General features: G+C 41.5%; 1 long non-coding RNA gene and 1 pseudogene across 1 annotated transcript; one reads left to right on the top strand and one right to left on the bottom strand.

Moving 5' to 3' along the window:
* The first annotated feature begins 23481 nt into the window (after positions 1-23481).
* Positions 23482-57463, top strand: LOC135321495 (uncharacterized). Its single transcript, XR_010381285.1, has 4 exons — positions 23482-24075; positions 53604-53747; positions 54447-54584; positions 56928-57463. It is a non-coding gene; the product is annotated as an uncharacterized LOC135321495 (long non-coding RNA).
* On the bottom strand, positions 27013-27872 carry LOC105097156 (large ribosomal subunit protein eL6-like; annotated as a pseudogene).
* Positions 57464-72089: the final 14626 nt, after the last annotated feature.

Here is a 72089-nt window from a genome sequence, read left to right on the forward strand (position 1 = left end):
CCACTTTTTATATATTCCTCTTTCCAGTATCCTGCCTTCTCAAGTTCTGGTTGTCTTAGATGCTTTCTGTTGGTTTCAACATATTTACTATATCCATGATTGCTAGTTATTCTCATCAGGGTGGTTAGTCTAATACAACCCAACTCTCCATTTTTAGTAGCAGAATTTCTTTCTACCACTTTTGAAGATGATGTTTCCACAAGTGAAACATGAAGTGATTTAATGGTTCTTATAACTCAAAGAATAGAGAAGCATGTGAATTTTTCCATTATGTCCCATTTTTGAATGACAAAATATACTACCAAGATGAAGAAAACTCCAGGAGGCCATTTATGTGTTATACAGAACTGTATCTAAGGCGTAAGATTGCTCTATAATTTTTTAAAACAATTTAAGTAAGCTTTTAATTTTAGAATAGTTTTAGATTTACAGGAAAGTTGCAAAGATAGTACAGGGAATTCCCATATACCCTGGAGATAGTTTTTCCATGTCGTAACATCCTACACTTGGTACATTTGTCACAACTAAGAAATAAACACTGGTAGATTACTAACAAAATTATATATTTTATTCAGATTTTACTAGTTTTTTCCTAATGTCTTTTTTCTGTTCCAGGATCTCATCTATGATACATGTAATTGTCTTGTCTCCTTGGCTTCCTCTAGTCTGTAACAGTGTCTCGAATTTTTCTTGTTTTTGATGACCTTGACAGTTTTGAAGAGCACTGTTTCAGTGTTTTGTTGACTGTCCCTCAGTTTTGGCTTATCTTATATTTTCTCATGGTTAGACAGGGGTTTGGGTTTTGGGAGAGAGACCACAGAGATGAAGTGCCTTTCTCATTACATCACATCAAGAGTACATACTGTCAACACAATGTTAACCTTGATAACACAACCTAGGTGGTTTCTCCAGGTTTCTCCAACTGTAAACTCACTTTTCCCCTCCATATACTCTGCTGTTTGGAAGCAAGTCTACAGGCTCAACCCACACACAAGTGGTGGAGAGGTAAGCTCCACATCCTTAAGGGATCTATAACTTTTAAAGCTTTCCTGCCTGCCTGGTCAATCCAGTATTCAATAACCCTTCCTTTCAGGTTCGTCCTTGAGTCTAGTGCCACTCCAGCATACTGCAGTCAAGTTTATTTCCCGAAATTTATTTGCTCCGCAGTAAAGGTGAAGACTGATCTGGATAGCAGTGTAGAAGTAATAGTATTGAAGGCAAAATGTAATAAGATCTTAAAAAAAAAATGGACATTAATGTTGAGCATTTTTTTAAATATAAAAATCTAACTTAAATTCTACTTCATAAATGTAAATTTCTTGACTACCATTATAATTATACAATAAGGATGGATGTAGAAGTTCTAGGTCCAGTTTCAACTGTGCTTCTAATTAGCTGCGATCTTGTGAAAAAATCACCTGCCTGGTTTGATCCTCATATAGAGAGGGCAGTCTGGCTGGACTATAACGTCTCTAAGTTTTAAAAAGTTTTATCTGATTAGAAAAATATTCAAAGGACCTATAAAGCAGGTATGTTACCACACGACTGATACAGTTTTCAGTGATACCTCTGTGTACCCAAACCCTGTTACAAAAGCAATTGGAGATGGTAAGCAGATTGCTCTTGTTTGGTACCAATCTAGATAACTAGCTAGCAGCAACCAAAGAAGAGGAAATACTATAACGAAATAAGCCCTTAACAATTTTCGGAAGAAAATAAGGGAAGGGAGAAAATACAGGAATAGAGTCAGCATTCTGTATATGCAGGTTCCACATCCGCGGATTCAACCAATCACAGATTGAACCAACCATGGATAAAATCCTGTTTGTTGTTTTCAGCAAATGTGGAATCCGCAATATAGAGCAATGACTACTGTGTACCATTTTATGTCAGGGACTTGAGCACCCGCGGATTCTGGTGTCCATGCGCGTCCTGGAACCATATCGCAGGAGGGCTATGTGGATGGTTCCGTATAATCGATCATTACAATACGACGTTCACCCTGGCTCTCTCTTTTCTCGCTAGTACTATGCATAATTGGATGATTTATGTTGGAAATGAGAACATACCTCTCTTAGTAGAGCTTATAGTACTAGTTCCTGTGGTATAAAAGTGACATCATTCATTTCTGTGGTTTGGTGAAAAACAAATGAAATTTCTCACCTCAAATTTCAGAAAGCAAAAGGAATTGTTCCCAAGAAGAACTTGTCATTTCCTTGGAGGTATTATGAAAGTCGTCTGTGGTTATGGAGAATTTTTTTTTTCTCTAGGGAAAATACATGAAAACTCAAAATTTTCCAGACTTGGGAAATAATAGTAGATAAATAAAAATGTTGAACATCTCAGTCTATTGGTTCAGCTTTTGGATGTGATTCAAATTTTGTACATATGCCTGTGGTGGGAAGCAGGGAGAAGTTAAAAACAAACTGAGAACAGCACTTTGAATAAAAGAGGGATTGTGTCAAAATGCTACACATGGCCCTTGCTGGGGTAGGGGGTGAAGAAGGGGTTTAAACACTCTATTCATTTGAGGCCACATATGTCAGCACTTTTCAGGTGCTAAGAAATTGAGTGCTTTATTTTAGTGATTATAGCAGTCTGTGATGAAAACCTGAAGAAAATCTGCTCAGAAGAAGCCAACGTGAAGGGAAGGGTGGTGAAATTCTCTTGCCCATCCCAGCGGTTAAGAAGCCTCACATTTCAGCTTGAGGGCAGCTCAGGGTGCAGGGGAGCAAGTTGAAGGTGCCATTAGTGTGAAGGATGGCTTCCTTTTACATGCCAGTTTTCGGGCAAGGTCTTTCATGCTGTCAGGAGATTTAAAAAAAAAAAAAAATCCTTTCTGAAAATGTCCCGGAGGTGACTTCATGGAAGCAGTAGATCCCAGATTAGTCAAAGCAACTGTTTGTTTAAATTGTTCAGGTATTTTGAAAACTGTTACCTTATTGTTTTCAAGATGACAAATAAGTGGATCCTAGGGTCACTTTGAATCAAACGTTAATCTTCCTAATGTCAACACTAGGGCAATTTGGGAGAGAAAAAGAATTTCTCCCTTCCCTAACCCCCACCTCCTGATTTTGTTACTCTACAAATCATATTTGAAAAAGAAGCAGGTCACTTTTCAGCCAGTGTTTTCCCTCTGGACTCCTGAGATGGGCCAGGAGAAATCCTTCATGTTCTCTCTTCCTGCCCAGGATCATTCCTCCTTTTACAGATCGATGTAGTAATTTCATTGACAGCACAGAAGCAAATCAGCCTTAAATAGGTTTAAACTAAGTTGAATCTTTTGAAAACCATTTTTTCTTAAACTTCAGTTAAAATGCTTAATTGTTTTTCAGTCTCTTAATTGGTTTTGCTTTCCTTTAACTTCCACCAGCTGTCTGTGCATATCGGAGGGGAGAACTAGAAAGGAGTCGGTGCTGGAAAGACTTTTTTTAATTTTAAAAATTAAAACTCAGTTATTTGGTGTCTAGTCTGTTCATTGAATTAGGGCCTTGGAAATTGAGATTCCAAGCAAGGGTGGCTCAGGGCTTCCACAAGCAGTGCTAGAACCACCCTCTCCTCCAACACCCAGGACCTTGCAGTGAGCCTCAGGCACCATCTAGTCTCCCTTGCCCTTAGGGCGAGCTCCCCTGTGGGGTCCAGTTGAGACTACAACAGCTCAGTCAAGAAGTACTAATAATTTTGAATCTTGAAGGGAAAAGATTGGAGTCTGGATTCCTTCCCCAGGCCTCCCCGCCAACCCCAGATCCCTTGGTGTTTATGCATATGCAGGTTCCTGTCATCATCAAGTGATGACAAGATTACACACTGTGGTCTGAAGACTCCCTGCCTGGTTCTCCTCCTTCCCTCTTTCATCTTGCAGAGGTGTTACCCCCAAATATACCACTTGCGCTCCTAACTCTGTTTCAGCATCTGCTTCCTGGGAGGCATACTTGCCACCTCAATCGGTTAATTTACTAGTTCATTTTAACCTCCCAGTAATGTTGGGATGCTCAGTGAGTGGGTCTTAGGAAGCTGCGGCACAAAGGAGCGGTCATTTGGGTTCCCTGCACCTGGAGACCCCGTCTGATGACTCCAGTCCACACCTCTCCCACCGCATTAGTCAGGGGGCTTCCCAGGAATGACTCTGGCTTCCCTACACAGAAAAGTAGTTAACAGGCAACTCACAAAATCAAGGAACATTGGAGAACCAGACTCAGAAAAGAAGGACACTAGGGAGTTCCTGGGATTCTTGGAGGTAGGAATCAATCCACGGTTTGAAGGTACCACTACTGGAGTCAATGAATATTCCACTTCCTGTCCCCCAACTGCCACTCCAAACTCTTGTGTCACTCTGCTGAGGTTCAAGCCTCTGAAGAAAGTCTGATTGACTCTGTTTGAGTCACATGACCATCCCCTCTCTCAGAGAAGAGGGCTGGGGCCTTGAATGAGAATCCCACCAGATTTACATATAATAGGGGAGAGCGATCTCCTCAGAGATGATACGTGTGCTACTAGCTCGAGAAGCGTGCTAGCCGAGGACAAGCACAGTGTCCCCCACAGTCCCCAGAACCACTCTCCTCCCTCCAAGTCTCTAACAATGTCTTGCCTGAAGGGAGGAAGTAGAATCCACATATGTGTACTTTCAAGGTGCTTTCTAGTTTTCAACTTTTGATTAGTTGCCTTCTTATTACATCCTTTAAGGGTAGAAACGAACCCAATTCATCTGACCCACAGCAGGCATTTAACAGGTACTTGTTGAATGGAGTTCTGAAGGAGCCTGAGTGTGCAGCTGTGGGGCTGTCCTGTGCTCTCCTGTGAGTCCGTCTGTTTGCAGGTGCAGAAGTGCCTGCCTCCCTCTCCCCCCGTCTCTGCAGCCCTAACTCTCCAAGATGCCTGTCCCCGTCTTCTTGAGGACCTTGTTTATAACGACAGAAGAACAAAATGGCAGGCACTCTCTATTTTGTTCCCACGTTCGCTGAGTGACCCAAGAAATCTCTGCAGCCGCTCCACTCAGTCACTTATTCCCTCAATGTGTAATGAGGGCTCACTGTAGACCAGGCACTGGGGATACAACAATAGATGAGGCAGATCAAGTCCCTACCCTCATTTAACTTGTATCCCTTATATCATGTTGGCATGAGAAGCCAACGATGAATAAAGAAATGAGGCTTTTTAGATGCTGTAAGCACCACAAAGAAACTACAGCAGGGATGGGGAGTGGCTGGGAGGTTCAGGTGATCAGGGGAGTCCTCTCTGAGATGGTGACATTTGTGCTGAGACCTGAGTGACCTGTAAAGCTCTGAGGAGGAGTGTCCCAGGCCAAGGGACCCCCAGCAGCTCAGGTACTGGGATGGGAGTACCCTGGGTGTACTGGAAGCTGGAAGGAGAGCCAAGTGGGCTGGCATAGAGTGAATGAGGGGCAGAGCCGGCGGGGGGAGGGTACACTTGTGGCTTGAGAGGTGACAGGGTCTTATGGTGAACATATGCATCTGTGAGCAGGACCACCTTGTCCATTCAACATAGCAGGGTGGGTGTCTGGACCCCACAGACTTTTAGGGCTCATGAACGTGTTTTTACTTCTTTCTAAGGAATCAAATACTACAATAATAATGAATATATAATAATGAATCCTGCCCAGATTATATCTATCTTTCTACCAATGTAGCCATAGAATATGATTTTAATGTGGTTTTTTTTTTTTTTTTAAACGGAGGAAGGGGCTCACAAAAGTCACAAGGTGGCCCCGGTGGTGAGGATGTGCTTTGTAATGCAACCACGTCCAGTCTGAACCATTAGCAGTTTCATCCAAGTGATAGAATTCTCTAAGATTTTCAGGTGCCGATTCTTTGTAAGTTTCCTCAGCTGTTGGATATCTTGAAGCACATTTTCTGATAATACAACACCAGCAGTCGTAACAGCATCCAAGCTTCTATCAAAGACTTTTCAAGGACCAGGCCATTGCAAAGTGGAGCGGCGGGTAGCAACAAATTCTCTAAGCCTCAGCTCCTGATAAGCCAGAGGACACCGGTTGCTTGCTTTTGTGCTGAAAAGGACTGTGGAATGATGCCTGTGATTTACCTGCCTTTTTTTTTTTTAAAGATACTGGTAGCAATGTTATCTTCAAATACAAATAGTTTATATAGAACACAATTCTTATGGTACTCTTATGGGTGTGAGGGTAGTCAGGGATGGTATTCTTATGATCATATGCATTTTACAAATAAGAAAATTGAAGTGAGAAATTCACAGAGCTACTAATTGGTGGAACTCAGACTCCTCTGTTGGGACCTCCTGACTCCAAAATGCATACCATTAACGTTACAGGAATTATTATTAATGGGTCTAAAGGTAGTACCTGGCTCCTAGTAAATGGTCTACTAAACTATGCTGAAAACAAATAGAATACATTATTTAGTAGCTTCTGAAAATAGGTTTCAGGTTGTGAAACAGAGGAGGGACTAGGTAGCGAGAGGAAAAGCATTCATTAAAACACTTTCCTGAAGTGCTTAGACTTTCTGTTAACTGGTAGGAGCATGTGTCTAGTTTTCATATGCAAAAGACTAAAGCAGGAGACATTCTTGTGGAAGACAGATCTCTTGAGATGTTTGTGAGTTAAGATTAAACCCAGTTTTTTTCCTTCTTTGATCTTTATTCCCTTACTAAACCTTTTTCTGTTAGAAGTTAGTGGAAACATGCATAAGAAATAATGCATTAGAGGATGAGTATGTCTGCAAACTCTTTGGTTATCTCACTGAAATTACCAAAATTTAAGTCAACCCAAGTCAAGAAGAATTTATGGATTGTATACTGTACTCTCAGTCTTGTGGAGGAAACAGGAATACATTCTCTGTAGAATGTGAGATCCTGAGGTCTAGTTTGCCTTTATTTCCATAGATCCCAGCATATGGTTTGGGACATATGCTCTATGTGTTTTGGTTGAATGTATCTTCAATTAAAACAAGGTCTTGAAACCTAGTGATAAATTACATTTTAGGCAAAATTTTTCAGGATACTCCTCTGTTTATTGCTTCTTCAGTTACCATCATCTTCCATTTATGTGCTTGTTCATCTAAGTCTCAAAGCTAGCCCTCTATGATTTTTCTCTTATCCTGGGACCAGGGATTCCTTTCATCACTGATAGTGAATAGGCAGGCATCTGTGAAGAAACAGACTTGTTACTATAAAGACTGGAGAAAGGCCTGATTTGGGGTAGACCACAACTATGTGCAAGGAAAGAATAGATCTGAACTGGTACTAAATTTGACAAATTAATCTTAACGTTTCACTCCTGTAGATAGACCGGAGATAATGACATCCTAGACAAGACCACCTGAGACGAAGCCACCTTGGCCCAGGTCCTCAGCTTGGAAGTTCAGAAATTGTTTCATCTCTGGAGAATTTCTGGGGCCAACTTAGGTTAATAAAACTCACAAGAGACTGATGTATAAACTTGAATGTTAACTTATTAGTTTGCTTAGGTGGAGATTCCTTTCTGGTGCCCGGGATACTCTGCCCACTAATCAGGGTTGCAGGGAAGCAGAATTTCTGTTCAGATAATTTCCAGGAAAGAATGGCATCAGAGCAAAGGAAGGTAGACGGCTGCCTAAACATGTCATGTTGGCTGTGATGAAACACCTGGACTATCCTTGCCCGATAGCAGACTGTATCTCTTGAATGAGCAGAAAATATGTGCTCCAGTGTTTTCATCCTCTGTGCAGTGCTGGAATATAAGAATATCCCCTCGCTCCTCCTGATGTGTTCCTTAGCTTCCTCCTCTGTTCATGAGAAGAATACTCACAGTGCTGACCTCGTAGGGTACCATGTGGACAAGTGAGTTAATATATGCTGAACACTTAGAATGATGCCTGTCGCTGAGTATTACATTCAGGAAATGGTTCCCTATTATTAATTTTATTGTCATTAGTTTTGCAGACAGTTTTCCTTCTGCTGTCATACTCTTTCTGGAGACTTTTTCAATACAAGTATTTTGTTTTCAACTTTTTTTTTTTATTATACCTATTTTATTTTGGAAATGAACGTTCCCAAAGAAAACACACTTCATGCTTATTTAACTGGTAGAGATTCTCTGGTTTGAGGCATCACTGGTATCGAGGGAGGAATCTATATGAAGCTTCTTTAGCGAGCTTGTGCTCTGTCAGGACAGCCCCATGATGTGACAGGTGTCTTACACCCCATCACTGCACCTGTCTCTGTGCTCACTGCCAGGGAGGCTGCAGAGTCACCAACAAAATCCGATGTCAGATTTCCAAGTGAAGGGGCTTTGGTTTCTAGTACCTAGAACACCTTCTTTCAGTCTTTTTAGTTTACTGTCCCAGTTGGAGTACTAGCTTCTGCAGCTCGATTTGACTCTTTTTCAGGATGCCTTCATTTGAAATTTTAAAGTTTGTTCATCTTCATGTCTAAAATCACTCTGATAGGTGCTAGGCTCTTTATTGTCACCACAGACCAGATCCATGTATTCAAGAACAGGTTGTGATGGTCCTTCACTACCAAATTGAATGTCATCTTCATTTTCATCTGGTGTGGAGTTGGGAGCCTCAGGCCCAGCTGGAGGGGCAAATTCTATTATCTCTGACCCCCTGGTCTCCCATCTCCCCACGGCGCTTAAACTTTTTTAATTGTAATCTCATTCTGGACATGCTTCCTTGTGAACACATCCTAGCCACCTTGCTTTTGGGTGCCTCCTAATTCCTCAGCCACACATTTCTTGCTCACTACCTACTTCTATGTGGGGTTAATACCATTGGCTTTACATTCATTTTTTCCCTAGTTGCTCTCTTGGGGAATAACTTGATAGGTGAAAGTTCTCAGCTAGATGGTTTTGTCTTTGTAAAATTGTGAAGTCTGAAGTCTAATTTCCTTTCCTTCCATATCTAGCAGATAGATGAAAACCAAACCATCCTGAGAAAACTTGCATCGTGTTCTTCCCTTAGTAGTGAGACTGGTTGAGTAATGTGTCGTAGATCAGAATGAACTAAGCAACCCATTGTCCAAGGCAGCTCCACAGCACAGACCTCTGGACGCTAAGCTTTGTCTCTGCTCTCCTGACTCTCAGGTAGGTCTTGGCTCCTCCTGCTCCCCAGATGCCCTGGCTGTGTTCCTGCCATCTAGACCTCCCCAGTCCCTTCCTCTGTCATCCCTCCTACCCACGTCACACTCATCCAACTTGCCCACTCCCACCTCTGGCTGGTCGTTCCCTCTCAGGTGATTCCTGAACATGTGTAGTATGTGTTGTATGCTGGCCCCCTTTTCAGAGAAAATTGACAGACATTTGTATAAGTGAAATAGCCTTCCCCTCTCAATGGACTCATTGTAGGCATGTATCCAGGAAGAGGTGGGGGAAAGGATCTGGGAAGGACAAGTAGAGCATTTAGGATGTATTAGCATACGGACACTTCAGTCTTGTGGTGTTTTTGAAGTCCCAGATGCTTAGATGTAGCAATGATCGGGAGTCAGAATAATTAGGAGGTGGAAAAAATACCCCATCACGGATGATTAATAAATTACATACATTAATAGTATACAGATGAACACTCAATCTGATATTGTGTTACGGAATTTCCTGTTTCAGAAACAGAGTCTGATTATTGTTTCAACAGAACCTACGAAACCTGCTTGTTAGTCTGATTTCACAGCATGGATTTATTATCAAAATTGTATCTATCATAAATGATTAAGTATGTTTATCACTTCTAAAGCTAGCACTGCTATCTGTTAATTTAGTATGGATGTTTTGTGTGAAAAGAGTTTCTCTGTGTTAGTTTCATAAGTCACTTTGTGGGGAGTGGGGAGTGGGGTGTTACTGTTCAATGGTTATAGAGACTCAGTTTTTCTCTCTTCATCTGGAGATGGGTCGTGGTGATGATTGTACAACAATGTGAATGTACTTAATGCCACTGAACTGTACCCTAAAAATGATTAAAATGATAATTTTTGTGCTGGGTATATTTTACCACAATAGAAACATGAAAAAAGTCATGCTTACTGTGATAAAAAATTAAATGGCGTAGAAGGATAAAACAGTAAGGTTTGTCTCTGCCTTTTATCATCAATTCATCTTCCCACTTCTCAGAGGCAGCCACAGCTAATATTCTTCTAGAAATTTGTTACTTATCAATTATATATATTTAGGAAGGACTATGTTACTATTTTTTAAAACACATGCTGTTTGGCTCCTTGCCTTTATCACTTAATATACCTTAAACATATGTGTGTGTGTATGTGTATGTGTATACATATATATATATTTCATATCAGCACCTACTGAGTCTTTGTTTTTGAAAAAGCTGCATGGTGTTTCTCCTGCTGATGGACATTTAACTTCATTTATAATGTAACACTGTGTTTCTGTTGAAGTGGATCTCAGTGGCTTTTGCTGACATCTGGCTTCATTATCTGGCTCTTGGTTCTCGTATTCATTCATTCCTTCCAAAAAGATTTGATTGTGGCTTTTGTTACAGCCTGACAATGCTCAGCAGATACTTGTCCTCCAGTGCCATCAAAAGTTATCATTCATCTCGAGAACTACATTTCACCATTCCCTTCATGTTGACCTTTGAGTACAAGGTATCTGTTAAATTAGGAAAAAATCATATATACACACACACACACACACACACACACACACACATATATGTACACATATTATACATAGGTTGGCATGCTCATTTACAAACTTGGCCGTGAGCCTGCTTTAGAGTACTTTGTACACTGGCAGCTCCATACATCAGCACTTACTGCCCCCTAATCTTCATCAGACCCCCAGAAAACTGGTTCTGAGAACTTTTCCCTACAGCCCATCCCTCTTGATTCCTCTATTCCAGTTTTCTCTCCTTTTCTGCTTGAGGCTGCTGAGTCCCTGTTATCCTCTGCTTCTAAAAGGCCCCTTCCTACAGGCATATAGACTCCCTTCTTTGGCTCCTTTAGAGTTCCTTGGAGAGTTGAATGCCTAGGAGATGAAGGGACACTTCTATTGCAGATAACTTGTGTATCAGAGGTGCCATTTGTCTCCAAGACACAGAAGGAGTCCTGATAACCCCTCACTGGAAAATGGATTTGCTTTCTCATGAATGTCAAAGTGCACTGAGTGTATTCTGGGACAACATTAGCTCTGCAGTTCACCAGCTTCTGGGATGCTCAGGCCCCTTTGGGGGTACCTGCAAACCCACCCTCCCTCTGTCATACTGTTTCTCAGGGAAACTGTGTTCCAGGTTCCTAGTAATTGACTTGTCAATGTCTATTTTGAAATAGAGCCTATTTGTAAGCTGAAAATAGCTTATTCTTTTTCTAAAACCTATCTTTTTTCACCCAAAATCTTGGGTGATATAATTCGAATTTTATTGATAAGAATCTGAGGTGTAGATATGGAATGACTTCTTTAAGGTTACATAAACTAGTTAGTGGTTGAATCATTAAGTTCTTTTTTTTTAACGCTTTTTATTGATTTATAATCATTTTACAATGTTGTGTCAAATTCCAGTGTAGAGCACAATTTTTCAGTTATACATGAACATATATATATTCATTGTCACATTTTTTTCTCTGTGAGCTACCATAAGATTTTGTATATATTTCCCTGTGCTATACAGTATAATCTTGTTTATCTATTCTACAATTTTGAAATCCCAGTCTATCCCTTCCCACCCCCCCGCCCCCTTGGCAACCACAAGTTTGTAGAATCATTAAGTTCTGCTATTGAATTGTTAGCCAACTAGTTCTGTAAAATCAAATACATAGATAAAGCCGCTTATTCAGCTCATGTACACACATTGAGCTCCAATTTGGCCAACCTTCATAATGTGCATTTTGCAGTGGTTGGAATTGGAGGGGATGAGGAAGTGGATGGGACAGTAATAAATGTTTCTTGCATCAACAGAAACTTTCTCTCTCTTTTGTAAAGTAAGAGACAGCACTCAAGGAGAAATGTTATGAAAGAAAGCTCATTTGCTATTGCTGGTGGTTGGTGGATATATTGCCCTTATCTCATTCTTTGCAACTGAACCTACCCATGGGGACGTCACCCAAAGCCATGGGAAAGAGAAGCACAGGAAGAAAAACCCAGCTGGGAAAATTCTCCCAGGGGAATATATAAAAAGAAAATCACAACAGTGAATGTTCCAAAGAGTGAAAAACAGTAATTAAAAAAAGAAAAAAAAAAAAAGCGGAAAAGGCAGAGCTGCAGGAACCCAGAGAGAATCTCTAGTGACAGAATAAGGTTATTCAGATGGGAATCTCTTAGGATTAGGACCTAAGGCTCTGTTAGATGGACTGGTTTTTTAAAACCTAAGCTTTATCAGTAAACTGTTTTTACCCCCCTTTTCTTCTTTTCTTTTGAAAACAAAACAAAACAATTTTTAGAAACCTTCAGCCAGGATGGGGTAGGGGTAGCTATGGGTTTTGAAATGTCAGGGGCTTTATTTGTCAAAAACAGATGTGTTATAGTTGGATTTTCTCATGTTAAGAATCAATAGGTTGATGTGAAAAGGACAGTACATTGGTTGTAGGTCTAACACCGATTTTTATGGGCTGAATTATGTCTCTCTCAAACTTCATATGCTGAAGCCCTGACACCAAGTCCTTCAGCATATGATTGCATTTGGCGACAGGGCCTTTACAGAGGCTATTCAGTTAAAATGAGATCATTAGAATGGCCTCTAATCCAATACAGCTGGTGTTCTTATAGGAAGAGGAGATTTCGAGACAGACATGTACAGAGGGAAAGCAGCATAAAGGCGCAGAGCAAAGGCAGCCTTCCACAGGCCGAGGAGACAGGCCTGCAACTGGTCCTTCCCTCACAGGCCTCAAAAGGAAAAAGCCCCGCCAACACCTTGATCTTGCAATTTTAGAATCCAGGGCTACAAGAAAATTAATTCCCATTATTTAAACCACCCAGTCTTTTGTACCTTATTATAACGGCCCTAGCAAGCTAAAACACTGATAATACCCCAATCCTTAGAGTTGGGGAGAAAAATGAAACAGGACATTCAGCTTTTTGGAGAGTTAAAAAGGAGCAGATAAGAATCAATACGGTAATGTTCCTAGAAACCCAGCGGGCTTCTTGCTAGTTCCAATACATTAATAATTTTAAACCAAAACTGGCCACCAAAGGAAGTGGCTGATGGGCATTATTTGAAGTTCTAATCTGATACACTGTTGTTCCAAGGGCAAAAAAAAAAAAAAAAAAAAAAAAAAAAAAGACTTGGTGAAATAATTGAACTCATTTTCAGCCCAATTTGAGATGGGAGTTTGACAAAATACTCTTTTGTGAGATAGACCATTTCCTTCCACATCCGTGGGTAGATGTTTATAATTAGAACATCCTGGGAACTTCTTCTATTAATTGTTGCATACCAGTAATATCACAAACAGAGTGGAGGTAAAACATTCATTGGAATCATTGTTTTTGCCTTTGTGAGTTATAAAGAACTAGGGAATAAATGCTTTATGGCCTTGGGCACGACAAAGCCTTTATGGAGCCAAGACAATAGGGGCGTCTGAAAGTGTGTGAATTCGAGAACCCTGCAGGGCGTAGGGAGAGCAGAGCTTTGGGCCAAGAAGGCATTCTGTCCAGAGCACAAAAGTAATATATGGAACACTCCTCTCACCCACACCCCTGCCCCAGCCCCAACTCCCAGATCTGGGTGGGTAACCTTGAAGATTTCAAAGGGAACAAAAAAAGTATATTTTGCAGGAAAATGAAAGGTTTTTCCTTCTTCTTTAAAATTGTCTTCTCAAACATAAGATCTTCCAATCATGAGAAGTCTCTTGACCTCAGCCTCAATTCTGGTGCAGCGGGTAGGAGCCTGGATTCTAGAAACATGCAACCAGCATTTGAATGGCATTTCATTGCCAGCTGTGTGAGTGTGGGCCAGGACCTGAACCTGTAAGCCTCAGTTTCATCACCTATAAAATGGGAGTCCTAATGCAGGGCACTTGTTTCGTAGAATTGTTTAGAATGTGGAAAGAGATAGGCCAGGCGAAGCCCTCAGCACGAGGTCTCTCCTCTAGGAAGTACTAAAAAATGTTATCTACTATCATTCAGGATTCAAGGATGGTTCTGTGTGGGGACAGCGAGGTGGGTATGGTTCTCTCAGTGAATGTAGATTTCAGTGTTTGACATTTTGGAGGTTGATGTGCTCTGTGCTGCCAGTTCTGTTCTGGCCTTATGCTGATGCTATAGAGGAGGCAGAGTTCCATTTATCTTCTTTTTAGTAACTATCCTGAACCTAAATATAGGAGTTTGATATGAGGAATAAAGTAGTATCAAAGTTAATGTAGTCACATACATTTGCACAGCTCTATGGGAGAAATTAGATCAGACTCCAAAAGAAGTTCCACTTGGAAAAGTAAAACGTTGACCACTGTGAGCCCCTCTTAGGTAGTCTGACTGGTATAAAGTCACATCATTATGTTTACTCTTTGTAAAAGGCCATCTTCTTCTTGCATTCATAGAGCCTTTGGGGGAACCTTTTAAAACACACTGAGGAACCCCTAGGACACTCTCTTGGTGGATATTTCACAGCTACTCTTTTCTTCAGGGCCAGTCCTCCTCCTAATCCACATGGTCTTTGTGGTGGTTTTAAAATTTGTCCACAAGTTATTTTACACTCCTTCCTTCAAGAGGTGGAGCCTTTTGCCCCTTCTCTTGAGGGTGAGCTGGACTTAGTGACTCTTTTCTAATGACTAGAATATGGTGGGAGTGACTGCGTCACTTCAGAGACCAGGTCATAAAGGACACTGCAGCTTCCATTTTGGTTACTCCCTTGCACACTTGCCCTGGAGGGAAGTCATCTGCCAGGGCATGAGGAAAGGTACACGTGGCAAGGAACTGAGGCCCCAAGCCAACAGCCATGTGAGTTAGCCATCTTGGAAATAGATTTTCCAGCCCTTCTTGAACCTTCAGATGATTGCAGCCCAGACAAACATCATGACTACATGAGTTGTGAGAAAGCCTGGGTCACAATAACCAAGCTGGCGTGTTTCTGGATTCCTGGCCCTTAACAACTGTAATATTTGTTGTTTTAAACCACAGGTTTTGGGGTAATTTGTAATACTGCAAAAGATAACTAATAGAAAGATTTATCTCCTTTTCAGACTATATTGCAAAGAGACTCAGCTCTAGGTAAACAGTCTCTAGTTTTAAATTTTTGCCCTCATAGTACATATGTGACACCATTCTCCTTAACACCCTATGAAAAAAAGTGTTCTTTCATTTTTATCCACTTATACTTTGGATTTCATTCTTACTCATTTTCTCTAAGATCTTGTCTCAAATTTTCACCTTAATCTCTCCTCTCACAAGGAGAGAAACTCTAGTCTTGGCTTCAACAAACTCTAGTCTTTCCTATCATCAAAACAAATCTCCTTTTGATCCTGCTGCTTTTGGGGGCATGTATATTTGTTTGCAAAATCTTGAAGTCATATCTATTCTCTTCTTCTCAGTCCTTGCCTGCCGGTTTCTGCCCTTAATGGAGACACTTTTGCTTTGAGATCAGTTACCACTCTCCTTTCCTCATCCCAGCCTTCCTGATCTCTGACACCTTCTGTCCTCAGAACTACAGGGGTCCTGAGAGCTGGCATAACCCTCAGAGACCACTTGCCGATAATGACATGGAGGCAGCAATGACACAGGGTTGGTCATTTGCCCCAGGTCACAAAGTAGCTGCTGGCAGAGCCAGGGCTCAGTTTCAGCCTCCCTCCCTCTCAGGCCTGAGTCCTTCTCGTCACACTACAAACAATTCATTGAAACTCTCCACCAAAGTCATGAAACAACATCTTCTTAGTTTTGCTCCCCGACCCTTTGTCTTGCCTTTTCCTTCTCAGTCCCCTTTAGTAGTTCCCTTTCCTACTGTACCTAAAAGCCCTGCTCCTTGTTTGCAGTGTCTCTCTTGTGACTTCGCTTGCCTGCCATTGAGTTGCACCTCCAAGCTTCCATCTTCAGTTCTGAATCTGCCATGGGCTGAATTCCCACATATTTGACTGCCCATTGGGCGGTGCCTCTTCGTGTTCCTTCTGTTACTCCAATCTCATGGCCAAGTGCAATGCTTCTCTAACTTGTCACAGGAGGTTCTAAGTTTCTTACCATTTGGAGTAAATACTTAGATCCATCCTATAGCTACCCTGCCTGTCACTTTTCTTCTTCTTCATCTTTTCATTCTTCATTCCATTCATTCAACAGAAACATGTTGTGCATGGTCGTGCCAGAAACAGGCAGCCCTGAGGACACACAGTCTTGTGAGTCTTTAATCTGGTCCCTTCTTGACTCTTCTATGACCACAGCTGTAGCCAAGGTCTTCATCACCTAAGTCTGGGTTACTCCGACATCGTATTTAATTTGTCTCATAGCTTCCTCTTTCTTTCCTATCCATCTACACTGCTTACTTCATATTATTTTGGGGGCACTATTACTCCCTCTTATCACCACTTCAAGACCTGAATCCTTTACAACCCATTTTAGCTCTGCTTGTCCACTTGTTTATCTCAGGGACCCTGTGTTCCATGCCAGGTTCCTCAACTCTGTGCCCCTTTCAGATTCCCCTTCTTACTTCCATTGAGCCTTGCCCCTCTTTTGCTCCTTTGGGTCATGTCTTGGTATTTCTCTAATTGTGACAGAGTGGCTCCCGAGCGATGACTCTCAATGGCTTCTGAGGATTGTTGTTAAGACAGGGAACAAATATGTGCTGAATAAAAATGACGACTAAAATTTACCGTCATTTTGTCATGTTTTAATTTTTTTTAACACTAAACTATTATGACTGTTTAACATTAAACTCCCTTGGGGTGAGGTAGGAAGAAAAACAGGTGACTTCACTGAGGAAAACTGAGCAGAATATTTGCTTTCCATTTTACTTGATCAGATTAAATATCAGCGACTGCTGGTGAGGGCTTTGGAGCCTTACGATTTGAGCTACACGAGATTTCCCCACATTTCACAATCGTTTCTTGATTCAGGATGCTTGGAAGACAGTGGTCAATGGGGTCATTTGACAGAAACCAACAAGGTGATCTTTCCGAGAGGGAGACTCCCTCATGGGTATGACAAATCTTGAGGGTGACTGAATCGCTTTGTGAAACCAAACAGGTTTAGAAGTAAGGAAGTGAGTAATTCTCTCCATATGCTGGCTTTCTTCATTTCTTATCTATGATTGTATCTTATATTAGTGTTATAGATTACTGTGGTTTCTAATCGTGGTTACTGGGAGATGTGGATTCACAGCAGAATTTCTAGGCTGTCCGTTCTAGATGTATATAAGTTGGATAGAGAGAGTTCAACGTTTTCTGGATGAACGGCTATTCTTTTATGCCGAATAACAGAGACAATGAAGTTACTGCTTTGTCATTTTCTGGCTTATTCATTAATTCATGTATCTAGTCAACTGATTCTTTAATTTATAGAGTACCTACTATATTCCTGGTAGAGTGCCAAGTGCTGTGGATACAGTGCTGAGCCAGATAAAGTTTCAACTCTTTTCTCGTAACTCACAAAGCCACCAGGACATAAACAAAGCAATGATGAGGTGTCCTCCGCTTTTCCCGTTGACTGTCGTTGGGACTCTGGTTCCTGCTTACTCTCTTTTTCTGTTTTCCTTCCCTCACATGGCCCTTCTCACGTGGTCTTAGTATCGGTGGCGGTTGCATATCTTTCCTGGTGAAGGTCAGGGAAAGTGGGGTTGTCACTTAAGCTGGACGGCTGGTCTGGTTCATTAACATGAGACTTCATCTGATTCTTTAATATTGTGACAGTTCGTTTGTTGCCTGTTGGCTTAGTGCCTCATTGTCTTAGGCTGTGTCAACAGTTAACATTTTTTTCCTCTTAATAAAGGTAAATTAAGTTGGATCTATTCTACAATAAAGGTAGAATATAAATGACAGGGTCTGGCACAGAGCGGATGTATAATAAATATTTGGAAAAAGTGGAGGGGGTGAAGAGGTGGTTTATAATTAATCAGTGTTACAATTAATTAAGTTACAAGCACTTGCTTCTTTTATAAAAAAAAATTTACCAGAAGAAATGAAACATGGAAGAAATGAAGAATGAAAAAAGTAAGCAAGAAACAAAGAAGTTGCCCAGATTTGATGTGAAGTCTGTTCATATCTGTCACCTCTAATGCCTCTTTTACAATATCCCCAACCTATGTGTTAGACAAGTCTTCCCCTCCCTGCCCCCGTTTCCCTCCGCCGCCCCCTCCCCTCTCACTCTCCCACTAAGTGTTCTGCGGGACACTTGGCTTTCAAAGATCACAGCAATATCAGATGGTGGTTAAAAGACCAGACTCTGGCATCAGGCAGACTTGGGTCCCAGCGTGGGCTCTGTCACTGACAGACAGGGGACCTTGGGCAAATGCTTCTAAGTCTATGCTTCTTCATCTATAAAATGAGAGGAATAACATGCCCTGTCTCACAGGATTCCGTGAGGATCGGGGTGATCATACACGTAAAGTGCTTAACACTCTGCCCGATACTGACAATGTCTATAATTAGTCTTCTCCACCTTTCATTTCTCTCCCAGAAGACTATGCTATAAAACTCTACATACAGTGGGTGATTTTCTACCAAAATTAAATGTATACGTAAGCTGTAGTCTTTTTCATCCTTGAATAATTTAAACACAGCTGAAGATTTTTCCTCCAGGCTTTGTAAGAACATGCTTTCTGAGATGAGATCAAATTTGGAAAATGTTGATTCAGAATCAGAAATTTTCAGTAAGTCATCAGAAGCCAGTGACTATGGGATTATTGTTTGAATCTAGGCTGTTTAATTAGCTCAGTATCTGCTCTCATATCTCTCAGTAAAATAATACATAAATACTGTTGGATGCGTTCAGAGCTGAGTTTTCTGGAATTAAACTTGCATTGTTTTCTAAAGGCATTATAATCCCAACAAATAGATTCTTTTAGTAGACACAATAGTCCAAATCAGTGTTTTGGCACTGTTTCCAGCAACTTCCATTCAAATGCTTACTACTCTGACTGCATCTTGGAGAATAAGGCAGACTTTTTCTTCTGTATTGGCAGTTTGCAGGCAATGATTTGCAAACTTTAGCATTCTTGCCAATAATTGTTTAAAGGTCATTTCCAATGTTGTTTTGCTTAAAATTCAGACCAGTGGGAAAAGTTCCAACACCAGAGTTGTTACTCTCTCAACAGAAATGCTTCAAGTTCATCAGAAGACCAAACTGAAATTATATGTCCTTAGACATGCCCCTGTATTGATGAGGAACTAGAGAGGATCTTAACAGGGGAAGAAAATGATGTTTCCTAGTGCTGAACTCAGCTAAATTGAAATTCTAACATTCTTAGCCTCATTTTACGAGTGAAAGTTACTTTCAAATTAAAGAGCTAGACGCCACTCTCTTGGACCCAGTGGAATTTGCAGAGAGTCAAACAGTACATCTATATCAGGAAATTCTTCTATTCTAGCTCTTACTGTGTTGATGGAGAAAATCTCTTTCCAGATGGATTTCTGTTTATATGGCCTTTAAAAGTTTTACTTGCACCCAGTTTGTCCCATTGGCAGTACTTCCAGTTCTATTTTTTTTTAAAGACATTAAGGCCACACAGTGTTTGTAAAACAGGAAGAGAAGTGGCCCTGTTAGTGAAAGGAAAGAAGCACACAACCCCTCATGACCAAGGATACCTTTTAAAAACATAATACATTGTGCTGATGGCTAGTCAATAGGATTGTCAGCATTTTACTATGAAATGTTGAAGGAATTGTTTATGAATGCCCACTGTCTATATTCTACAACTAATATTTTGCTGTATTTACTTTATCATTTATCTGTCCACCTGTCCATTTATCATTCTATCTTATTATTTTGGTGTGCTGGGGGATGCATTTCAAAGTAAGTTGTGGACATCAAAAGCGATGGACTCATTTTGAATCATGGATGGTACCATCTGGCTATTTGGCCAATGGCATATTGCAGCAGGTTGGGCTAGGTTTAGCTAAAGTTAATAAAAAAACCAACAGAGTAGCTTTGTGTTCAAAAAGAGTTTGTTTTCTCTGGTAAAAGAAGGCTGGATGCAAGAGTTCGGTGTTGGTATGGTGGTTCTAACATCATCAGTGGCTTACACTCTTTTCTATCATTCTGGTCCACCATCCTAACATGTGGCATTCATCCCCAAGATCTCTCATGGCCCAAGATACTGCTACAGCTCCAGTCCTCTCATTTTAACAGTAGGAAGAAGGAGAGGGATAAAGGCTTCTTTTAATTGCCTGTCCCAGAGGAACCAATAATTTATAATCACCTTGTCTAGCTCTAGAGAAAAAAATGAAGAAATTATATGGGGATCATGTTATATTTATAGATGAACTCAGGAAAAAATGGGAATAGTTATAATGTTTATATTTTATTAGCCAGACGTTGCTACAGTTGAGAGGCTGAGAAACATAGCATTATGTATCCTTTTGACTATGTGCTTGGCTTATTGATTTCAGCCATTTCATTTTGTTGGGAAAAAATCAAATGAGCTGAGGTTGCCTTTACCCTAGCATAGCTGTGTGGGCCTTGGGTTACTATTAGAGACATTTGTGGGGGCACATAAGGTGAGTTTGAGTTAAGTTTTCATGTAACTTGAGTTCAACAAAATCATTTGTTCAGGAAATTAAATGATCCTTATATTGAAGTCATATCAAAGTGGTACTTTCTTATAGGGCGATCACATCACCGTGATGAAAATGCGATGTCCTCAAAACAAGGTGGTTCAAGACCAAAGGACAAGCTGGTCAGCTGACACTATCATGAGGGATGCAATCCCTGAGAGCTGTGTGGGTTGAGAAATTGGCCTAATGATGACAAATGTCTCAAGTAGTATTTCATAGCACTTTGAGGCTTTATTTCTGAAGAAGCAGCAAATACCAGTTCAAAGAAGCAGAAGTTTCTTAGTGGGAGGATGGGGTTGGTAGGGGGAGGGACAGAATAGAACAGGAAATTACATGAGTAAAGACATCTTTACCCTTAGGTTTTAGAAAGTGATGATTTAACATTATAGCTGTAGAAAGTAAGTCTTCAGTTGCTCATTCTCTTCGCTGGAACTAAGACTAGTTTTTATGTCTTCTTTCTGCTTGTATTTCTTTTTATCACCTATCTCAGTCTGTTTCACAACTTGTTTGATAGTGCTGTTTCAGATGGCTAGAGTCTTTGTTTCAGGATGTTTTTCTTCTGTTTATTTTTATTGAAGAACAGTTTACAATATTCTGTCAATTTCTGGTGTACAGCACAATACCTCAGTCATAAAGGAATGTACATATATTACTTTCATATTCTTTTTCACCGTAAGTTACTACAAGATATTGACTAGAGTTCCCTGTGCTAACCAGTATAAACTGGTTGTTTATCTATTTTATATATATTAGTTAGTATCTGCAAATCTCAAACTCCCAATTTATCCCTTCCCACCCTGAATTGTTAGAGTCTTGTTTAATGACTTCTTAGAATTCTGGCATGTGGTTATATTTAGCTTTTTTTTTTTTTTTTTTAAAAAGCTAGTTCCTTGTACATTGAAAATGCAAGTTAGGAATCTAAGGAAATAGATGCAGATTATTTATCTTTGCTAGAGGCATGTAATGAAATTATTATACTATACGTAAATCATCTAAAATAGAAAATGGTACTATTTGTTTGTCTTGAAAGATCTACAAGTCCTATGCTGAATGTGATAGAACTTAGTGAGTCTGCTTCTTCTACACACAAAGCCAGTGAGCCCAGCCACCGTGTAGCCCTAAGTGCGCATGCGCCTTTAGGAGGGCTGGGGGGAGATGGCTCACATGCTGGCTATCATGCCGTACCCAGAACCTGACTCTGCTGAGGGGTTCAGGCTCCAGAGGGCGTTCTAGCTGGTCATGTTCAGTTTGTCAGATTGCTTTCCATTATGGTTAATTTTATTGTGGTGTGTGTGTATGCAGGTGGGGAAGGAGGAGACCTGAAATCAGTCCCTGTGTCCCTCTTATTCTTTATTTCCATTCCTCATCTACCCCACCAAGACTCTCAGATATGTCTCTAATATCTGACTCCTGGTCATAGGCATGGCTTGAGATTTTCCCCTGGATTTTCCTTGGTCTCCACGTAAATTAGGGATGCAAATAGGTACTTAAGTGGGATTTGGGTGTTACCTAATTCCACACAGCAGTGACACACAAGTCTTGGCTCTAGCCCGTGGGTTCTGATTCCCATTATAAGTTACATATCTTTTTAAAAATTAAACGGAAAGTTTTTATTGAAGTATAGTTGATTTACTATGTGTTAATTTCTGATGTACAGCATAGTGATTCATTTATACATATGTATTATTCATTTTCATATTCTTTTTTATTATAGGCCATTACAAGGTGTTGAATATAGTTTCTTGTGCTATAGAGTGGAACCTTGTTGTTTGTCTATTTTATATATATATAGTCGTTAGAATCTGCAAATCTCAAACTCCCAGTTTATCCCTCCCCACTCCCTCGCACCCTGGTAACCATAAACTTTCTATGTCTGTGAGTCAAGTTATATATCTTAATAAACAACAGACTCCTACTGTACAGCACAGGGAACTACATCCAATATAGTAATAACCTATAATGAAAAAGAATATGAAGAAGAATGTATATGTATAACTGAATCACTATGCCATACACCAGAAACTAACACAATATTGTAAATCAATTATACTTTAAAAGTTATATATCTTATCTCTACAACTCTAAGGACTTTATTGATCATTCTACAAATCAAGCTGAAAAAAACCTTTATGAATATATATTTGATTTAGAACAAAACAATCTTGTCTTCTAAACAGCAGGTGATCCAAATGCAAAGGAAAAAAAAGAACATGTATTTTGACTTAAGCACTTACAGGCTTCAGGTAAGTGAATCATTTTAAGTGTGCATTGGCCCAGTGTCGGCAGTCTCTTTGGGACTTTAGTGACAGGAGAAAATAGCAGGGCTTCAGTGTGCCTACTTTGCTGCTGGGGAACTTGGGGCAGAGGCACCTACAGACATCACCTAGCTTAGTGGTTCCCAAGCATGACCTGGCATCAGAATCCCTGGGAGGGCTTGTTAAAACCCCGATTACTGGCCTCCACTCCTACATATTCTGATTCAGTAAGTCTGGGACAAGGCTGGAGAATTTTTATTTCTATTAATTTTCCTAGTGCTGCTGATCTAAGGATGACACTTTGAGAACTGCTGGTCTAGTAAATAAAAGTCAATTCACGTTGAAGTCTGATAACTATTTTGACCCTTTCCTCCAGGCCGGAGCTTGTTTCATGGCCATTTCCCTTATTAACAATGGTGTTTAATATAACTGATCATTTTCAACTAGATTCTAACTCTGTGCCTTTTGTAGTAAGTAGATAAAAGATTAGAAAGCAGGTGGAACACCACCATCCAAAGCAGAAGAGGGTATTTTGGGAAAGAATCCCTAGTGCTCTGTATCAGGAGTTAGCAAATGATGATCTATGGGCCAAATCTGGCCCATTGTTTGTTTTTGTAAATAAAGTTTTATTGGAACGCAGCCACACGTTGATTGCTGTATTGTCCACGGCTGCTTTTGTGCTGTAGCAGCAGAGTGGTAGTCGCAGCAGAGACCTCATGTCCCACAGAGGGGAAAATATTTACCATCTGGCCCTTTACAGAAAAACTTTGCCTCCCCCTGCTCTAAGTGTTCCTCTGAGCAACTGTTGGCTGATTTAGGGAAGCTCTTCTCTTGAAACCCAGCAGTAAGCAACGTTAGTTTACTTTAGCAGATATGAAACTTGAATCCTAACACTTTCTTCCGCCCTTTCTCAACCCTTCTCCCCGAACATGGAAAGTGGCCCAATAAGTGAAATGAAACTTGGCCCAATCAGCGATATTTAGAAAGTGGAAGGTGAAAGTGTTGACATCTGCTTGTATTCCGGCAGCACGTGATGCAGCAAGAGCCTTCTGGTCAGCCGGGCATCTTGCGTTTTGTGAAAGATTGTCTCGTGTTAGCCGGCCCTAGTGGGATTTATGCCTGTGGAAAAATGCGATGTGATGAACCATCTGCCTTTCTTCCTAACAGTGGCTTCCTAGGTGGATTCTTCCTTCCTTCAGTCTTGATAGCTTCAGTAAGTTTGAGTGTCTGTCATGTATTCAATATCTGTATGTATATGTTATTAAACATGTAGGTGTATTTCAGACGTATGCGTATTTAATCCACGGCCATGTCCATCTTCCCTCTTTGCTTCTTACCTCCTTTCTGATCTTATTTGCTCCTCTGCAGTTGGTTCATATCCCCAGAGGAGTGGCCACTGAGACAGGATTAGAAGTGTAGGAGATTTTTTTAGGGGAAGTGCCTGGAAAGGATTAAAGCAAAGAGGCAGGAGTGGTCGGGAGCACTTCACCCTGCAGTGCAGACAGGGCTGGAGGGAAGGAGAAGGCTAACTTGGGAAGGCTCACACTGCTGTGCTGTCCTTATAAAGTCGTGGCCAGCTCAGTGGGAGGCCTTGAGCCCAAGTCAGAGGAGTCCCGTGTCCCACAGGCAGGGGTCAGGGCCACTTCCCCCAGTGACTGGGGGCAGCCAGGAGAGAGTGTCCCTGGCAGGAACACGGTGGTGGACCCACAGGGGCAGCAGCTGGGGTGGTTGGTGAACATGCTGCCATAGCAGGAGATCCAAGAGGCCCGTGTTCAGAGCCTCCACACCCTTATACCCCCAACATCCTGCCACTGAAGTTGTCATTTTTTGAAAAAACAACAACAAAACATCCATAGACCTGTGAGGGTTCTCCTTTCCTTGCAGACTATTCTGGGTCATTTCAGGTGCTCTGCATCTGACCCCATCTACCTTTCTAGCCTTTTCTCCACTGCACGTGCGATACGGCCTGCCTGTGTCCTCACTTTTCTGTTGCAGGCACTTTGCCCAGACAGTTCCTTTTTCCTCACATGCCCTCCCTCTCTCAGCCACCCACTGAAATCCTACTTCCTTTAGAAATATTTCTCCCCAGAACCTTGATGGTCTAATTTACTCAGGAAACATTATTTGAATTTATATGCTAGATGCTGTGAAGAGTCCAAAGATGAATCGTACATGGATCCTACTCTGAAGGGTTAACTTTAATAGGGAAAGTGATATTCTATAAACAGTGTATTAAAAGGAACACGTAGGTGAAGTTCTGAGCTGAGTACAGGGCAAATATGGTGGGGGTTCAGAAGAGGGAAAGATTATCTTCATATTAGAGAAATCCATTCTGACAGGTGGGCCTTGAAGAACCAACCAGCGAGACTTGGGCATGAGGAGATGGGAGGGAAGAGAATTAATTCCAGATTAAAAGAATAACAGAGGCAACGGCATGAAGTGAATTTCTTTAGAAAAGCTTCAATGACTAGGGTTTTTCAAACTGTACATAAGACCCATTAGCGAGGATGAAATAAATTTAAGGATCCTTTTATCAGAAAAAAAGGGAAGAAAATAAAGAAAACAAACAGAATACGATGGAGAATGTTTGGTATCCTTGGCATGTAGTAAGTGTTATATTTTGTGGAATTTTTATTATGGGTTATACATTTCCGTACATTTAATGGGTCACTATATAAATGTATGTCTTACCACAGGCAAGCTTTTGTCTTCTCTGAGTTGATTCAACAGTATATATTTATGAAGCATCTCTTATGTGCCAGCCACTGGGCAAAGTTTTGGGAATACAGTGATGAAAAAAACAGACATAGGCTCTTCCTTCATGGAGACTATGACCCAGGACAGAGGGTCTCACACTTGAGCAGCAGCAGAAATACCAGAAAGACTTAATAACACACAGATTGCTTCAGAGTCTCTCCTTCCTTAGGTCTGGGTGGGGCCTCAGAACGTGCATTTCTAACATGTTCTCAGTGGATGATAAGGAGGCTGGTAGGGGACCACCTTAGACACTGGTCTAGTGGGCTACTTGAACAAATGCAAATAAATATGCACTGGAAAATTGTGGTGTTAGGAAGGAGAAGAGCAGAGAACAGAGAGACAGACAGACAGACAGAAACTGGGAAACCTATTTTATATTGGACAGTCAGAGAAGGGGTCTGAGAGAATCGCTTTCAGGCAGCAGGAGCAGTACGTCAGTGACCCAGGGGACCTGAGAGCATGAGCAAGAGAGGGTTTGGAATGAGATTGGCAAGCAGGTTGGGGGCTAGACCATGCAGGGTCTTTAGTCCAGTGATCTTCAGACTGGGATGTGTATTCCTGGAGACCGTGAAGACTTTGTAAAGGGTGTGCAGGCACGTGTAGCGTCAAGAGCATTGTCTTCCTTTGTGCTCTGCTAGAAGGGATCTGCCCAAAGGCCAGTGTCTGGGTGCTCATTTAACTTTCCCACCTCTCTACGAATAAAAGCTTACCTATCTCCTATCTTGCTAGGGTATCTTGTCCTAGGGTGGAAAATCCTTTGGGGGACAAAACTAGTAATAACTCAAAATATTACTCAATAAAATAACTCCATAAAAAATACTCAAAAAACCTTAGTGTTAAAAAAAGTGGATGACTCTTATTATGGAATTAAAACAAAATCTGTTCTCAAGGCAATTGGTCTCCAGTTCTTGGCTTTCAACAAAGTTGAAGGAGGCCCTAAGTAAGCTGTCAGGAGGCAGGGCATTAAAAATAATTTTTGAGGGTGGAGTACTGTCATTTTGATATATAACTAGAAAGGAGATTCTAGCATTTAGTATCACTGCTGTAACAAAACTTTCCTTTCCTCTATTTATTTAGGTGGATAAAACAAGCACTTTCTCTTACTTCTATGAAAGTGAAAAATTGGAAAAGAATTGACTCTGAACACTGCCATAGTTTACTGTTAAGAACTATCCAATCAGAGATACATGAATTAATTTGGTTAAAAAACAGTGTCACTGAATTCATTAAGAAATTCATTTTCAATACAATATATTTTATATATTTAATAATTATCTACAAGATTTATACTATGACCAGCTCTTTACTTGTGATAAATGTAATATCTCTACCAACCAGAACTGTATTTTTTGGGAGACATTTCAGTTATTCAATTAGGTTCTTTGTAAGAAATTTAGAACACCAATTTGTCAGGATAAATTTCATTTGTGAGAGAAAAGCTCAGAACAGAGGTCACCCTGGAGCTGAGGAACGGCTGTGAGTTTTCGGCAGCATTGGAGCCCACAGCTCTCGGATTGACCCTGTGCTGCTCTGTGGGCTCAGATTTCCCTGTCCCTGTGTCGAAGCGCTCACCTTCCTCATATCTGGCTTTCCCAAGCTGCTCCTTCCTGAAGTAAGCCTCAGAGAGATGTTTTGGGATTTCCACACCACTCATATCCATTTTGGTGGAGGTGGTGATGACAAATTTCTGGTGTGTTTCAGCAGAGGAACTCGACTGAGAATGAGAGGTCCAGTCACAAGCAGCAAGCTTCTGCTCAGCTGCTTCAGGAAAACCACCGTTTAGCCTCTGCAGCACCCAGTGAGGATGCTCAGAGTGGCTCTGGGAGTGATGCCAGCTCGCAGCTTCCTCATATCTGACAGAAGGGCTTTTTCCCATGGCCCAAGAGCTTCCAAGGCACACCTTCAGTAGAAGAGTCTGCAGGCGTCCTGCAAAGCATAATCGCCTGGGTCTCACCATCTCTGTCACCACCAACTAGTTTGGTGTCAGCAGCAAGAGATTTCTCCTTCTTTTTCTTTGCAACCTTAAATGTAGCTGCTGACTACTTCCTCTTGTACATGGCCTTGCTGGAACACACAGCAGGTGGGGAAAAGCTGCCAATTCCTCTGACTAGGATGAGGTTTTGGTTGTGGTGAGGTTTCCCCTTCTGAGGTGTTTTGGTCTTGAGGTTTCTCTTCTGGACCTTGCCCTGGCATCAGCCTTCTTGGCTTCAGATTTCTTCTGCTATCCAGCTTCTTAGCTTTTTCACCCATCATCTTGCAAGATGGGAAAGAGCCAGAGTAGTATTTTTTTTTTTCAGAATAGTATTTTTTTTTTAACACTTAGAACATTATGGCCATAGGGAAGAAGTTTTTAAAATTTCTCTCTAGCTCTGTCTCCAATCTATAGAACAAAAAGACTTTGAAGCAGAAAAATATATAAGGATAACTCTCTGCTGCAAGTAAAATGGAAGTATGAGTTTAAGGAGAAAGTGAATTGTCCTCAGATACAGAAGGAGTACTCCCTGGCTGTCTGAAGAAGAGGACTAGACTCTTGGAGATGTGGGGAGGGGGTTTCTGGAGAAGAGAGGATTAGCCCCGGGAAGAGCAGAGACAAGAAAAGGGCTCCCAGGGCTGGGAGTGAGAGGTCTGGGGCATGAGGGCTCCCATCTTTGTCTTGACTTTCACTCTGCTTCTTGAATTTTGAGTAGGTAAAGCTGCTCCCTTCTACTGACTCCCTCTTTCCCTCTCTCTTGCTTCTTCTCCCTTCCCTTCCTACGACAGATCTCTCCTTCATTCTCCTCCTGCCTCCTTGACCACTCAACAGGTCAAGTGGGTGTGGGATTGGGGTAAGCATCAGGGAGAGTGAGATAAAGAAGAAACATGGTCATATTATGGTTACATGCCCATAGATGGGGTTAAGTTTGTGCAGGGTCTTATTTGTGGGGGAGTGAGAAAGATGATTGCAAGGATGAAGCCATAACATGTCTGTTTTTCTTTTTCCCCCCACTTCAAGCCCTAGGATGGGTTCCTGGCTATAGAGGCTTTTCCAGGGAAAAGAGAATCACGTTCTATAGTATATGTGATTACAAAAGAGTTCATTATCAACTTAACATGGTGAAAATACTCTCTACTGATTTGGGTTCAGCATCCTTCAGTGAGAGAGGACAGCTACTCTTCCCCTTGGTTTGGGCAAGTGGTGTAGCCATGCTGGCCTCTGCTTCCTTCTAGAGGTGGGAAGGTAGTCTCTTTAGCAAAGGGAGCTAGGGTAGCAGAAAGCCATCTGGACTGAGAATCAGGAAGTTGGATTCAGGCCATGCTCTGCCACGTTTTTTCTGTGACCTTGGGAAAAAACATCTTGACTCTCAGTGACCAGTTTGTAAAGGAAGACATCGAATAAAGGGAACTGTGCATTTTCTCCCTACTCTGAAATTATTATTTATGAGTAGTGAGACTTAGAAAGAGTTTACAAAGGCCCAGGAACTTCTGTTTTTCTTCATCGTCCCTTGATGAGAAAAATTACAGTGAACTTTTCAGTTCATTGTCTTAAAAAAAAAAAAAAGGAAAAAAGGCATCTTTTCTTTTCTTTTTGGGAAACATCAAGATTTGCTCTGCCCTCTAATAGTCGCCTGGATAGAATTTTCCATCTGAGCACAAAGCAGCTCAACCCGGTTTCAACTAATCCCTTCTCTGTATACCCCTAATTTAACAAGAGGAACTGGAAGCGTCAGACAGTGTGTGGGAAGACTGGAGAAAATAAGGAAGGTATAGAAACCACTAAAGATGGAGATAAGTTAAACATTCTGGCAAATTATCACGGTGTATTGCTGGCACTCAACGGTTAGGCAGTTGGGAAGGTAGTTAAGAGAGGCTCTCAGTGCTTCATCTAATTGCAAGCAGCTGTCGATTAGTGGAACTTGACCAACTGTTTTTAATTCCATTCGGTGGTGATGAAGAGAATGAGACTTTTAAGGGAAACTGGCAGGGGCTGTGTGTGTGTGTGTGAAGTTGCTTACACTTTTTTTTTTTAGAGGTCACAGGGTGCAGTAACAACTACTAAGAGATGCTCTTTGAAACCATGGCAGGCTTTCATGATAATGATTTTCCTAAATTTTACCAGCCTTCATTGAGCTTTTGGCTGGAAGCAAACTTCTCTGTTATCCAAATTCTGCAATGATTTTTCTTGGGGAGTGATTCACCCGCCAATGGTGAGTGACTGAATGGCTTGTGCCAATACAGAAGCAATTGTTCAGCGCGGGCAGTAAATCTCCAAAGAGAGGTAATCGTGCCAGTTAAGAGTCTTCTCCTTAGGAATGTTTCATTTCACTTTTTGGATTAGAAAATAGGAAAAATAAGAAAGTGGAAAATTTTAGCTGATTTCCTGCAGTTGTTAAACCTGCTACAAATTATCTACATTTGAGAGTTTTCTGGAAGGCAAAGTTTTGAGCAGCCCAGTCTAATCAGCAGGATATCTCTCTTGATGTAATTTACTCTTCTATATTTTCTTTTTCTAATAAGAGTAGCAATCTTTTCTAATATCTATTTGCTTTCATTTCTGGCCATACATTTAAAAAACAGTGATTTTAACGTTTCTGCATTGCAAACCAAAGAGACCGGCCACTTGACTGAAAGCAAGGCGTCTATGAAACCAAGAGGGCCTTGAAGTTCTACTAGTAGCTGTCTAATTGGTCTGAAAATGTGTCAAAGAAGGCAACTGGCAGAAACTCTCAGGGAGAAAGGGGCTACTCTCCTTCAGTGCCAATCACCATCCATTTCACATCCTGAATTTCAGTGCCCTGAAAGAGAAAGTCAATTCCCTAAATATGTACATGTGTGAAGATTTATCAACAAGGATATTCTTCACAGCATTGTTTACAATAGCACAAAATAAGTCACTTTAATAAGCATTATATATATTTAAATATGTATTTTAAATTCTGTGGTATGTGCATGTGTATGTAAAACCAAAGTCAAAAAAGAACAAAATGGAAATAGTAGCAATGGGATTCCAGGTGATTTTCATTTTCTTGTTTGTGGTTTTTCTGCATTTCCTAAGTTTTCGCTAAAGAACATGTACTACTTTTACAACTGGGGAAAAAAAGTCATTTAAAATATATTTCCCCATATTTCCATTCTTATATCATAAAGGTTTTTATTCCACATCAGGATGAAGCTAAAGAAGAGATTCACATCAGGCAAAGGAGAAAAAAACCAAAAGAGCAAAAAACAAAAAACCCAAGAGGGACAGCAGTCTATAAACACCTAATTGTGTTTCTCATCTCGTGCCTGTTTGAAGCGCTCACACTTGTTTTGACTCAGCCAGATAAGTCAGCTCCTCTAAAACAGTCACAATTTCCACCAGCTGTTTTGGATGTTTGAGGTTATGTTTTTGTTTTAGTGAACTTCACTGCCTATCCCTTGAGCTAGCTTATGAACAATTGTAAAGGAAGTCTTTGAGGCCGACTCAGAGGAAAGCTGCTAATCTCATGACATCCACAAGGATTTGAAAAGGCAGCTCCATCTGTGCCGTTTCTGTTTTTCTTCCACGGCAGGTCTCTTGATGTCAGAAAGATGGGCCACTTCTCGGGTCCGGTTGTTGGACGGAGCGTCCATGACCACAGCTGTGCCCAGTGATTCTGACAGACTCATTAGGCGGCAACAGGCACGTTTAACCAAGAAGATGTGAATGACAGACCCTATGCCGGGTACACTTCTCACCCTTTTGTGGGTTCTATTTCCTGTGGAGTAATCCTATTCTGCGAGTTCAGGGTTGGGGAGCAAGCTGGCAGGAAGCTATTTGTCACCAAAAGCCACCAAAGGAGAGTGGCTGTCGTCTGCGCCTGAGATCTCTGAGACTTTTCTTTGAGTTGGAAGCCAGGGGGTTCTCACTGCATGATGTGGCAGAGTTTCTGGAAACTGATTTGGGGAAGAGGAAGCTGACTTATGTGAGAGTCACCATCTCCGTTGTCATCCTCTGGCACCCCCTCCTCCATAATGGCTTTCTCAAAGGAAAGAAAAGTGGTGAAGCTTCTAGTGGGAGTTGGGATTTAATAAGAAATAGCCTGGAGTGGAGTGAAGGTTTACCTGACTTTGGAAGCTCACCTTTGTGGGTTATTTTCTATTTTGGTTTAGTATTCCTTCCAGTGTGCCTGTCTCCTTGTCCTTTTTTTTTTTTTTTTTTTTTTTTTTTCTTCATTTCATATTTGGGTGCAGACAAATCCAACCCAAACTTGTTATTTTTCTTTTAAAGGCTGTTTGCAAGCAGTCACTTAGTTGAGCACGTATAAGCCAGCCTCCTTGCATGGCCATCACGAAAGTGGTGTAAAGAGCATATATTCAGGGAGCTCCCAGAGGAGAGGACAAAGGTGAAGGAGCACTGATGAGACAAAGTGCTTTGCTAAAGTCTTGATTTGTTAGGAAAATAAAAATCCATTCAGCAGAATCCCAAGGGGGCTGGCAAAGCTGTGGACCTGGCAGTGCTGCCTATCTTGAGAGGAATCCTAGAACAGATGGTTACCTAAGCATCCTAGACCAGAGCAATGCTGGGAGAGCTCCATCAGTCAAGACAGAAACTCGGCCCAGCTCAAGGATTTGGTAACTCCAGGCCCTGCTGGATTCAGATGATGTTATCAGGAGGGTATCGCTGTCAGTTCTTACCTGAGTCTTCACTTGTATTGGTGTCCTTCTCTGCCACACTCTTCCAAAGGACCCAGACTTACCTCCTATTAGTCTGGCAACCCCAGAGGAAAAAGAGGGTCTCTCTCAACAGTTTCAACAGCTGTTCGGGGCTGACTCTCACAGATCAACTTGTATTTTGCCAGCGCTGAACCAGTCCTTGGGGGTGTTTTGCCAGCGTTGAACCAGTCCTTGCGGCTTGCTCCCCATGCACACCTATTGGATAGACCTGTGTTTGGGGCCCTTGCCTGTGTCCACTGAGTGACTGTGGGTGGACACTTCCACCATGAGGCCCTTGATGTCCTTTTGCAGAAGTGTTATAATTTGAACTGTCGTAAGTGATTCTAGTAGCCTTCAGTCTCAATACAGAGGGGACTGGAGTTTTGATTTGCTGGTTTCTTATTTCTCAGAGGCTCTCTAATCCCTATGCAAGTTGCCCCACTTCCTGCCCAGCAATGAGATCTTCCTTTCCAGGGGTTTAGCCTACTTCTCTGATGTTTGTATAACTGAGAGGGTGACTCAAATGTTTAGAGCAGTGGTTCTCAAGGTTGTGGTCCCCAGAACAGCAGCATCAGTATCACCTGGAAATTTGTTAGAAATGCAAATTCTCTGGTCCTATCCGAGACCTACTGAATCAGAAACTCTGGGGGTCGGGTTCAGACATCTGTGCTTTAACAAGTGGTCCAGGTGATTCTGATTCAAGTTTTGAAACCACTGATTTAGGAAGCAGTCCAATACAATCTTCTCTGGGAAGACTCTGAGTCCATCTAGACTTTTCTGCTTTATATTAGGCTTTATATTTAGGCTCCTGACACCAAAGGAAAGATCCTTTATTTCTTGATGTCCCTTGTTGGAAGTAAAAAGATTATTCTGTGCTTGGAATAAGAGCCGTGCAGTGATCTGCTGCTGAGAATCCCTCAGTAGACTTCTGTTGGCCACACACCAGGGATGGAATGTTCCTGGAGATGTTGCAGCTGCCAGGTTCATCTTAGATGAAGGAACTTTGAAAATCTTTTTAATTCTCTGAGGGGACATTGTTTGGCGACCTAGCAAAGTTTCGCTGCTGCTCAGAGAGTCTGCTAATCCCATATATTGTGTAATCATTTAATCGTTCAACGTATATAATATTGGGCTGTGTGCTGGTTGTACAACTGTCCACAAAACAAAGATGCTTCCTGCCCTCATTTAGCTTAAGGTCTAATGGAAGATAAAGACATGGAAATAGACATTAACAGTAGAAGGGGAAAACACAGCGTGTTTGGGAGTTCACTGCGTGCCACCTAACACAGACTGGACTGGTCAAGGAAGCCTTGTCAGGGAAAGTTTTGTCTAAACTGGGACCTGAAGGATGAATAGTCATTGTTTGATGTTGAAGAGAATGCCAGGCAGCATATTCAAAAGTCTGTAGTTGAGGGAGAACTTGGTAGGCTCATGGAACTAGAGATAACTCAGCATGGCTGGACTGTACAGAGAGGCAATGGTGAGGGGTAAGAAGATGGGATGGACCAGATGATGCAGATCCTATCGACAAATCTGGACCTTATCCTAAGAGCAACAATAACCCATTGGGGTGCTTCAGGCTGAAGAAGTTAACAGATTAGATTTGTTCCAGAATGAGCGCTTGATAAACAAGATTATACTGTATAGCACAGGGAAATATTTACAAGATCTTGTGGTAGCTCACAGCGAAAAAGAATGTGACAATGAATATACATATGTTCATGTATAACTGAAAAATTGTGCTCTACACTGGGAATTGACACAACATTGTAAACTGACTATAACTCAAAAAGTTAAAAAAAAAAAAAAAAGAATGAGCGCCTGAGGAATGGGGCTGGAGTTGGGTAGAGTCAAAATCATCGATAGGAAGACAAGTGAGAAGGCTGTTGTGATAATGAAATGAAAGACAGTGGTTCCTTAGTCTCGGATCATGGAAATGGTGTTGGAGAGCAGTGGGTTAATTTAGGCCACTGGTGTGTGGTTGAAGTGTGGGTCAAGAGGAAGAGCATTCAAATATGGACTCCTGGGTGACCAACTTGGGTAACAAGAGAGTGGAGGTGCTATATACTGATAGGGAACAGTAGAGAAGGCCTGAGTCTCCAGGAGTCATGGGTTCAATTTTAGACAAGTTGAGTTTGTAAAATGCCCAGGAAGAGACAGGCAGTACACAGTTGCTATCCAGGTCTGAGGTCAGCATGAGAGGTCTGGGTGGGAGTAAATATTTGGCAGTCATCAATACGTGAATGACTCTAAAGCCAAGAAAGCAGATGAGATCCCCTAAGGAGAGTGTTGGTGTGGGAAGGGGGGGGGGGCCTAGAGCCCAGAAGGTCTCCAGGATTAAGAAACAAACAAAGGATATATGTGGAATCTTAAAAAAAAGACACAAATGAATTTATTTACAAAACAGAAACAGACTCACCAGCATAGAAAACAAATACGGTGTGTGGGGGGGTGGTGGATAAATTGGGAGTTCGAGATTTGCAGATACTAACTACTATGTATAAAATAGACATACAACAAGTTTCTACTCTATAGCACAGGGATCTATATTCAATATCTTGTAGTAACCTATAATGAAAAAGAGTTAAGAAATGGAATATATATATGTATATGCATGACTGAAACATTGTGCTGTACACCACACAACTGACTATACTTCAATAAAAGAAAGAAAGAAAGAAAGAAAGAAAGAAAGAAAGAAAGAAAGAAAGAGAGAAAGAAAGAAAGAAAGAAAGAAAGAAAGAGAGAAAGAAAGAAAGAAAGAAAGAAAGAAAGAAAGAAAGAAAGAGAAAGATAGAAAGAAAGAAAGAAAGAAAGAAAGAAAGAAAGAAAGAAAGAAAGAAAGAAAGAAAGAAAGAAAGAGAGAGAGAGAGGGAGGGAGGGAGGAAGGAAGGAAGGAAGGAAGGAAGGAAGGAAGGAAGAAAGAAGCAGAGGAAAAGAAATCTGTAAAAGTGAGTTAAGGATGGCTGATCCATGCATGAAATATGATAGATGTCATGGAGGCTGAGGAAAGCAGGTGTCAATGCTTTCTAGAAGGGCATGGTTGTAATGTCTCAGTTCTGTACCCGGCTGAGATCAGACCAGGTCATTTCTGAGAAGTCATGCAGTGCTACCCTCCATCTGCCAGAAACTTCTGTCGCTATTCCAAATGGGCTCATTTCACCGAAACACTTTTCAGGAAACATTGCTTTCCTGTAATTATTTTCTTAGGCAGATAAAATGGCACTTGCTGAGTCATAATTTATTTAAGGAGACCCTGTCCCACACTTTCTTTCAACTGGCTGTCTTTTTCTAAGTGAAATCAGTTAGATTCCTTACATATTTTCCCCTCCTTATCTTATCTCAGTCCGCTTTCAGGTCTATATTCCGCTGTGCCTCTGACCCCAGCGTGCTTGCAGACAGATGGTCACAGACAGATGTTCACTTTGCAATTGTAAGTTACCCAAATGCGGGGGCAGCAGCACCTCTTCTGGTACCCAGCTGTAATAGAGCTCTGTGGCCAACTTGAATCTTCAGCCACTGTTGACTTCCCCAACGACTGAATTACTGTTTTTCTTCTCTTTTTCTCTCTACAGCTGGACACCCTGGGGAGTTATTCTGGCTAGAACTCGGTAGGCACAGCTGACACCTCCAGCTGCACATTCTTTGGTTCTTTTTGGCTCTACAAAAGCTCTTGGTGTTCTTACAATTTATTGAAGTGGAGAACCATAGGGATAGTGGCCCACCCAGAGATTCTTTAAAAACATTAAAAATGCTCCTTCATTTCTGTGGGTCAGTCTTGTCAGTTGAAGTGAGTGGGAGGAATAGTTCAAAATATATTGGGAGTCAAAAGAAATACAGGTACTCTTGGCAGTTCGTATTTTGTGTCTGAATAATTAAAGGATCGAGAAAATGGCTGTGCTGCAGTAGACTTAATTAGGAAACTCACTACATGAAAAAGATGCAGTATATTTTCAAAATATTTCATCCTGAGCTATAATATGCCATGAAGACCAAAGATATCACATGGTCTAACATGGCGCATCTATGGGTCACTCAATTGGCTTAGGTATTACCTGCAGGCTGATAATTCCCAAATCTGCTTTCCTAGGCCTGCCCCTTCCCCTAAGCCTTAATCCAAGGTCTCCAATTATCCAGTGGTTCTTTTTACCTGAAGTTCAGTAGCACTATCTCAGCGTCCACAGATTCCTACTGAGCTCTTTTTCCTCTTCTCCAAGCACGTTTTCTCCTCCATTTTTTCTGTTTCCATCAGCTCTACTGACCTCTCCCTCAGGGCCTCTGAGTCTCCCTTGATGCTTCCTTCACCTGTGTTCTTGATACCCCATCGGCTGCCCAAATCTTCCTGGTTATGCCCCCGAGTTGCCTCTGCCCCTCTTTTCCTCCCACTATGGTCATACCAGCCAAGATTCATATCCTTTTTTTGTGGGGGTGGGGAGATAGGGAGTTAATTAGGTATATTTATGTTTAGAGGGGGTACTGGGAATTGAACCTAGGACCTTGTGTATGTTAAGCATACACTCTACCACTTAAGCTATACCTTCCCCCCACCTTTTTTTTTCTTTTGATGTAGCTGGGGTTTTTTGTTTTTTTTTTTTTAATTGAAGTATAGTTAGTTGGCTTACAATGTTGTGTTAGTTTCTGGTGTACAGCATAGTGATTCAGTTATACATATATATATTTTTCAAATTCTTTTCATTATAGGCTATTACAAGATATAAAATGTAGTTCCCTGTGCTATACATTAGAGCCTTGTTGTTTATCTGATTTATATATGGTAGTTTGTATCTGCTAATCCCAAACTCCTAATTTATCCCTGCCCCCCTTTCCCCTTTGGTAACCATAAGCTTATTTTCTATGTCTGTGAGTCTCTGTTTTGTAAATAAGTTCATTTGCATCATTTTTCAGATTCCACATACAAGTGATACAATGTACTATTTGTTTTTCTCTGTCTGAGTTACTTCCCTTAGTATGATGATCTCTGGGTTCATCCATGTTGCCAAATCCGTATCCTTCTGTTATTGTGGAATCGCAAACATTTCCTAAGTGCTAAGTGGCCTTTCTTCTTTCTATTTGTTCTCCCTTAATTTCATCACATTAAGATAGATGTTGAATTAATCCTCTAAAACACTGTATTTTATCACAGAGCTCTCCTATTCTAAGTATTCCATTGCTTCCTGTTATTTTCAGAATGAGTCCAACATCTTCCCACGAAAACTATGAGTTCCTTACACCCTCTCTTCAGCTGCCCTATGGGATAAGATTACTCCAGCCACTTACACTTATCTTGCTTCATTATTCCAGCTTGTCAAAATAATTGTGATCCTTTCTGTCATTCAATGTGTCTGTTATCCAGCTCAGTTTTATATCAGAAGATGTGTCATATACAAGTATATATCCTTTGCATGTGATTTGATTGTTGATAAATTCCATTAAATATTACAGAATGAATAGAATAGATAAACAAGTTTATACTGTACGGCACAGGGAAATATATTCAAGATCTTGTAGTAGCTCACAGTGAAAAAGAATATGAAAATGAATATATATATATTCATGTATGACAGAAAAATTATGCTGTACACCAGAAATTGACACAACATGGTAAACCGACTATAAATCAATAAAAAAAATTACAGAATGAGAACGAAAGGATGAGCCCTAGAAATTTCTGGAGGACTGAATATTTTAAACTGGGGGCTAAGGTTGCTGTTGATCTTGGGAAACAATCCTTTGCTTTCTGCTGTACCCTCACCGAAACATTTCATGGTTCTTTGGAGCATTTCTTTATTCATTCATCAAACATTGATCGAGCACTTCCTTTCCCAAACACAATTCTTTTCTCCCTCTGAGTAAGTATCTCTTTGCTTGGAATCTATTCCTTTCATGAAATGCCAGGACCAGCTTTTGTTTACTTGTTTGTTTGGCTGGTTTACATTTGAGAGACTTGTCAAGGGTAAAAGCTAATGATGGGTGTTGACTCCTGTGGAGGAAAGTTAGACACTCATTTTGACATGTCTAAAAAACGACTCTCATTTTTTTATATTGTTCTGGTTACTATTGCTGCATAACAAACACCACACCTAACAGGGTGGTGTAATGCAAGAACTGTGTTGCAGCTTTGGGGGCAGGAATTCAGAAGGGAAACTGGGGGGTGGGGGTGGGGTGACTTGTTTGAGCCTCCCCTCCCCCATGTCTGAGGCCTCAGCTGAGAAGATTCAAAGTCTGAGGTTGACTCAACAGCTTGGGGCTAGAGTCATCTGAGAACTTGTTCACTCACATATTTGGCACCTGGGAGAGGAGGACTTAAAGACTATGCCAACTGGGTCAGCTCCACGCAGCTTCCCTGGTGGCTTGGCTTCCTCACAGTATGGCAGCCTTAGGAGAGTCAGACTTCTTACCTGCTGGCTCAGGGCCCCAGTGATGACAGTTCCTGTGAATAAGGTGGAACTGCCCTGTTGTCTACAACTAAGCCCTGGAAGCAAAGGGTATAGACCCCACCTGTCACTAGGGAAAATGCCAGTAAATTTGAATATATGCTTTAAAATTGCCACATATATAAACTGAGGAATCAGCTGTAGCTACTGCCTTTAGAAATGTGACTCAGTGGCCTGATATTTGGGGAAATTTGCCAGCTTATCCAGTGTAGGGAACTCAGGGTAAAAATAACTTGAAGAAGAAATGTAATAATCATTTGCTTATACTTATCAAAATTCAGCCAGGGCTAGGTTTTTTTTTTTTTTTTTTTTTTTTAGGGTCTGAGTGTTTTTTTTTAATAAAAAGAAATCTGGTAAGAACAAATCTTTGTTTTCTTTTTCTCTTCTTTAATAGGCTAAAGTTGATTTTTCTTTTAACACTTAAAAAAGGTGCTTCTGAGAGTTTCAGCATTTGGCAGTTGGTAATAACTGGGAAATGTGATTACATAAACCCCAGTTTGGGTGAAGAGGCAGGTGGTATTTTTGGAGAAGTCAGTGTCAACTTGAGGCTGCAGCCACACTGACCACCTCCAACCCATCTGCAGAGACATTTCTGTTTCCAGCAAGTAAAGCCCCCTCCTTCTGCCTGCTTTGACTGCCTTTCCAAGTTCCCCTTTTTTCTGACCTTGAGTTTCAGCTTGATGAATTGTCAAGACGACTAGGTCACTGGATTCTACCTGTGAGCACTTCAGAGGCCGTGGCTGTGGAGAGGGGCAGTTTTCTGCTCTTCTAACATCTGTGTTGACATTTATTAAACAAATACTCATCGAGAGCCTTCCATGTCCCAAGCACTGTGCTAGGGAATATAATTACAAAAAGCCTTCCTGCCTTCATGGAGTGTATGTGTAAGGAAGCCTGAAATCACAACTCGACCAGCTCCTCAGGAGAGATGTGAGGTGCTTTGAAGGCTTACAAGTGGGTTTGATGTGGGGAGATCAGGAAAGGGTCCATGAGGAAGCAACAGTTCAGCTAACGGCTGAGGCATGAGTAAGAGTCAATCAAGTAAAGAAAGGAGAGTGACCTCGACAGGGAGCATAGCCAGCGGAAGGAGCGGACGGGGGAGCTGCACAGACTCAGGATGAGAGAAGGAAGAGAAAAGACCAGCCTGGGTGGAAGACAGGAGTCGGGTGAACACTGTGGCTGATGAGGAGAATGAGCCAGTCTACATGAAGTCTGGACACTGTGGCCACGGTGTGTCAGTCAGGGCTCTCCAGAGAAAAAGACGCATTCAGAACCATTTATATATATAAACAGAACCAATATATATACATATACACCCACACATGTAACATACATATACACACCTATATAGTATATCCTATATATATAATTTATATTCTACATATATTCTATGTAATTCTATATATGATATTCTATATATAATATAACTTTACATATAAAATACATCTAAATAAAGAAAGCTGATGGAGGACAGTATGGAAGTTCCTTAAAAAGCTAAAAATAGACTTACCACTCCTGGGAATATATATGAAGAAAACTATACTTGAAAAGACACCTGCACCCCTATGTTCACAGCAGCACTATTTACAATAGCCAAGACATGGAAACAACCTAAATGTCCATCAACAGCTGACTTGATAAAGAAGATGTGGTATATATACACAATGGAATACTACTCAGCCATAAAAAAGAATGAAATAATGCCATTTGCAGCAACATGGATGGCCCTAGAGATTATCATATTGAGTGAAGTAAGTCAGACAGAGAAAGACTAATATGATATTGCTTATATGTGGAATCTGAAAAAAAAAGGATACAAATTCTATTTACAAACCAAAAACATTCTCACGGACATAGAAAACAAATTGTGGTTACCAAAAGGGAAAGGGCAGAGGAGGGATAAATTAGGAGTTTGGGATCAACAGATACACGTTACTATGTATAAATTAGATAAACAAGAAAAGCCTACTTTATAGCCCAGGGAATTATATTCAATTTCTTATAATAATATATAATGGAAAAATATGAAAAGAAAAAATATGTATGTGTATATATGTATAACTGAATTGCTTTGTTGTACATCTGAAACTAACATTGTAACTCAACTACACTTCACTAGGAAAAAAAAAAAAAAAGATTGCTGACAAGTCTGTAGGTCAGCCAGGCAGGTGGCTACAAACTCAGGCAGGAATTGATGCTTTAATCTTGAGGCAGAATTTCTTCTTAGAAAGAATTTCTTTTCTGGGAAACTTTGGCTTTTGCTCTTACGGTCTTTGACTGAGTGGATGAGGCCCACTATATTATCAAGGTTATTTCTTATATTTAAAGTTGACTGACTGTAGGTGTTAAATACATCTAAAAATATCTTCGCAAAAACACCTCAGATAGTGGGTAATTACTGGGTGCTATAACCTAGCTAAGTTGACATGATACACGATGAAGAGCTTGGAGTAACGGAAGGCCCTTGAAGGATTTTAGGAAGAAGTGACGCAATTAAATTTGTATTTCCCAAATGCACTTTTTGCTGACAGAAGGTTGATGTATAATGACCATCACCAGGTCCTTGTGATGGTCATAGGACACATTAGATCATAGCTGGACTCTTCCAGGAGGCCATTTCAGTCCTATATGGTACCTTGTCACTGGATTGGTCAGATGCTCCTTCTGGGTGTGTCCCTACCACGAAATTGCCTCTTCTTAGGACTTACCATGCTGTGTTTTATTTTGTGTTGACTTATCTCTCTCTCTTCAATGAAGCTGGATGTTCTTTGGACATAGGATATGCTTTGGTCTTGTCCACCAGAGCACCTCTAGTGCCTAGGACAGTGCCTGGCACATGGTATGTACCCAACAAGCATTTGCGAATAAATGAATTTGAGTGAATTCAGTTTCCCCCCAAAATACCTTTTGAAGAATTAAAGAATACCTGTTCTATCAGTAGTTCTGAATAACAGAAACTAACATTAATGTGAAAATTGTTCTGCTCTTATTTCTAGCTTCCTTTCACTGGCATGCTATATAATGGCTCTTTTACTTACTTTGCATAGATTGCCTATCTTAGAATATAATAATTTCTTAAATAAACTTTTTATTTTGGAAAAATTTTAGATTAATAGAAAAGTTGCAAAGGTAGTAGAGTTTGTTCCTGCATATCCATCACCAGTTTTCTTAATGCTCACATCTTACATTACCACGGTACATTTGTCAAAATGAAGAAACTGACATTGGCACATTACTGCCAGCCTAACTCTAGACTTTATTTCTAGACTTCATTTTGCCTTTTATCAGCTTTATCCGTGAATGCCTGCTTTCTGTTCCAGAATCCAATCGAGGCTACCACACTGCGTTTAGTCATGTCTCCCTGGTCTCCTCTGGTCTCTGACAGTTTCTCAGTCTTTCCTTGTTGTTCATAACTTTGACAGTCTTACCGTCTTGAGGAGTACTGGCTAGATACTCTATAAAGTAGTCCCCTATCTGGGTTTGTCTGATGTCTTCTCATGATTAGCCTGGGATTCCGAGTTTTTGGAAAGAATACTACAGAGGTGGAGTGTCCTTCGTGTCCCTCCAAGGGTACGAGAGGGTAAACAATATCCACGTACTACTATCCCAGAAGATGTTAACCTTCATCACTTAGGCAAGGTGACATTTGTCAGGAAGTTTAGCCACTGTAAAGGTATTATTTTTCCACTTCCCCACTGCATTCTTTGGAAGTGAGTCACCACCAAGTTTAGCCCGTTCCCAGGAAGACAGGGACTACGCTTTACTTCCTGGAGTGAAGAGTGTCTGTATACATTAGAGTTCTTCTATAAGGAAGACTTGTCTCTTTTCACCCATCTATTTGTTTATTTAATCATTTACTTATATCAGTATGGACTCATGTGTATGTATTTTATATTTTGGGTTATAATCCTATAGGATGTTATTTATTTTGTTGCTTAAATTGTTTTGGCTTTGGCCATGGAGAGCTACTTCAGGTTGGTTCTTGTGTCACTTTGATATGCCTATATCCTTTTATTTCTTTGAACATGTCTCTTTTTTCTGGTACTACAAGATGCTCCAAGTACCTCTTATGTTTTTCCTGCCCCACTCCTAGGAATTGCCATTTCTTCAAGGAGCCCTGGTTTCTTTAATTGGAAAATGGTATTTAGAAACCAAGATATTTGTGCTGGGTGTGCTCATTTCTTCTGGGGTTCCATTGCTTCTGGACCCTGTCAGTAGGCAGAGCTGGGAATAATGTGTGTATATTAGCTGTAGAAACACATCTATAATTATTTCTGTATCTAACCATCCGTGTGTGTGTGTGTGTGTGTGTGTGTATGCATAGGCTAAACCTGATTTTATAATGGTGTCTCTGATTGCAATACAGCACTGTAGGGTTCAGTTTAGTCTTTCTTGTTTATCTGTAACTCTCTCTTCAATAATAGAAAACCTATCCCCTGCTGTCCACTGTCCATTTAATATTTGTTAAACCACAAAATGACATAAATGTAAATGTAAAGCAGTTTCAAAATTGTTAACCTGAATGTAAAGCAGTTTCACAATTGTTAACCTGTATCCCCATGAGAAACAAATTTAGCAACTAGGGTACAGTGTTTATGTATGTTCCTTTGTTTTTAATATAACTATTTTTATAGGGAAGAGATGTAACATAGTTGTTGAGAACACAGTCTCTAAAGCCAGATTGCCTGGGTTCAAATCCTGGCTCCATCGCTTATTAGCTGAATAAACTTGGATGAATTACTGTCCTCTCAGTTTCCTCATCTGTAAAATGGGTCTACTAATGGTATTTCCTTCATAGGGTTGGTTTGAAGATTAAATGAGTTAATGTATGTAAAGTGTTTAGAATATTGTGTGGCATATGGTAGGCACTATTTCTGCGTTAGCTATTATTTTTGAGGCAGAAATGAACTCTATTTTAACTGCTACCAGTATAATGACACGTATATTGGGGTACCATATACTTTTGAATGATAGTATTGTCTCTGTTTACTAAACTATCTTCTTATAGCACTCAGCAGAGGCATTTCTATATAGCTCTTTCTCTATATCCTCTATTCAGCCATTCATGTTGTCTTCTGTCTGCAGTTAATTTATCATTCATTTCTCCACCAGCTTTTTGTGACTCAGAAAATGTAAAATTTAAGTCCAAAATTTTTCATGCATGAACCCTCTAGACTTCGGCCTTCTTGAGATCATGGACCATAACCTGATCCTGACTGTGTGTCCCCGGCTCCTAGTGCATTGCTAGAACAATGAATGAGGGATGGAATCAAGTGCCTGAACAGTCCAGCAGTCTAAGCCATATGTTCAGTTGCTGGTTTCTTATTCTGTAATTAAGTCTGGTTTCTCTGTGGTTACCACTGCCTGGAAAATCACAGATTTTTGTAAGCCTTGAAATAGAGGTTGGGGGCTTCACTCAGAACATTTATGATAATGTTCTGACTGCTGTTGTTATTAATATTTATTGTACAGGCAAACAGCCTTGGTTTCTGCCTAGTGGTAGTCAGCACTTCTGGGCAGAATCATGTGTTACTGGCATTTGAATTAGGCTCCAATGAACCCAGCTGCAATTGCATCAGCAGTCTCTTAAACTATTTTTCACATTTGGGGTTTGATAAAATACAATATGTATTTCCCCCACCATTTTCCCTTTATACTAAAAAAAACTGAAATCAACCAAAAAACAAAAACAAAAAACCCACATAAACCAAAACCACTACATACAAAGGTGCTTTTGAAGGTAAAATCACTTGATATAGGACCAACTTTTTTCATGGCTAGTGATTTTTGAATCATTAAAATATAAAATCAAACCAAAACTGATGCTTAGTCCTTTAAGTCATCTGAGATGTTTCAGAAAATGTCCCGCCCCTTGAAAATAGGGCAGGCCACGCTGTATTTGGCAAAAGTAGCGGAAAGTGAGAATTCCTAAGACTCAAATGTCCTCTTTTTCTTTAATTATCCAAAGGCATTGTAGTTTCATGATGAGTGTTTGGGATCACAGTCAAATACAAGATGAGATGGTCAAATGAGATGTAGCTCCAAGTGAACCGAAGTCGTTCGGCCACCTGGGAAACCTGCAAAGGGCAGACGGCTGCTCTAAGTAAGCTGAATAGCCTGACGATTGTGGCCACGTTGCCTGTGATGTGATCCTATCATTCAGCAATGATCTATGAATTCCTTTAACTCTTTTGCTGAAGTTTCACTCCTTGCCCACTCTCAGAGGCTCAGATGCCAGGGTCTTCGGCAATAACTATTTTTCTGGAATTAACCTGTATCCCACTCAGGCCTGGATTAACGAATTTTTTTTTATAGGATACTCCACCTCCTGAGTTCTCCATTTCTTTTCATGAAGAAAATGGTTCTGAATACTTTCCTGGGCTTTCTTTTTTTTTAAAATTTAAGTGGAGGTACTGGGGATTGAACCCAGTACCTTGTGCATGCTAAGCATGCACTCTACCACTGAGCTATTTCCACCCCTCTGCTGGGCTTTTTTGTCTGCTCCCAAATAGTCTTTCCCTATTCTTACAGCTGAGGAGAATGTGAAGGGTAGAAGTACTTTTGATTGTTGTTATTTGAGTAGAACAAAGAAGAAAGCAAGAAAAGGCCGCCTGACACGGCCCCCTCCTCCTGCCTGGAAAACAGATCCAGCCGAGCCCCCCACTGGGGCCGTTTAGGTGTGACAGGCAGCTCGGTGTGAGCACAGCTGTGCTGCCACAGTGGTTAACCCACCACCGGGGAATTGGTGTGCGGTGGACAGCCTGAGTTACCAGGGGAAGTGATTTGGCCATTTCTGGGGGAATTTGTTGTAAAATAGAACTGGGTATAGAATGGTTTTTATTGAGTTGCTCAACACACTTCATAGAACAAGAAACTTTCCTGTCAAGGAGCAGGTGTCTCCACATTTCCACCCACAGGAAAATGAATTAGGTTTGCTGCAGGCCTCACAGTCAGTCTGAGCAGGGGAAGCTGGAAGAGGGCATGGCCCTCCAGACCTGGCTTGCTGACTGGATCATTTTCCTTTATCAGTTACTAACAGGCCAACCTGCCCTCTGACCTCAAGAGGCTGCCGGCACCAATAGCCCTTCTAGACGGTTGTCTGAAACCTCCTTTATCATCTGGTCCAGATTCCCGACTTTCCTCTGGCTTCCATGTCTGCCGCCAGACTCCTTAGAGACACTTGTTTCCTCTCTGCACTTCACCATGGTTACCAGGTAGTGGCTGCTGCTGTCATGGGGAGAGAAAGCTAATCTTGGCCCATTTCCCCCGTAATAAAATAGTGTTTTATGGAATGAGTTCTCCCTTCCAAGGCCCACAAGTAAATCATAGACAAATTGCTATATGAGTATCATTTGGAGAGAATGGTCTCATTCCAGGATAAATCAGAAGCAGTCAGTTCATAGAGCAGGTGCTGGGGTCACAGTCTGTCAGCTCAGGGGAAGGAAGAACTCGCTAGTCTTGTTGGCCAGATGGCGATTAATCAGCTCCACCCTACCGGGCTACGTGGGCCATGACAAGCCACAGTAGGAGGTGTAAACCTCTAGTCCCAGTGTTCCAGGGCTCTGCTCCTGGTGTCTGCTCTGCTCTAGAGTGTAAAACCTGAAGAGGCAGGAGGCAAGGTGTGATGGAGCAAGACAGGCTTCAGAGTCCGCAGATCTGAGTTCAAAACCCGTGTAAAGTCATCTAATTCGCAGGATGATTGTAAAGATTAGAAATAAGCTATGCATAGCCTGGCCCGTGCTAGCTGTTCAGTTAATAGTCGCCTTTCAATACTAATTATTGGGAATGCACTGCTATACCAGTGACACAGTGTTACAGACCAAAGAGCTTCATGAATCCAGTTCTGTGTCCCTAAAGCCCATTAAAAAACAACTTTCTTTACAATGTTTTTCTACTGCTCCTAAAACTAATGCAAGTTCAATGTCAAGTTTGTAAAATTCAGAGCACTAATTCCATGATTTTTATGTTAGTGCATTTCCTTCTTCTATACATGTATTTACATAAAATTTATTTTATGATTCAGAAGTGGTTTTATATGGTTTTTTTAATGGAAGTAGTAAGGATTGAACCCAAGACCTCATGCATGCTAAGCACACATTCTACCATTTACCTGTACTTTCGCCCCCTGTATCCCGTTTACTCCCCCTCTTAGTATTTTAATGAGAAAAGCCTCTAAAGTCTCTTATTTTTATGGAACAAGAAACTCCCTAGACTGTTCTCTTCAGTGGAACTGTGCCTAATATTTGTGCTTATCCAACACAGAAGCGAATTCCTAGAAAAGTGTGAGAATTCTTTGCTGGATGGGATGTTCAGCTTTACAACTAAAAGGAAGCCCCAAACCAAAGAGCATGCGTGTAGTGACGGGTAAAGCCAGGGGAAATGATGTGTTAACTTGACTGTTAACTTAGCACATCTAAGAGAGTTTGTTTTGTATTATGGAAAATTTCAAACACATACAAAAATAGAGAGAATAATACACTTAGCCCCGAGCTCAGCCTTCCTCTGGCCTCAACCGTTGTGAGCACGTGGCTGATCTTGTTTTTCCTCCTCCCACTGGTTTCACCACCCACCCCCGCCCCAGGTGACTTTGACAAAGATCTCAGATACCGTTTGGTTTCACGCAGGCACACTCTGGGGCCGGATCCTGTGTCGCTCTGTGGTGTCCGGTTCACGCTCACTGGTGTTATGGGAACCAGCCCAGGATGTAGCATGAGACATACAGGTGTTCAGATCTAAGCCCCGTCACTCATTAGCTGTGGCTTAGGAGAGACTGAGGCTGTGAAATGGAGATACTGCTTCCCAGGTTATTGTGTGAATTAGCGGAACTGACATAAGTAGAGCATCTCCTGGCCTCCTGCAATTGGTAGGTTCTTGACCAGTGTCATATCTCTCCCCTCCCCTCCCCTCCAGCCTCCCACCCTACTCCTGCGAGCTCCTCCCTGGGACTGACCTCCTTGACCTCTGCCCATCCAAGTCCCTGGTGCACACACATTGTCGTCTTCATCCCTCACAGCAGGTTCCCGGTCTCCAACTCCCGCTGCAGCTGAGGATTTCAGCTGCTCTATTCATGAGCCACGCTTGGCAGTGCAGGAAATTAACAGCGTCTCTGCCATCAGTGAGCAAGGCCCAGAGTTACTCTTGCCTCACTTCTGGCGTGTGCGGTCCACTTGAGGACCCTGGATTCTACGGTAGCCTGCACCCTCTCCCTTCCTTTGCCACACTGAACTAAGCTGGTCTCTGGAATAGTTTATCTCCTTTTCCTTCATGGTCTCCACTGGGTCTCCTGGTTGATTCATTGTGTGACTAAGGCAGAATCACCTTCCTGGGGCGTGAGCCCTCGGAGAGGGGCAACTCTGGCAGTCTCTAGGGGCTGCTGGGCTGAGGGCATGAATGCAATGGTGAGTGAAGCCAAGGCTGGAAACTGCTGGCGGGGTGAAGTGGACAAGGGCTGGGCAGGTTCAGGTTCAGGTTAGCAGAGCTTACACTTCCCTTAGAGAAGGTTAATACTCTGGGGAGGACAGGCACTTAGACGGCCCTCAGGCGTGAAGACAGCATGGGGGAGGGGCAAGGGGTTGTGCAACGGGACGGGGCGTGGCTGGCACTTTGGGGAGAGCTGAGGTTGGGCATGTTGGGTCTTGACAGCCAGGAGGCTTTGGCAGGGGTGCCTGGCTCTTTTTCTTCCACCAATCTGGCTCTCGCTCTCTAGATATGACAGTGGGCGAGGTCTGGCGGGCTATACCGTTTGTCCACCATTGCCCTTCCCGCTAACTGCGGCCATCGGACGACGGGGACCCCTGTGGTCCAGTCTCAGAGTGCTGTGTTTAAAGAAGCGTAGCACAGACAGGAATTCTCATCTTTCTCTAAGACTTTGCTAACGTTTGAGAGTTTTCCAGAACATAGCTCACAACAATTCCTTTTTCACATTCTCTGCCCTCTCCTCTAGTCCTCCCAAATTCTGAGGAGCCTCTCTCTCTCTCTCTCCTGTCCCCTCTGCCTCCACCTCTTTACCACGTTCCCTTAGTACCCCATGTCGTGTTCTGTGGTCCCCTCTCCTGTCTGCCTCCTACCCTCCAGCACAAGCCCCCCAGTCTGTCACACTGCCCATCCTCCAGCCAGCTTAGTTCTTGTCTTTCCCTAGAGAACGTATTGGTGTGGCTTTTGTCTTTCTCTCCTCAGATAAAGGAGAGGGAAGCTCAAGAAGAAACAATTTAAGTCTCTGTTAGCCCAGGAAGGAAAAGTCCGTATTTTCTTCCATCACACAATCTTCCCTGCTGTCTGGCCTCCCACTCCCCCGGACTCCTCATTGCCCTTGTCAGGATGAGGCATTCGCTCGCCAGCTGCCCTTGCAGGGTGATGGCTTCAGTGACTTTCACCTGGGTCCATCCAGCCCCACAGTTTCAGTTGCTATAGTCACACTGTGGCTTTTGCTCGAGTCAAACCAATTTATGACAAAGACTTTAAATGCTGACACTGTCTGAAGGAATTGGAGGGGCTCTCTGCCCATCCTCTGGGAGTCACTCATCTTGAGTTTTGGTATCTGAGCTTCTGTCCTGTTCTTTGTACCTAAATCTCTGCCTTTGCAAAGAGCCTGCACCACAGTTCCCTGTTCTGTCTTGAGGGACTGGAATCCTGCTGTGGAATCTTAATGGGGTAACCAAGGCTTGGCTGCCTGCTTCTGTTTCTGGTTTGGTTTTGATTTATTTTTGACAAATAAAACTTGTATATATTTAAGGTGTGCAATGTGATGTTTAAATATAGGTATGCAATGTAAAGCGATTTCCATAATCAGATTCATTAACATAACCATTACCTCCCATAATTATCTTGTTTTTAAATTTTTTATTTTTCAGTGTGGTGAGAATACTTGAGACTTGCTCTCAGAGCCAATTTCAAGTGTATAATACATTATTAACTATAGTCACCATGCTGTACTGTAAGCCTCTAAAGTGTACTTATTTAAGGTCTTAGGCTGAGCTTAAAGCACTTTGTAAGACATGGCTGCGGGTAACTTTCCTATCAGAATTCCAGATAGCCATGGTGGGCTAAAAGCCAGTGGGCTTAGTCCCTCACAGCATCCCAGTAACTGTGGTGGTATTTAAAGGTGAAATAGGCAAGGGAAACAAATACTTCTGCTGTGAGTGTTTTAGGGATAGAAACTCCCAAAATTTTGTAACTAAAGGTACTATGTACAATGGTGAATACAGATATTGGATTTATTTATTTATTTAATTTCCTTCCAGTTTTATTGAAATATAATTGACATACAGCACTGTGTAAGTTTAAGTGTACAGCATAATGATTTGACTTGCATACATCATGAAATGATTATCACAATAAGTTTAGTGACCATCCATCACCTCCTACAGATACAAAATAAAAGAAATAGAAAAAAAATCTTTTGTTTTGTGATAACTCAGGATATACGCGCTTAACAACTTTCCTGTATAACATACAGCAGTGTTAATTCTATTTATCATGTTGTACTTCACATCCTTAGTGCTTATTTATCTTATAACTGGAAGTTTGTACCTTTGGGACTGCCTGCATTCAGCTCCCCCTCCCCCCAACCTCTGATAACCACAAATCTGGTCTTTTCTATGAGTTTGTATGTTTGCTTTTGAAGTATAACTGACCTACAGCATGATGTTAGTTCCTGTTACACAACACCGTGATTTTTTTCTTCTACATTTAAAAATGATCATCACAAGTCTAGTTACGACAAGTCATCACAAAGATATTACTTAGTTATTGACTGTATTTCCACACTGTACATTTCATACCTGTGACTCATTTATTATTTTCAACTGGAGTTTGTACTCTTACTCTCCCTCGCCTACTTCTTTCCTCCCCCTTCCGCCCAGGTATTGGCCTTATTCTATACTTGGATTCTTAACATTAATCAGTCAACATTCATTTAACTGGAAGTTTGTACCTTTTGATCGATTATTGATCTATATCATCATCTCCCTTTTCCTCCCATCCCCCAAGCTCTGGTAATTCTATTGTCTGTTACTATGAGTTTAACCTTTTTTTTCTTTAGATTCCATATATAAATGAGATCAGGTGACATTTGTCATTGTGTCAGGTAGTTCCCTCATATTATCTCATTTATTCTTCACAAAACCCCTAGGGGGTGGATATTAGAAACACTTTAGAGAGAAGGAAATTAAGGCTCAGAGAGGTTTAGTAACTTCCCCAGTGTATGTCCCTAAGTAATGGCAAAGCTGAGAATCTAGCTTAAAAAAAAAGAAAAGAAAAGGAATGCCTAGGAAAGTTTAAAAAAAATATAGATTCTTGGATCTTACCAAAAGAATTCTATTTGTAGGTTTAGTGTGGGGACCATAGAATATAAATTTTGAACAGTTTCATCGCTTTTTAATCAATTGTATCAACTGGTCCAAGGAGTGTCTTTCAGGAACATTCTTCACTGTTCCCAAAGGTCAGTATACCGATGGTATACTGCAGTATAGCATTCTTTACTGAGATAAAGCTACCTGTAGCCTTTGTGAGTCTGATTCCTCCTATTACACAGTGTAGCTCATTTAAGAACACCTAGTTGTGTGTGAGACATTAGATCTGTTTCGATTCTGTTTCAGAGATACCTATGGGGCATCTCTGGGCAGTCCGTCTCTCGTGGAGTAGAAGGCTTTGAAGGCAGACTCTCAGAATTTGGGGCCCCAGGGAGAAAACCTGTCCTGGGGAATGCAAGCTGGAAAGGATCAACAGAAAATGCAGGAGACTGCCTTAAGAGATGGTTTGTTAAAGTGCTGCGGATGGTGCTAGGATGCTGTAAATGAAAGACGGAACTGTAGCCTGTAAAAGTGTGAGCTCCTCAGCTGCATTTCAATGTGACTAATTGTTAGGCTGCATAATAGAGGAATGCACTATGTATAAGGCCGAAGAAAAAGCAATCCAAGAAGGAAGAAATCTATCCACTGTGTTTAGATAAGAATATGTTCTATTTCAGGGCAGGCAGCCTCAGTTCTTGGTAGAGAGAGCTTCCTTGGAGGAGAGGAGTGCTCTCTAAGGGTCTTTCCAGCAGCTAGCCCTTAACAATGACCAGTTGCTTCTAATGGGAAGTGGACTTTGCTCAGCAGTTCCCAGCAGTTCCCTTGTGGACCTATGGGATGGCTGACCCAACCAGGAAAGGGAAACCTCCACGGATGCATAGACTCAATCCTCACACCAGGCTAGCTCATTAGTCCCTTTGTGTTCTTTCTGATCAGTTGCTTTTGTGTGGGTCTAGATAGTGAGCCCACTGTCTACAGAAGACCTCCATTGGCTCAGCAGATGGAAGCTGAGTTTCCAAAGAGTAAGCCTAGAACTGACAGTGGCTCTGTCAAGTACTGGTGCCTGTGAGATTCAATCTGGAACTACCAGTCAGACTTTTGAAGCTGAAAAAAAAAATTATTTGTCCAGGCTTAGGGGGCTCAGTGATGGACAAGGGGGCCCTGGGCATCTGTTGCCAGGTGACTGTATTTTTTAGACACTAAGATGATTGGAGAGTTAATTTTTCTCCTAAATAGTAGCTATTTGAAAAATGCTGCTTTTCTATTTGCAATAGCCAAGACATGGAAACAACCTAAATGTCCATTGACAGATGAATAGATAAAGAAGATGGAATACTACTCAGCCATAAAAAAATAAAATAATGCCATTTGCAGCAACATGGATGGACCTGGAGATCGTCATTCTAAGTGAAGTAAGCCAGAAAGAGAAAGAAAAATACCATATAATATTGCTTATATATGGAATCTAAAAAAAGACACAAATGAACTTATTTACAAAACAGAAACAGACTCACAGACATAGAGAACAAACTTACGGTTGCCGGGGGGGGGGGGAAGGGGTGGGAAGGGATAAATTGGGAGTTTGAAATTCACAGATACTAACTACTATATATATACAGATAAACAACAAGTTTCTACTGTATAGCACAGGGAACTATATTCAATATCTTGTAGTAACTTATAATGAAAAATAATATGAAAAGGAATATATGTATGTATATGCATGACTGAAACATTATGCTGTGCACCAGAAATTGACACAACATTGTAAACTGACTATACTTCAACAACAACAAAATTTTTTAAATGTTGCTTTTCATACTAACCGCATATAAAACTTGGCACAAAAAAAGTGGATAACTTTGTATATACTAGATAGGTAGGTGGATAATTTGAATTACGCCATGGAGAGATTGGGGTGAAGGGGAAGTGAACAGCTGCCCATGAGTCAATGGCAAAGTGGGAATCGGATGCCCGTGTCTCTGACTTCTCATCCTGTGCTCAGCCCAGTTAAATCTCAGTTATTCCAATCAGTGTCATTGCTCTGTCTATATTTTCCCTCCATTTCGTTCCCCTAGACACCGTCTTTTTGTTTGTCAGAGATCTTGAGATTTTATTTTGCATGTGGTAAAGAAGAGTGTGTGATGTTCTTGTTATGATCATAGAGAGATCAATAAAGAGCTAGAGATCTCACCTGGGCAGCTCTGAGTCACAGACTGAACAATTTTCTCCCCTTCCTCCCACCACAAAAGATGTCCATGGGCTTTGCTAAGTTGATTCTCTGCAGAATGGAAGGCAGTTTGTGTCAGCAGCAAACCCAGCGATGGTCCCACTGAGCTGTTGGTGAAGCTTAGTGGGGAGGATGGTGGTAAGTGAGTGAAATTGGAGCCCAGGCTGGGGACAGAAAGGACATCTTATGAACGAGAATTGAGGACACGAATTAAACAGACACACAAACAGAACACACATGAGCCCCCAAGCCCTGTAGTTCCTTAAATCTTTACCAAATCCATATAAATTACTCATAATTAATGTAGCCATTATTTTACAGTATTTCTTGCGTCCTTAAAAGTGGTATATCAAATCTTTAACCTTCCTTTCTACCGCAGCGCCTGCCCTGCTGATGTGCGGTGAAAGCCCCTTGGAGCAGACTTCCCTCCCACCCCTGCCTCTCATGTCAGTCACAGCAGCACCTGCCCTGGATCTGGACCTGGACCTGCCCACGTGCTTGCTGATGGCTCTTTAAGGACAGGGTCAGTGAAGCCAAAGTGAGCTTTCGCTCCACTCCCTCTGAGCGGCCACCTTGTGAGGTTCTACATACCCAGTGAATGACGTTTCCCGCTTAGACCACAAATAGAAGGGCTACGCCAAACACATGCTCTTCATCTTTGAATTTATCCCCAAACCTAGAATTCACTGGCCAAAACAGATAATATTTACTGGGAAAGCAGTGACTTCTGGCATGTCAGGGATTGCTTTGAAGTTTCTCCATCTAAGAGGAAGACAGCCTTTTATATATCACAGTGGCTTCCACTGGGTACTGGGAGTTTTGGAAAACAAGCCGACAAAAGGCTTTTGCTATTAAGAAGTCACGTGCTCCATGAAGTTGAAAAGTTGCCTGTCTGGCCTGAAAACGTTTTGTCTGTGCGGGCAGAAGGAGAGGTGGTCAGGGAGGAATAAACACAGCTGGTTTCAATATTAGAAGCAAAGATAGGCATTGGGCGCTTTATTGTGGTACCTGCTTCGGGGATCAGATGGAACACTTGAAGGGCATCCGTGAGCGTGGGGGCGTGTGTGTGTGTAGTCTCAGGCTGGGAAGTGAGGCCGGGGCTCGGCTTCCCTTCACCGTGACGCTGCGGTAACATCGCGCCCCCCCGCCCCCCGCCCAGCCCCCCGCCCTTCGTGTCAGCACTCTTGGTTTTCACTAATTGTGAAAGTTCCTCTTTTTGCAGAGGGATCCACGTCTTACTTGCCTCGTAAAAATCATCCCGAATTTGAGCTGCAACTATAAAAAACCCCCAGCAAACAAGAAGCCGTCTTTCTGACCTAAGTTATGGGAAAGAGGACTTCTATTTTCTATTTAAGGAAATGTGAGTCTTCGTAATGTCTTAGTAATTTCTAGTTTAAAAAATATTTGCTATGAACTTGATTTCATAAAAGAAGGCAGTCCTTAAAATGCTTTTCCGTTGCTGCTTAGAAGCATCACTTTCAGTTTTTATGAAAAGTAAAAACAAATTTGGAATTGGAAATGAAGTCACTTGTTACTCTTAAAGTGGTGATTTCCACATAAAGTTTAAGGAAAAGGGAAAAATTGTTTTTGTTTCTGTTTTTTAGCTAGATGAGGTTCACCAAACTTACTAGACAGTGAGAATTTGGTATTTATACTCAAATACAGTAAATTTGAGCAGAAATTTTCTTGTCTAGGACCCTCTTGTCATGTTTAGTATTTCTTTGGCATTCTCATTCTTATAATTTCCACGAGACTCTTCTCTAATTAAAAAATATATCCTGTGTACCTCAGTGCTGAGGCTCTGCCCAATTTTGGAAGAGTTGAGTCTCTGATACATTTACTCAGCATTGACCTCTCTCCTACATTTTAAACTTGAATAAGCCACAGGAACCTAAAACTCCAAATAGTCCAACCTGAAGTCATCATCCAACACACTCACCTCAAGACTTCTCCCCTGTGTTCCTTTTCCAGCACCCAAGAACCTAGGAGTCATTCTAGATGCAATTCCACCTCCTCATTCCTTAAAGCCCGTCATGATTCAGCCTCAAAAACTTGACTCCTAACCTTGGCTCCAGCCTCCTGTTTTCCCCATTTTCATGGCCACTGGCCCAGCACTGCCCTAGCTCCCATGGCTTTATCTTGAACTTGGGCCATAACCTTCCAGTGCATCTCCCTACTTTCATTCCGTCTAGCCTTGCTCTGATCTACCCTCTCCTCCTCAGCCAGCGTGATCTTCTTCTGAAACACATTTCAGATCAAGTGACTCTGTTGCCCTCCAGCTTTCTGTGGCTCCCCAAGACTATGGGATGGAGTCGAGATTCTTTAGTCTGGTGTTCAAGGGTCCCCATGGCCTGGCTTCCTGCCTCTGCCCACAGCACCACCAGCCATCCCAAAGGCCCCGATGTTGCTGGAGTTCTCCATACTTTTCATGTGCCTGCACCTTTCTGTGGATTGTTCCCACTGCTTAGAATTTTACTTTCTTATTTTTTCCTTGATGAGTTTCTTTTTATTCTATAATTCTTTAGGCTAATGTCACCAAAGCCTAAACAACCCCCCACCCCTGACCATTCTGCTCCCACCTGGGTCAAGGTAATCATTTTCTCCTTTATGCCATCTCTGTACTTTGTATTCTCTTCACATCGTGTTATGATGAGCTTTTATAATATTTTTATTTTTGAATATATTTCCTTGTGTATCTGCTGTACCAGACTCTAAGCAGCTTGAGGCTGAGGGCTTTGTCCAGCTCAACATTTCCATCCCTAGCACTCACCCCAGTGCCTGTTCCTGACTGGTCAGGGTGTTTACTGAGTGAATAAAGCGATGCGTGCTCTGGCTCCCTGGGTACCAGTGATGAGCCTGAAGTACTCCGTCCCTCACCCAAACACGGGATGGCGCGTAGGCAACAGATCCTGCCTTTGGTGTCTCCATATCACCACGCAGGGCCCTGATGACTGACCTTCCTTTAGGTGCTTCCTCTGATGTTCACCTTAGCTATATAAAGTCCAAGGGGGATGGGGGGGAGGGTGGGCAGGACGATGTAGACGGGTCTGTCTCTTCTCAGGGACCACCTTGCCCACTTCCTGCCTTTCGAGCCATTTACATAGTCCCCAAACAACTTGGAGCTTTGCGATAAGAGCCCTAAAAATGAAAGTTACTGGTTCTGGATTCCTCAATCCCCTCCTTATCCTGTGCCAGAGAGACTGTTTTGTAGGGGATCCCATAAGACATAATCTCCCCCAATTTGTAGCGTCAACACCCACTTTGAGAGAATGATGTACAAAGATTCAAATGAGTGTGATGGAGAAATTAGAAGTGATTATTCATACCGTCAGAGGATAGTTTTCAAGGGTTCGCTGCCTGTCTCCTCTATGTACTGAGCTCTCCTAGGTGTTAAACATTTGATGCCCTTATAAAGACTCATTTGCCTGCAACTGTTCAGCAGACCATAAACAGCTACTCTTGTGACGTGGAGCTGTTTGCACTGAGCAGGACTTTTCATCTTATAGGAGTTGAGTTTTACTGGTTCAAATGGAAAACCGGTTCCTTTGGGAGTTAATTTGTTCCAACATTTATTTGTAACAGAGAATCAGGAGTTTCAAGGCTTTTTTTTTTTTTTTGGCATATGTTGGTGACCCACCAAAAGGCCTGCTCTCAGAAAGGCACATGCATGGGTTTCTTCTATCTCATGACTCCCTCTCCGCAGATTATCGTGGAGCCAGTGGCTAGTGACCCAGACAGTTCACCTGCCACATTCAAGCCTCTAGTCCCCAGCTGACCTGGACAAGAGAATGTGGTGAGTTAGTTCAATTAGTGTGTCACCCAGGAAGAGCTGACAATGAGTGAAGGCGGGTGACCCACACGACAACCAGATTCGAGCCTCAAGGCCTATCACCACTACCAGCCTTGACCGAGGGAACTGACCACAGGTTCTGCATGGTTAGGGTAAAAGCTGGAAGAACATAGGAGAGACTAACCAGTTTCCTCTGAGAATATGAACTCAGTCTTTTTTAAAAGCTTTCTGAGAGCTACGATTGAAATTTCAGACGGCCTGCAGTGGAAGTCACATTTGACCACCTCCAGACTCGATGCTGTTATTTCTGTGAAAGTCTATTTTAACCAAAGGAAATCCTGTTTCCCCAGCAGCACTGGCAACAGCCCTGCGGTGCACGGTCGTCTCAGGAGTGCAGTGAGGATACAGGCTCTCTTTAATCTCTGAATAAAAATATTTGATGTTTACAAGGTGTATTAGCGTAATTGGAATGTGTCTGCCTGTCTGCCGGCCTTCCTTCCACGGGGGGACCTCGTAATTAAAGAGCACCGTGTTCACGTGGCAGCCTGTTTAGCCTTTCATAGCTTCTCGTGAGCAGTTACGGGCAAGACCGTTACCCTGGGCTCTTAGGGGGCCCATCCCCGCAGAGACAGCTGCAGCCAGAACAAAGGGGAGGCCGTACCCCACTTGACATTCTCCAAAGGTCAAAGTGGGAATTGAGTCGAGGATGGCTCAGTGGAGAAGGGATGCCTTGTATCCCAGAGAAAGTGCCCTGCTGATACGTACCTTTATCAAAAGATGGGCGGCCCCGAAAGTGGTTTCCCCTTTCTTTAAGTAAAAGGCCAGGAAGAGAAATACCCACTCGCTCTCTTTATGTGTGTCTGTTTTTTAAATTGAAGTATAGTTGATTAACAATGTTATGTTAGTTTCAGGCATACAACATAGTGATTCAACATTTTTATAGATTATATATATATATTACACTTTAAGTTACTACAAAACAATGCCAGATTTCCCTGTGCTGTACAATGCATCCTTGTTGCTTATCTGTTTTATACATAGTGGTTTATACCTCTGAATCCCTGACTCCTCATCGTACCCCTCCCCCTGTTCCTCCCCTCTGGTAACCACTAGTTTGTTCTTTGTACCTGTGAGTCTGTTTCTGTTTTATTATAGACATTTATTTTTTATCTTTTTTTTTTTTTTGGTGGGGGAGGTAATTAGGTTGGTTGATTGACTGTTTGATTGATTTTAATAGAAGTACTGGGGACTGAACCCAGGACCTTGTGCACGCTAAGCACACACTCTACCACTGACTATACCCTCCACCCCTTGTTTTATTTTTCAGATTCCATATATACGTGATAACATAGAGTATTTGTCTTCTCTGACTTATTTCACTAGGCATAAATTTGTTTTGGATCTGAGTGTATCTAATTTGACGTTAACTGTTAAAATTGTCTTCCTCTTGCCTCAGGACTTAACTAGTCAGAGCCCCCGATAGTCAGTCATGTGAGCATTGAGAACATTTCCTAGGCCTGATTCCATGTGTATTCCCACTCTCTCCTGTAACCCCAGAACCTCCAACAGTGCCTGGGAATAGTAGGTGCTCAGTGAACGTGTTTTAGATGAAAGAACGACCCTCCCTGCAGAGTCCTCCCCCTCCCCAGTCAGTCTGGAAGTCCCCAGCAGGCTGTCGGCCATGTGCTCAAGTCGATCTGTCAACCACAGTACCCTTGTGACCTCTGGCTGATCTGATTCCCCTGCCCTGCCTCTATCGGTTGTCTGAGGGTGCCCGGTGGCTGCAGCTGCTGCTGACCCCCTCCCAAATGTCCGAACTGCATCAGCATGCTGGCTTCCCTCCATCTGTCACACTGCCCCATCCCCTGGCCCCCCGGGCCTCTCAGCTTTCCCACCTCTGCCTCTGATGGCTGTGCTCCTGGGAACCCAAGCCATTCCTGGAGCTGGGCAGAGCCATGTTTTCAAACCCTTTTCCATCCCACTCAAGACTGAAGGATCTCTGCTACAAAAATCTCTTTCTTGAATCTGAAACTAAAAATGTCCCTGTCTCTGGGTTCTGCAGCCCTGAGTAGATCAGTATGTCTACTTGGGGCCCTCGCCCAGATGCTTTGATTGGATGAACTTGAAGTGGAGCATGGGCATCTGGGCTTTAACGAGGCTCATCGGTGATTCAGAGGAGCATACGTGTCGTGAAGGGCACTGTCCCAGGTTATCAGCTCCTACAAGTGGGTACCCGGGGTGGTCATCAGCTTGGGTCGCTGATGATACTCTGCTAGGAAACGGTATCTTTAGGGAGGCAAGGATAATGTCTTTTAATTGATTGGAACAGGACCATAGTTGGATAAAGATATAATTAATTCTTTTTCATTTGTCAGGCTCACCTCAGGGTAGAAACTGTAGTGGCAGTACTGAGCCCCCATCCCTGGAAGCACCCAGGAGAGGCTGAATGATCACCCAGGCGGGACGCTGCAGAGGGGATGTCCGTACACGATTAGACGGGCTCCAAGATGCTGTGACTCAGTTCACTGATGTAACACATATTCGCTGGATCCCTATTGCAGGTTGCAGAGAATCATTAGACCGGCACCCTGCCCTCAGAGAGCAGAGTCTAGAAGGGTAGATCTGTGGCTCATCCTCCAGTGATTTAGTCATTCAATCTGCCAGGCAGTGGTTAACTCTTTATTGAGCCCTAACTCGGTACCAGGCCTGGTGCTGAGCTCTGGGGCTATGATGTGAAGAAGACATAGACCCTTCTCTCATGCTGCTTGTGTTCTGATGGAGGAGACAGACAGCGACCTGCAAACACAGCACTTCCCTGAAGACAGTGACCTGAAAGGGTAGCCAGGGCCAAAGTCTGGTGAGAGTTCAGACGAAAGATAATGCCTATCTAGGTGGGTTAATCCTTTAAGACAAAAGGAGTAAAATTCAAGTGCTGAATAAAACGCTTAGCTCAGCTAATGGCATTTTAAACATAGATTTTATTTTTTAGAGCAGTATTAGGTTCACAGCAAAATTGAGCTGAAGGTAGAGAGTCCCCCTAAGACCTCACACAGGCGTAGCCTCCCTCGTTATTAACATCCCCGTCTCTTGGCATTTTTTTATGCGTGAAAACAGCAAGCTCATGTGGGCTAAGATAACCAGATTGGCTGCCTTATCCCTGCTTCGTGGGGCACTACATGGTTCTGTGTAGAAGTGAGTCCACTGGAGAGATAGGGGCGGAGGCTGTGTCTTCATATTTTTGGTGTCACTTCAGCCCTGAGAACAGATTTTTATACATCGTTTATGGAGCCGAAATGAATTGAAATAACTTGTCAGCTGATCTGTACCCTACACTTCAGAAAAGACTCAGAGGGACAAGCCACTTGACAATTAGACAGCATTTTCTACTTGAAAGTTGTTTTTAACCACCACAAATCTGGAAGTGTGTCAAAGCAACAGCTGTGTGATTCATTTGAGTCACACTGTCTTTCCTGGAATGAAAGGATTCCTTTTCATATAGAAATTGAAAAAGAAGTACACTCTTATTTTGAACTTACAGTTGACAGAGTTTTCTAAATGAGAACAGTTCCAAGTCACTGAGAAGTTTTCCCAGCCAATTGTCTATGAGAGGGTATAGAGCAAGAAATGATAGTCCTCAAAATGGGTCAAATAAAATGTTTCCTTGGGGGCAACCCACCCTGGCCCCCAGATACCCACTAACCTCCACTCACACTTCTTAGAATGCACTTGGATTGGCCACTCCCTCCATTGGTCAATTGATGTTTCAAGCTTTATTCAATTATTTCATACTACATATCTGACTGGTAGCAAATGTTTGTTGAATTAACAGGAATATAGAATATATATCTGTCACTCTTAGTAGATTGTGAATGTTTGAGAGCAAGAATCTCTCTCTCTCTAATTTAGTTTTTAAAGATACTCACTGCCCCCCCCCCCCACTATGTAGCACAAAGTCCAACATGTGACATTTTTATTTCTTAAGAAATACTAATTTATTATTTTGAGCAAGTGGCTCTTTGTCGATATCTCAATGTCCAGCACTAATTTTCTGATTAGAAAACTCTATGAAAACATCGATTCCTAGATGGTATTTTGTAGAAGTAAAATGTTGGAGAAACAAAGGGGTAAAAAAAAGTCCCAAATATGAAAAATTGTGGACCTGTGTGATTCTATTCTTATTTATGGTTTTTTCCCTTTACCTTTTTCCCCCCTAAGAAGGTGTGAGTACCATTTTTTTATTACTGTGAGGTTTAAGACATTGCCAAGACATGAATATAAACTTTTAGTTTAAGAACATATTTTGAAACACATTCAGTTATTTTAAGATTTGCTTGCTGCTTTTTCCTTTAAGTAGAGTTCTGGACTTTCTGACACTTCCCTTTAGAAGTGAGGTTTTTTTGAACAATTGAAGCTTTAAGAAAAGTTACAACACCACTCTCTTCTATCCATCCACAAGACTGTCTTTGCACGCAAACACCCCATTGACGTCAGCAGAACTTGGGTGAAGTTCTTTCTTTTTTTTCTGTCACTGGGAACTGGGGAGTGGAGGTGGTGGGGTGAGGTGTAAGGGACTTGTCTGTGTGCTGAGGATGAGCTGACTGTGATGAAATTTGGAACGTTACGGTTTTCTAATAAAATTTGGTCTTGCGTTGTTTTCCCATAGGACAAGAAAAAAAATATACCCAGAATGACATTTATTCCAGGAACTTTAAAAATTCTTCCATCATGTCTGATGGACTGATGGCTGTTTTATGGTTTATGAGGACTGGCCAGTGTTAAAGGATTTGGCATTTGATTTTGGAAAAGTGTAACTCTGAGCTGAATTTATTAGACTCTGAATCTGTTCCACAAGTGGAGATCATTTGCCTTCTCCTTATAGCCAGTGATTCAATATAGAAGGTGTTGTGTTCATATACACATCTGAAATTCCTGCCTGACTACTTTCAGAAAAATCTATAGCCCCAAACATTTCTGAGATACAAAATAATTCGTTACTCTTCCCAAATTTCCCAAGCTTCATCTTTGTTGTCCAGGACTTTAATTCACTTCCCAAACATCCTATCCCACTACATTTGAGCAAATAATCACTTTTCTTTAGTCACTATATCTAGAATTATTCTGTTTGATTGGCAAATTTTTCTTGTGTGCCTATGTGCCTAGCTCCAAATAAATGTACCAAAATTTTAAAAAATATAGTTGGGGTAATAAGACATAAACATAGAGCATTTATGAGAACACACACTTCTTTAAGGTAGAAGAGAGCTTGATGGAAGAGATGGGACTTTTAATGGACTTTGAAGATTTAGCTTAAGATGTATAAACTATCAAGAACACAACAGAGGACAGGAAACTTTAAACTTAATTTTGGGTTTTGGGGTCAACTATGGAGTCATGTGTAGACAAAGTTTCAAGTTGAGTTATTTCTTCTTAGAGATCAACATGTGCCTGTGAATTCTTATTAGACTGTGTTCCTTTTATTTATAGCCCCCATTTGATTGTGCTCATAAGGTTGTTACTAACACTGATGAGATTTGTGGGTACAGAGACACTTTGAAAAGAACCTTTCCTAAATCGTTTTAGTTCTTTAGCTAATTTGAAGGGGAAACTGAACAAAAAAAGAGTAACCAAATATTGTGAAACCCCTAAATTTCTTAATCTCAGGCCAGGTGTTCATCGTGAATCTTATTAATTCTAATCATTTTCAGCTTCATTTAAATTAAGTAACATGAAGACTTTTCATATCCTTTTTCATTCAGTGCAAGTGAAGTTTTCCATAGTTGATCAATCAACTATTGAGTATTTACTGGGCAGCTATTACGTGCTCAGAGTTTTCTTGTATCTATAATGTAACTTCTGTCTTTCAGCGCCTTCAGTTTAGAGCAGAAATGTCAAGGCTGAATGTATCAAGGTGTGGGTGAGCAGTGGGATGCTGTTTGGGAGTGCTAGCAGTAGAAGTCCAGGAAACAAAGACAAGAAAGAAGTAAAAAGCACCTTGGGTAATCAGAGATTTGGATGGCCAGTGGACGGCCAGTGAGAAGGGAAAGCCTTATAGGTGACGGGACAAGCAGGGGGAAAGCCCTGAGGCCGGAGAGTGGGACATTTAAAGTAGTGAAGGGATTAGTACTGATACAGTGTTTTCCAGACAATTCTTACTTTCCTTGTTGTTTGATTGTATAGCTAGGAGAGTCCAGAAATAGTTTTATTTCCCATTGTTTGGTAAACAAAGTAGTTTTTCTCTCTCTCTCAATCTCTCTGTCTCTCACCCACCCTCCCACTCGCCCCCATATAAGTATATGTCTCTATAAAGTGCTCATTAATTCCTTTGATTATCTTTATAGTTGAGAGAAAGGAATATATACCTTTAATATAATTGGTAGAAAATTTTGTGATCGTTACATTGTTAATTTTTAAGGATTCAAACTGTGAGGTTTTATTGGTAAGTAAGATTTATGATTATTATTTTAGACAATCTTAATAAATCTGCTAAATACATGAATTCCAAAGTTAAAGTTGTCATAGTTTTCAAGAAAATTCACACTAATCGGAGGCTTTTTTCCTTTCAATAGGCCGTTTGGAAGTAAAAGTTAAAAACGAAGTATGAGAAATGCAGAAGTTATAAAGGGAACTTGAAAAGTTATTTTTAAACTATTACCAGACACACTTTTCTTGGCCGACCGAAGACCCATTGAAATAGAGCTCATCCAGAGAAACTGTGATCAAATCCAAATGATTTTTTGGGAAAGAATAAAATATTTGCAGACATATCTTCATGGATAAAAGGTAGCCATTTCTCTTAAAAACTGTTTAAGAGAAACGTGCTTCTTGAACGTTGACGTGCATGTGAATCACTTGGGAATCAGAGTGCAGAGTCGGAGGGGGCAGGTCTGGGGTGGGACCTGGATTCTACATTTCTGAAAGCTCCCAGGTGCTGCCGCTGCTGGAACAGGAGTCAAGCTTTGAATAGGGAGGTAGCAGAGAGCAGACCCGGCCAGTAAACTGGCATCTATCTTTTTATTTTTATTTAAAAACATGAATGCAGTGTCAGGATGGGGAGGAGCTTCTATACCTTAAACTGGACCAGTGGTGTCGGCCGTTAGCTGACTAGGCTGTAGGAAGCTGCACAGGGCCAGGAACTGAGCCACTTTGCTTCTCCACTCATCCGAGGGGCTAGCACAACGTTTGGGGAGTCAATGGACACATTCAGTGGTGGCCTGGGGTTGCCATTTAGGTGGATGCTTTTCTTCACCACACCAGCAGAACCTGACAGGTCACAAACGTCTTCTGGCCTAGAAATAAAGTTTACCTCGGCCGGAAGAATTTATGGTAAGAAAAGCAAGTCAGATCTAGGTTTTCTGGATTGCACAGCACAGCAGAGCCCAGAAGGATGCAGAAGCTCAGAGGAAAAAGAATCAAGCCAAATCCTACCTTTCCAAAGGACTTTCTTGAAGACAGAGTTCTTGCCCTGGGTTAAGGCCTCTCAGGTGCCTTCCTCTCTTATCCTCTGTTCCGTGCAGAATTCTGGCTTGCCCCCGCAACCCCCGCCGCGTGCCTTGGCTTCTGAAGCTTTTAGCCCCACAGCCACCTCTGTGGTCTTCACCGTTTCTCTCGCTTGCCTCGCCTGTGTCTTCTCCCCTGGGGCGTTTCTGACTGAGACAGATGGGTCTTGTTACTTATCAAAGCAGGATGCAGCGCTTTCTTCCTAACTGTTCTTAGCATTACCTTAGCATTTGAAACATTATCTCCTGAGCTCCTTTCTATAGCTTCTTCCCTGAGTACTCCAGCATTACTGGAGTGCTTGGTACTGCTCCACCTGGAGAATCGTCTACTGCATACTTCCCCTGTTTTTTTTTTCTTTCCCCTCTCATTAGCTTATGACAACAAAGCACTCCTTGTCACCAGTGTGACTGTAAACTAGAAACAAAGACAACCCAGGCATGACTGGCAGTACTGGATCTTAAGGAGGTCAGGAAGTTAGTCCAAAATATGTTTTTATTAATTCCTATAACTATTATTAAAGTAGAAACCCCAAATCAAAAAAATGCTTGTAGAGAACTCAAGGACCCTAGGAATGCTTCTTCAGACCTGTGGGGATTTTTAAAGCCCAATTAGAGAACCTGTCCAGACCTAAGGGCATCACTTTTAGGCAAAGGAAGTCCCCTGGCTTCACTTGGTCCCACTCATTTCACCGGAAGAAAACAGCAGACATTAAGGCAGAAGGCTGATCAACAGGGGTGTGTGTTTGTGCTTGTTCAGGCTTTTCCTTAGCACCCCTCCCACCTCCCGCGTGAACGTCTTGCGGTGGTTGGCTGGGTCGGAATGAGCTGAGCATTTCTAATCCTCGTCACAGTTCAGTCTGCAAAACAACCCCTTAGTCTAAGAGCTGCCACCGTCCACAAAAGACAGGGGCATTCTGCGAGCTGCTTTAGAGGATCTCCAATTGTTTTTGCTCAATTTGCTAACAGCAAACAGGAAGCAGTTTGGATTACACCTGAGAAGTTTCTGAGCGAACTTACAAAAAAGTACAGAGTCCAAGCAGAAGGTCCTCTTCTCACCTCTGCCCGATAACCTTCTCAGCAAATTAGTCCAGCCTATCAAATCTGACTCTCTGGTTCTACCCTGAACTCACACCCAGTTGGGAATCTTTCCCCACCTGTCCCTTGGTGACATCCCACTAACACTAATTGTTCTCTTCTGTTCAATTTTCCCTTTGCTTCCTTGCCAGGAGGCCCTATTCTTCAGATGGACCAACATCTAACTTGCCTCTCCCTAGGCCTCTCCCTAGGCTGTAGTCACTTGGTGCCTCTGGTTAACCACATCTCAAGTCCTCTTTCTCCTTAGATGAAATGACTAGGAAACTCACACGTTCCCTGCTACGAGATACTAGAGCACTGAGTCTCCGTTTAACTGTGCTCAAGCCCCCGATGGTATCAGCAGCACCATAACTGTAATGAACAGAAGTCACAGTTTTGAAAAACAAATGAATGTGTCTTTGCTGATTTGGAAGCATCCTTGATCGTACATTGCAAAGTGCGATGTTCTCTTCTGGAACAGTCATCAGGAAACCTGGGAGTCATCTTTAATTTCTCCTTATTTCCCTCTCCGCTTGCTTTTCTTCTTTTTATTTTTTTCATTCCTTTTGCTTCTAATCTGGCTTATGCTGTCATTGCTAGCGCCATGGTCTCCTCACAACCACTGCCCAACCCAACACCCAGTCTCACCCCTCGAAACACAAAGCTGAAAAATCACTCGCTGGCTTTAAATTCTTCAGTGATTCCCCGTGGTCCACAAAAAGAATTCCAAGCTGCTTAGCTTGACTGACGAGTTTCCACGGTCCAGACTCTGTATCCTTCTCAACAACAAGCCTTGCCACACCCGCACACACTCTGTGCTCTGGCCAATACTGAATTGCTTTCAGTTCACTTCATGCACGATGCCCTTTCCCACAGTGAGTCCTTGGCATGTGCTGGCCCCTCTGCCTGGGACAACAGACTCCTATTTCACCTTCCAGACTCCTATTCCTCCTTCAAGAACTCAGTTTTGACGTCACTTCCTTGGATAAGCCCAGGCTCCTACAGTTTTGGCACTTAGTCCTTTTATAGTCCTGTGCGTTCTGGATTGAATTAATCTATTTAGTGTCTTTCTCACTCAAGATGGTGAGCAACTCGAAGACAGACATTGACTCTTATGTTCATCTTTGTATCTCTTGTGATTCTTCCAAATTTTAGGACTTTCCAACAGCCTGTTTTATGGCCAAGTGATTTTAGCAAGGACAAGGGGAAACCAGTCATTTTGACTTTAGTTCACACCAGAGCACCAACTATTGAATAATCTAGTCCATGTAAGAACTGAATTCTCCCAGGTTTGATCTAGCACCCTGATAAAATCAATCTATCCTGCTTTCATATAGGTAAGGGTTAACCCACTCCCGGCACATAATACATTTTTAATATACAGTAGCTGCTGGATATTATTGTCAGAACTCTATCTACGGGCAAATTACCATCTAACCAAGGGGTCAGCCAGCCATGCCACTCACTTACTAATTAGCTCACTTCCATTTCAGTCTACTCTACAATTGTATTTCCTGTTCTGTTTCATTCTTTGAATTTATTTTGATCCTCAGTATAACTCTCAGTCTGCCTTACACAAAAAGGAAAGCATAAATATTTAGGAGATAAGAAAGTCTGGTGGGAGTAAAGATTTCTTCAAATCTTCTGTTAAACTTTCTGAGCTGAAGGTCCTGAGAGCACCTTCCTGAACAGAGTTTTGGAAGTTTCCATCTGTAACGGTAAACCAAGTGAAACCAAATTCAATTTGTCCTTGCCTAGGAACAACAAGATTCTCACCCTATATCTAAATTTGAAAAGACAGTTAAGAGTAAAACACACATTTTGGCAGTGTGTGCATGTGTGTGTGTGCATGTGTGTTTGTGCCCGTGCAAAATTAGCAAAATGGGAAATGCCAGCTACAACTACCTGAAAGGCCACTGAATTCAACCCCTTACATAGTCAGTGTACTTCTTCAAGCAGTCCAGTCTCAGTAGATCCCAAATGGAATATAATGGGGATGACAGTGATTGAGCACTCATCCTTTCTTTCTTTTTTAAATTTTTTTGGGGGGGTATTAGTTTTACTTATTTATCTGTTTTTTAGAGGAGGTACCGGGAATTGAACCCAGTATCTTGTGAATGCTAAGCATGCGCTCTACCACTTGAGCTATACCCATCCCCCCAACACTCATCCTTCATTTCAACAAATATTTCCGGAGCCCTTTCTCTGTGTCACGCATTGCTAGGTGCTGGCACACAGTGGTGAAGGACACTGGCTGTCCTGGCGTAGACTGTCTGCCCGACTGTTTCATGTCAGTGTCACCAGGAAGAAAACTGAGGAACCGGAGTGCCAGCGAGTGTGGAGGAAGAAAGGGATGTCTGTGCGGCTTTCCTGTGACCCAGAGCCAGGAAGCACAGAGCAGGAGACAGAGGCTCCCAACTCAGTTATGGGCAGGAGGTTGAATGCCCGTGTTCAAAAGAACAAAAAAGGGATTTCAGAGGCAGGCTTTTTCCTCAAGTTATGTGTAGCAGTAGTTTATTCATTCTTCCTGTGGCTGGTATCCCACTGTGTGAATATGATACAGCGTATTCATTCTGTTTCTAGTCATTTGGTTGTTTCCAGTTTTTGTCTTTTACAAACAGTACTACTATAAACATTTTTTTAAACATGTGTTTTGGTGCACGTATGACAAATTTCTGATGGATGTAAATAGAAATGAAATTTCTGATCACAGACTACGCTTAAATTCAACTTTAGAAGATGATGGCAACAGACCTAACAAATGGTTGTACCGATGTCTGTTCCTGCATCTCCACATGAAAGTTCTAGTTGTCCTTCCATCCTTCCCGACTCCTGGTAAAATCAGTTGTTTTGGGGGGGGGGGGTTATTTTAGCCTTCCTGGTGGCTAAAATTGCTCTTTATTGATTACTAACGAAGTTGAGCACATTTTGTATATTTTTTGGCTATTTAGATATTTATACATTTCTTGGATGTCCCCTTTTGTGCCATGACTATTCCATTCTCCTGCCCAATTTTTATTGTTTTGACAGTCTTTTTCTTAGTGTGTGTATGTGAATGGGAGGCAAGAGACAGACTATGAGAGAGAGAGCAGAGCCTTTTCTATTTTCTACACTACTCCTTACATAGGGGTCTAGCCTGACCCTGATTGGCTCTTGCTTGTCTCAGCTTAAATGTCTTGTTCTCAGAGGTTTTTCTGCTCATCCAGTCTAAAGGAGCTACCTTGTCCTTCTATATTACAAAACTCCACTATTGTGTACCCTATGGCTTTGTTGTTGTTGTTTATTTGCTTGTTGTTGAGTGTTGAGTGTTGAGTGTTGAGCTCCTTGAGGGCAGGACCATGTGTGTTTCCTTCACCACCTCATGGATGAATCTCATGAACACAATGTAGGGGGGGTGGGGGGGAAGAAGCCAGAAACACACATATTGCATGCTTCCATTTCTGTAAAATTCCAACACAGACAAAACAAATGTATGGTGTTGGAAATCATGTTCCTTTGTGGAGAAGAGGGAGTAGTGACCAAAAGGGGGCATGGAGGGAGCTTCTGAGGTTCAGGTAAGGTATGTATTTTTTTAATCTAGGTGATTTAGGTGGTAGTTAATGGGTATATTCATTTTGTGATGTTACATTGAGCTGTACACTAATGATCTATTCATTTTTCTGTACATATTTTATACTTAAATAAAAATTAAAAATCTGATAATACTTATTGAAGATTCATTTTAAGTCACAATTTGTTGTTTGAATTTTCTGTTTCCTCTGGTATCAGTTTTTTTCAGTTTGTATTGGATCTCTGTCTTTTATCCTTCAACTGCCCTTCAATTGCACATTAATTCTCTCCATTTGCATTTGAGTTTGAGGGTATAGGGAGCTTTGTAGGGAGGCTGATTGGCAGTTCTGTGGATTGAGGGGTTTGTCTACTTTGGATAGAAAGGGTGGGAGCCACCTTTTACCCTAAATGTCCCTTAAATATCAGAATGAGGGGGACTTCATCTTACCTTTCCTGGTTCACCTCAGAGAGTTCTTTTAATTTCTTTAGTAAAAAAACCCTAAACTTTGGGAGTGAGGGAAAGCTTAGAGATAATGCTAGCTGTCTGTCAGTCTGGGGACAGGAGTAGGGGCTGGAATGGGGCAGGGTGGGTAACTCTCCCTGAGTAAGAGCTTCAATTAGTCTTAATGTTTGCACCATTTTCCTCATCCCTGTCCCCTATCACACCTGTTCACGCCTGGGATGCCCTGCTTCTTGCTCTGTGGCAACTTCTTCCCCATGAATAATTGATTGAGTTTCCTTTTGTCCTATTTTAACTTATCAGTACTTCAAACTTTTTTTTTTTTCAGAAACATTTGGAAAGCCCTTATGTTCTGATAGTTCTCCAGTTAGTTCTTTCTCTCTCTTTTTTTTTTTTTTAACTTACTTATTTATTTTTTTTTAGTGAGGAGGGTAATTAGGTTTATTCATTATTTTATTTTATTTTTTCAACAGAGGCTCTGGGGATTGAACCAAGGACCCCATGCATGCTCAGAATGAACTCTGCCACTGAGCTATACCCTCCCCCTGCTTAGTTCTCTTTTGATGTGATGGGCTTGTGCCTTTTCAATTTCCTTTGTTTTCTTGCATTTGGGAGGGAAGAGAGGCATGTTCTCCTTTGGCCATTTTGATCAAGAAAACTCACTGTTTCATACCTAGCATCGTCACACTTGAACTTTCTTTCCTGCTTTATCATTTTCTAATGCATGTCACGTCCCCCATGAGGAATCAAGTGCATTTAGCACCTCTCACTTCCCTTTCCTGCTTCAACTTCAGATTTTTATCATTTTGAAATTGTCAAGGTTTATATCATTTACATTTTTTCCTTTAATAAAATTGAGCTCTTCGGTTGCTACTTTAAAGACTTCTAAAAATTTAAGCCCCTGAAAACAGCAAAAAATAAGTTGTGTGACTGGCCCTGTTTTGAAGGAAAGGTAATCCTGTGTCACAGAAAATCTTGTTGCTCAGAATAGACAGTCTTAAGTGTCAAGGTCCAGCGGATCTTTTAAAAATTATTTTCAGCCTCTTTTACTCCTCCTGGGTCATACTAAGATGCCTTGGTTTTTTAATTCTTTTGTCATTTTCTTCCTTTTAAAATCATTTTTGGTGTTGCTATTATACTTCCTTGAAAAATGTATTCATACTGGATTCTTGTATGGTAAGATTTGTTAGTTCTTGCGTGTTTAAAAATGCATTTATTGGCCCTTAATTAGCAATTTGGTAGGGCACAGACATTTTGGAGTCAAATAAGTTTCCCTTAGAAAACTGAAGACATTGCTTCTTTTTCTAGCATTTAATGTGGTGATGAGAATCTGATATCAGTCTGATTCTTATTTTTTACAGGCAATCCATCTATTTTCTTTGGAACCCACTAGAATTTTCTCTTTAAAGAATTTTGAAACTTCACAATGTTGTATTAGGTGTGGATCTTTTTAAAATTTGATCTTGTTCCTCATTTATAGGGCCCTTTTATTCCTAGGACTTACGATTTTCCTCAGCTTGGTGAAATTTATTTTACCTTCTCTTTTGATCATTTGTTACTTATATAGTTTTCCCTTTAAAAAGGACTCCTTAGATGTACTCTCTCATTGATGACCTTTTCTCTCACGTCTGCCTCTTTCAGTTTTTGCTCTGTGTGCTGGGATAATGCCTGAACTTGACTAGATCACCAACTTGGTCTTTGCCCCACTTAATTTACTCTTTAGTCTCTACATATTTATTTTGACAATCAAATTTGTTATTTTGTGATGTTCTATCATGTTTTCTAATTCCTCCTTTTTTATATTAGCTTTTTTTTTTTTTTTAAGTGAACCTGACATTAAATGTCTCTGAGGCTGCCAATCACTGTTTCAAAAGCTTCTCACTGGTTCAAAAGGATAGTTCTTTGAACAATCTCTGTTTCTCCTGGGGTCAGTTTTTGTTTGTTTATCTTAGTCCTTGCCTTTCTGTTACTCATTTCCCACAAATATTCAGTACCTCATGGCTCCCAATTCACACCTGTAAATGAATCCGTTTACTGTTGATTAGTATAGCTATGTAGTTGGCTAGGGCTTTCTCTGCATTAGATTATCATTTGTTACAATTTTGAATGGAAAAGCTTTTTCCCATTTATTTTATAAATAGTAATTGCCTGAAGTACATAGGAATCGTAGCAACTTTTTGACAGTTATCTTGTATCCAGCCAGTTTTCTAAACTACCTTATTACTTTTATTTCTTTCCCCTTGATTTTCATAGTAAATTATCATATTGTCTTCAATTTACAATTTTTCTTCTTCCTAGCAGTTTTACCATTTATTCCTATTTCATCTTATTGTTTTGATAAGTAAGTGCCTATGTTTGAGGCTCTGTGTACTCAATAATACAAAATAATAAATTATAATAATTTTATATTATCTATTACTGTAATGTCAACCTTAGTTATGTAAGATCAGACACAACAGAATAAATGAGGTGCCAACTATTTTCAAGGCAAATAAG

This window comes from Camelus dromedarius, chromosome 6 (assembly GCF_036321535.1).
Source record: "Camelus dromedarius isolate mCamDro1 chromosome 6, mCamDro1.pat, whole genome shotgun sequence".
In the NCBI taxonomy this organism is placed as follows: Eukaryota; Metazoa; Chordata; class Mammalia; order Artiodactyla; family Camelidae; genus Camelus; species Camelus dromedarius.